At 44.8% G+C, this 68,880-nt stretch overlaps 6 protein-coding genes across 13 annotated transcripts; 2 read left to right on the top strand and 4 right to left on the bottom strand.

Moving 5' to 3' along the window:
* Positions 1-14,753: 14,753 nt before the first annotated feature.
* Positions 14,754-22,057, bottom strand: AP1M1 (adaptor related protein complex 1 subunit mu 1). 2 transcript variants are annotated; one of them, XM_050910616.1, is made up of 12 exons: positions 21,983-22,057; positions 21,143-21,299; positions 20,699-20,766; positions 19,995-20,125; positions 19,701-19,848; positions 19,184-19,310; positions 18,661-18,803; positions 17,762-17,833; positions 17,317-17,475; positions 16,539-16,664; positions 16,266-16,341; positions 14,754-15,664 (listed from the first exon to the last, which is right to left on the bottom strand). In XM_050910616.1, the coding sequence occupies exons 1-12, from the start codon at positions 22,022-22,024 to the stop codon at positions 15,642-15,644; spliced, it is 1,272 nt and encodes a 423-aa protein (XP_050766573.1). In that variant the 5' UTR covers positions 22,025-22,057; the 3' UTR covers positions 14,754-15,641. The 2 variants fall into 2 exon arrangements, with proteins under 2 accessions (XP_050766573.1, XP_050766574.1); XM_050910617.1 differs by having other exon boundaries at positions 19,172-19,310.
* A 902-nt stretch (positions 22,058-22,959) lies between these two features.
* FAM32A (family with sequence similarity 32 member A) lies at positions 22,960-23,781 on the bottom strand. Its single transcript, XM_050910615.1, has 4 exons — positions 23,705-23,781; positions 23,478-23,616; positions 23,329-23,382; positions 22,960-23,144 (listed from the first exon to the last, which is right to left on the bottom strand). The coding sequence occupies exons 1-4, from the start codon at positions 23,779-23,781 to the stop codon at positions 23,076-23,078; spliced, it is 339 nt and encodes a 112-aa protein (XP_050766572.1). The 3' UTR covers positions 22,960-23,075.
* Positions 23,782-24,888: 1,107 nt separating this feature from the next.
* On the top strand, positions 24,889-29,333 carry CIB3 (calcium and integrin binding family member 3). 3 transcript variants are annotated; one of them, XM_050910651.1, is made up of 6 exons: positions 24,889-24,967; positions 25,279-25,313; positions 27,060-27,171; positions 27,542-27,689; positions 28,606-28,801; positions 29,312-29,333. In XM_050910651.1, the coding sequence occupies exons 1-6, from the start codon at positions 24,917-24,919 to the stop codon at positions 29,331-29,333; spliced, it is 564 nt and encodes a 187-aa protein (XP_050766608.1). In that variant the 5' UTR covers positions 24,889-24,916. The 3 variants fall into 3 exon arrangements, with proteins under 3 accessions (XP_050766608.1, XP_050766606.1, XP_050766609.1); XM_050910649.1 differs by lacking the exon at positions 29,312-29,333 and adding an exon at positions 28,891-28,947; XM_050910652.1 differs by lacking the exons at positions 25,279-25,313; positions 27,060-27,171.
* A 695-nt stretch (positions 29,334-30,028) lies between these two features.
* RAB8A (RAB8A, member RAS oncogene family) lies at positions 30,029-38,565 on the bottom strand. The gene is made up of 8 exons (XM_050910437.1): positions 38,442-38,565; positions 37,802-37,862; positions 37,498-37,558; positions 37,022-37,099; positions 36,472-36,561; positions 35,734-35,799; positions 35,107-35,157; positions 30,029-34,202 (listed from the first exon to the last, which is right to left on the bottom strand). The coding sequence occupies exons 1-8, from the start codon at positions 38,563-38,565 to the stop codon at positions 34,110-34,112; spliced, it is 624 nt and encodes a 207-aa protein (XP_050766394.1). The 3' UTR covers positions 30,029-34,109.
* Positions 38,566-38,967: 402 nt separating this feature from the next.
* TPM4 (tropomyosin 4) lies at positions 38,968-51,067 on the bottom strand. 5 transcript variants are annotated; one of them, XM_050910752.1, is made up of 10 exons: positions 50,895-51,067; positions 48,666-48,813; positions 46,027-46,152; positions 42,753-42,886; positions 42,356-42,473; positions 41,963-42,033; positions 41,631-41,706; positions 40,930-40,992; positions 40,782-40,851; positions 39,986-40,225 (listed from the first exon to the last, which is right to left on the bottom strand). In XM_050910752.1, exons 1-10 carry the CDS (start codon positions 50,945-50,947, stop codon positions 40,143-40,145), a joined length of 942 nt encoding a protein of 313 aa, XP_050766709.1. In that variant the 5' UTR covers positions 50,948-51,067; the 3' UTR covers positions 39,986-40,142. The 5 variants fall into 5 exon arrangements, with proteins under 5 accessions (XP_050766708.1, XP_050766711.1, XP_050766712.1 ...); XM_050910751.1 differs by lacking the exons at positions 39,986-40,225; positions 50,895-51,067 and adding an exon at positions 38,968-39,504; XM_050910754.1 differs by lacking the exons at positions 39,986-40,225; positions 46,027-46,152; positions 48,666-48,813; positions 50,895-51,067 and adding exons at positions 38,968-39,504; positions 44,960-45,131.
* Positions 51,068-59,304: 8,237 nt separating this feature from the next.
* Positions 59,305-59,568, top strand: TINCR (TINCR ubiquitin domain containing). Its single transcript, XM_050910768.1, has one exon. The coding sequence runs from the start codon at positions 59,305-59,307 to the stop codon at positions 59,566-59,568; it is 264 nt and encodes an 87-aa protein (XP_050766725.1).
* Positions 59,569-68,880: the final 9,312 nt, after the last annotated feature.

A 68,880-nucleotide genomic window follows, 5' to 3' on the forward strand; every position in this document is an offset into this window, starting at 1 on the left:
AAGAGCAGTAAATAAACTCGACATGAATAGACATGAAAGGACTTTCTAGAAGTGGTTGGCTGCGATAATTCCACTCAGGAAGCTGCTGAAGAGCAGCAGAGACTGGCTGCCCTCGCGTTTGCCGTCTCTTTTCCCCGTGTTGTTATAAAAGAGAGGGAATTGATTTCGCTTTGTAGCATTCGTTGACTTGGACACGTGGAGCTGTTCTTCTGAAGCCTTAATTCTGGGGAGAGAACACTTTTTACATATTTTATAAACTGTTTTGACTATTTTCAGATTGACTATTGAACCACAGTGGAAGTGTACGGATTCAAGATATTTCTGGTGATTGTGTAACTGGAAAAAACTGTCCTGATTTTAAAGTATTTTTGGCATACAAGTGAAAGTAAATAAGCAATTTTAGAGACTCGCTGGAAAGTAATTGCTCCTGCAGGACGCTAGCTGTGCCAGGAACTCTGGCAGATGCACTGAGCCCTCACTATTAAGCTTCAAATGAAAGCATTTTTTTAACGCAAAAGATCAAAAACAAGGATATATAATCTAAAATGTAAGGAATTTGGAAAGAACGGATGCCTGCGAAGGGAAATGTCTAAACATATGAACTGCATTAGGAGGGAATATAATGGAAGAAAAGCCTGATAAGCTCCAGAGAGACCTTGGCTTGCCATGGTGGGAAGCACGAGCTGTGGTGGCGGTGACACGGCTGGGACGCTGGCAGTGAGGGTGTCGAGAGCCCAGAGCCTGGTCTGGGGATGGAGCTGCCTTCGCCCATGGCTCTGCTGGTGACACACAAACCTCCAGGGTTATCAGAGGTGATCTTGGGCTGATCAGCCCTGCAAGAGCTGGGACCGGCTGCATTGCTGATGATGACGACCTGAGAGAGAGCAAGAGCAAGAGCAAGAGAAGCACCTTGTTTCGGGTGACAGTGAACCGCCGGGACGGCAACCTTTAGATAGGAACAGTCTGTCCCTGTGCTTCCATCCAGTGATTCATCGGTGACTACGGAAGAGTCATAAAGCACCACTGTCAGCTAATGTGTCATTAAAGGAAGTGCCTTTTTTCCTAAACAAGAAGTTAACAAAGTATTATTTTTCACTGCCTTCATGCTGTAAGCTGGCATTTCAAAGGCTGAAGCTACTGTCCTTTGTTGTTGCTTTACTTGCTCGTCTTGAAGCTGTAATTGAATCCACCCAGGCTGTTTTGCAGGCCTCTGCACTGTCAGTTCTCTCGGTGGCTCGTCTATTACAAAGCCCTGCTATTAGCTCCAGTAGCTTAACAGTCGATCAGTAAACCTCAAGGGGCTGTGGACAGCCACATACTCTGTAGTAAAGGACACAAGTCACTTTGAAACTGAAGCCACCTGCAGAAAAACTTCAAGAGATGCATTGGGCCAACTCCTTCCCTCCCCCCAAGTTTTGTTTTTCTTTTCTTTTTTTCTTTTGACCAACATTTGCTCAAGCTGCCCTTTTCCTGGGTTCCAGCCTGGGGGCTGTAGCACAGGAATGATTTTTTGTGGGGTAGATTTATCCTGGATCTTTGTAGACGCTCGTTTGGCAATCCAGCCCAAATGGCCACGTCCAAAGAAGCTTAAGCCTTCCTGAGACGCTCAGAATTCTTCAATACAGGATGACAGATGAAATAAAGCATTTTTAATGCTTCAGGATGTATGGCTTTGTCTTTAGGATTTGTATCTGGGTTCAATCAACATAGTATCGAAGTATAAAATCAACCGTATGAGCATTAGCTCTCCATTTACTCTAACGGGACATTCAATTCCCTTCTTCTGAGACGCACCGAGACAGGAGAGGGGAAAGCCTCCAGAGAGAGACAAGCTTCCAGGTTACAATAAAATGCCATCCAGCCAGTGAAATTGAGCTACGTGCACATCTCTGCTCCCGCTTCCCTGAAAGTCAAGCCGTGAAACTCAGCTCCGGCTCGGTCAGCCGCTCGCTGCACACCTGCTCCCTCGCAGCCACCAAGTAAATGAAAGTTGTTTCCCTCCTTGAGAGCAGCGAGTGAAAAAGCTGCCCGTGCTGGCCTCAGGTTGGGATTTTTTTTTTCCACTCAGTGATTTCTGCTTTTCTATAAAATACTGTCATGGGCAGTAAGTATGAGGTGCTGCAACTGTTAATATTAGCAAAGGTCCAGTTTCCTGACTGATAGAGATTTGTAACATCATAACTCATCTTTTATTGGTACTTCATTTTTACAGCACGCATAGTTAAGTCATTGCATTCTGATTAAATTATATATATTTTTATATATATATAACATATATAAAACATCTATATATAACCTATATTTACATGCACACATACACACAAACATATATATAAACCCAAGCATTTTATCTGAGAGGTGCATTGGAGGAAGGTAACAATAGGCAAAGGGCTCTTGACTCCATAGACGGAGACATCTGTGCAAAAAGAAGCTATTTAGCCATAGCACAGGTTTTTGCAATTAAATGTTTCAATATATTTTGGGGGGAAAAAAAAAACCCAAACCCCCTTGTTGTATGTATAAATACATACCGTGTATGCATAAATGCATACCACGTATGCATAAATACAACAGAAACCATCACTAGCTTAGCAACAAATGGCACAAAACAAGCATGCCCCAGTTAAACCTCCCAAGAAAGCCCATCCAAGGCTCCAGCCTTAAAATGTGGGAGAACAAAGCGCAAGGCAACCGCTCGCAGGGTCACCCCACTGCTACAGATCTCACCAGCTGTCCTATCGTGAGTTCATCTGGATGGTTTTGTTTGATTGGGGTTTTTTTGCTTGTAAGCCAACCCCATCCCTCCTATGATGCTGTTAGATCAGCTGTGGTGTGGGGAGGGTTGCTACGGGATGCAGTGCTGACTCTGTGCCTTTGGCCGTGTGGCAGCGCTTCCTAAGCAACTGGGCTTGTGGCAGCAGGGGAGCAGCTCGATTTTTCATCCCAGATGCTTCTGCAAATGGATGATCCTGCAGAACGTGACCGTACGCCTTCAAGGAGTCACCTGGCACTGGGGCAGCAATGGGATATTGGCGGCAGGAGGAAAACAGGCAGCTTCGGGAGCGTAACGAGTAGTTTCAGGGACACAGTGCCGGCTGAGCGCTGCCTTGTGTATTGGCTTTTCATTTGGCTGTTTGGCTTGGGTTTTGCCAAGAGCACAGCTGAGTTTTCAACTCCTCCACAATTTCATATCAACTGAACAAGTCGTTAGAAACCACCGAAACTCAAACCTCTACGAAAGCAATGGTCCCACGAACCATGAGCTGCTGTACAGCACCTGATGCAGCGGCTGAGCTGACACAGCGTAAATCAAAGTGACTATTAGCAATGCTCCTTTTTTTCCTTTGGAGCTGATTTCGAGGGTGCTGCTGTGGCTGGGGGAGACGCTGCTGGAGAAGGACACGACAGCCCCTGTCCCTGCAGTGCTTGGGTGCCAGGCAGCGAGACCCTGGCGTCGCCTCCTCCTGTTGGTTTTCTGAGAGCTCAAACAGCCTTTTCTGCAGAAAAGCAATTCTTCAAACTTATTGGCGTCTTTGAAACTGCAGTCTGAGCGCAAACAAAACTCATTACATCTCACCAATGGCCTTGCCTGTCTCCTTGAGCTCTCAGCCTTTGCCATCACTGGCACTTCTGCGCAAGGTGCGTATTGTACAGACGCTGGCCCTACAACAGAGATTAAAACCCAGTTAGATTTAAAAGTGAGTGGTAAGTGAGCTCTTTAGGGCAAGGACTGACTTTTCTCTTTGGTGCTTGTTCACTTTGTGGCGCAGGGGAGGCTTTCCTGTGCTTGAGACTTCTCAGTACCACAGCACATGCCAGTGCCAATACAATAATGTGAATCAGGGTAGGTCAATACTAGGGCCGTTGAAGTAGCGGGTGATGTAATATCGCCGTGTGCAATAGTGTATCTCTGAGATTTGCAGTGCTCCGAGCCGGCGTGACGGGCTCGCTGCAGGAAACGGCGGGTGAAATTCTCTGGCCCTTCTGGTGTGGGTCAGATGGGGAATCACAGTGCTCTCCCCGGGGCTTCAAAATCTCTCTCTCCCTCCAAATGACTCTTGGCTTCTCCGCTTGTGCAGCTGGTAAGGACGTGCTTTGAGGCAATCCCTATAGGCACTTTGGATTTTGAAATGTGCTGCTCAGTGAGCAAGTTAGTTGTTGTCATCCCCCCCCCCCAAAAAAAAACCTCCAGGAATAATATCTTAGAGCCAAAGCGAAGTCTGCCAAGGAACGAATGCCCTTGGGTGGAGATTACTGATATTGTATTTGTTATATTAGGCAGGAGAGGTCAGACCATTCTTTAAAATAAGTTACAGTAAACAAGCTGGGTAGCTGAGCCCTTCAAATGTTTCATTACTGATGAGTTTTAACGTTAAGAGCTTCTATCGTACGAATCTTGATCAAGGGAAAGATAAATGTGCTGTTTTTTAGCATTTCACTACAAACACGGTGTTTGTGCCAACTGACACAATGATTAAATATGATCCTCTCTTCTCAGAAATGAGGAGAACTGTAACCGCACCGAGCTCTCCGCCGCTGATACAAGATAAAAAGAGTCAAATCGTGTGTGGTTTCCTTCAGACCAAACTTGTGGCGTAGTGTTTCGTGAATGATGTTGTCCAAAGTCAAAATAATCTGTTTTGCCCAAAGGTATTTTTACAGAAGACTGTAAGAGTGTATTTTTCTACAGAATTATACAAAAGGTTTGTTTATCCTTTGCACCGTGCTCAGCGTTGGCTCTTTGTTAGTGCAAATAGAGGTTCAACGCCCCAGTGTGGGAATGGGAATTAATAGGTGCCCGATTGCTTTCATTCTAATGATGGCTAAAAAGGCAATCCAGCTTTAAAACAAGCTGGATTTGTGGGTTGTTGTTTTTTTTTTAAATAAAAATTAATATGCAGGACATTTTCCCACCACTGTGCCCCAGCCCCTCTCCCTGCTCCTGGGTGCTTTTGGCTCGCTGCTCTTCCTGAGCGGTGCCACCGATGATAGCCCCCGCCACGGGCTCGGCTCAGCCTCGTGCAGCATCGTGATGGCTGCGACAGCAGCCCCATCGCTCAGCCCTGCCGAAGCCAGGGTGCTGGCTAACACAGAAAATGAAAAGCAGCTGTTTGTTTCTTTTCAAGAGTATCAGAAAAACAAGAAGATGGTCTCCTCCCTATGTGGGCCAAAGGCTTCTTCAGCCTTTTCACTTTCAGCCACACTGATAGCAATAATGCTCTGCCTTTCTCTAAGGAGCTTTTCAAATTTATTTCATTGATGCTCTGCAGGCCCATGGGAATTAGCTACAACTGTCCTTCCCCTGTTGTAGACCAAGACAAAAGCAGTGACGGAGCCACCCCCCCAAAAAAAAAGAGGTGAAGAATTGCAGCCCTAGACACCTCCCCACCCTGAGGGTGCTACCAACTTTGTGCTTTGCAGCCTCTCAAAGCCCTGCAGAAGGCTTGGTTTGCTAAATCTAAGTAGGATGCCTCACCCTTCTCGTGAGCAAAGTGCAGCCGTACTCGCGTTTCCTTCGTAGAAAGCACTGACACCGCACTGGTAACTCCAGTTAACAGCAACCACTTTTGTCAGGCTCCACCAAAATGTGAATGTTTGCTCAGCACAGCTCGCTCATGCCCTGTTCCCCCAGCTCCAGCAGGTTTATCCCAAGTCCTTTAAGCTCTGCTTTATAGGACACGGGCTCAGCGCAGTGCCCTGCTGTGCAAATAACCCCTTCTGCAGCACCTGGGCAGCCTTGGAGAGCAGCGCTGACACCGCCAGGAATAAGATCTTGGAGGAAATTTGTTGTGACTGACACCTGCTAATTCCTCCGGTGCCCTGCGATGGCCCTGTATCCGCGATATGGTCTCGAAACCTTTCCTCTGCTTACGGAGCTTTTTAATGGCTCTGAACTGAAGGCTGTGGCTGATGATGGGATCCAGCATGGGGCACGATTAAAAGTTGGACCATAAAAAGGGACGCTGAGAGCCTCCCTTCAGAAATGCACTATGGATGCAGGGAAAAGCAGCTGTAACATTTATATTCTCTCTCACTCTGTGGGTATGGGGAGAGGAGATGGTGAGAAGCCAGGAGGCGTGAGGCCAGCATCCCCCACGCAAGCACGAAGCCAACAGCTTCTAACCCATATGGCAAAGGATAGGGTAACCAATGTCCTGGAGGGGGGGAAAGGGGAAAATACCTGGTACTCAGTCCAAAAAAGAGGCAGTGTTTCCAGCAATGGGCTGTGTATGTGGATGGAGGGCAGGGAACGGAACGTTTTTGGTACCAGCTGCCCAACAAGGCAGGGTGGGACTTACCATGCGCCGTCATGCCTTCCCACGCCGCTGGCTTCCCCCGTGCCCTCGCACGACCGCCACTCTCACCCGGGATTCGTGCAGGAAACGTGGGTGAGAAGTTCTCCGAGAGCAGACGTAATCCTGCCGCGGGCTGCCCACGGAGGCACCCAGGCACCAGCCTCCCTCTGCACCGCGCGTTGACTCAGCGCGTGGTGCCCCGCTCTCAGCTGGGGACGTCCCATGGCACCTGCAGGAAATTCAAACTGAGTGTGGAGGTGTGCGGCTTGTTGCGAGGCCAGGAGCTTTGATGAGCTCAGCAGGGGAAAAAACCTCTAGGAAGGATTACTCTGAGGTTTTGGAGGCGAGGGACCGCTATGGTCCTTTATAGCATCACCTTTAACATAATGCACAGCACAGAGCCCACTCCATGCCCACGGACGTGAGCCGCTGCAGCAGCAGCAGCTCTGGGACTGCAGCTTTTGGAGAAGGTGCATCTTTTGGAGGAGATACCCCATCTTCACGCAAGGACCTCTCAGCTCTCCCCTGCTTCAGTTCTTCCAGCAGCAAATACACGTACACTAACACACACGCACTCTGCTGGAAGCAAACACTTCTTTTCTAACTTGACTTTGCTTAGCTTTAACTTCCAGCCATTGCAGCTGCTGTTTCTTTTCTCTGCTGAATTCATGTTCCTACCCCAATTAAAAAAAAAAAAAAATCTTATGTTTGCTACAAAAAAATTTCACTTCATTAATCTAAACCCCTCTGGTTATACTGTCACAAAACACTGCTTGGAAAAAAGAAAGCTGCTTCAACGCTGCTGCCTCGGAGAGCTCGGTTACTCAAACGCTTAAGTCAGGAAGACCAAAATGTTCCCTCTTTTCCCGCCACCTCCACCACCATGTTGCAAGAGTGAGCAAGAGGGAGAAAAAAAAGCTCTTACCATGCCCCATCTATGCACTGTGTCAGTCCCTCAGAAATAACTCCTGTTGTCATCGGCCCATGATATTTTTGGTATTTGACACAATACACGGAGATAAGTTTGGGGACATAATTTTGCACAGCAATCCAGAGCCATTCGAGCGCTGCAGCTCCCTGGCTCTCGCAGCATGGCTCTGGCTTTGCCCGGAGACGTCAGGACGTTTTGGGACAGCACTGCCCGGGCAGGCGCAGCACGGACCGGCATCGGTGAGGGATGCCGCTGGGTGCCAAACGAAGCCTGTGTGACCAACCAAGTGGTGAAATGAGCCTGCAAACTGCTGAGGGTTTGGGGTTTTTTTTTGGTGTTACAGAATAAAACGGAAAACAAAATCCTGACTTTCCTCATGGTAGAAGTCAGTTTTATCGATAACAAAATGATCCCTTCGCCCATCCCTACCAAAGAATTTGCTCTATAGAAATAACATTGATTTCTGAAGTCAAGGGAAGTTTAAGAAAAATTGTAATAAGACTGGAAGTTAGAAAATCTGATTTGGGAACTCTATGAAAGCAGCCATGGATTAGTGCAGTAAAGGTTGTGTAGCGCTTTTTATTCTGAAGGATTAAAATGAACCCCCAGTTATTAGAATTTCTCATTATGCACTTTTTAGGACAAATTTTGGGCTATCATCATGCTGGGGTTTTGTTGTCATTTTTCCTTCTCGGTAGTTACAGTTACTTTGGATCAAAACAGCGACGGCAGCTATGGAAAAAACCACTCCAGCTTTATCAAATGGTCCGAATGAGGTTTGCTATAATCAGCGAGTGGTGTAATTCTGTACAGAATATTAATTGCAATATTGGCGCCCTTCCAGCTCAGCTCTTTACAGCTCCATTTAAATGCTATTTGCTCTGATCTAATACTAGTTATAGATGTTACTGGACTTTTTTGCCATTAACTGCATGAGGCAGAAGGGCTGTTCCTTTCAACGCATAGATCATTCAGCGCACGGAACGCTTCTTATTTCAGAGCCCAAATATAACATTTTATCATCTAGTGAATCTGAAATTTGCTTGGATAGAGCTCAATCCTGCACCATAGAAGTCTGCGAGTATTTAATGAAAGCTAAACAAGGCCTGCATTGGTATGATTTATGGATTCGTTGTTTATTTGCTAAAGGCTTCTTTACAAGACTTATATCACCATGTTAATTACTTTAAATATGTCCATCTGCACTCAAATAATAAAAATATACATATGAACTGTAACGAAATACCACCCTGAACCGTGCAGGGCAAGAAAAACCATTCATGCTGCAACTATAGCAACTACTAAAATAGCAAAGCACACTGATTTCTGACATGAACCTGTTCCTAATGTCCAAAAGACACTGTGTGCTGTGAGCTTTATATACCAGCTCCCAAAATATCCGAGTCCTGATAGGATGAGAAAATACTGTCATGTTCTTGCACCAGGCCAATTACAAAGCTGTAGTTCCTGTGCTGGTAAAGATGTTTCCTGTTGATAACACAAAAGGACAACATAGCACTTAGCTGCTAATGTTATCTGGGACCCTTGTGACCTCTCGGAAACTTTAACAATTGTAGAGTTCACAGCACGTAGAAGCGCTCTGTCTTGTGCTTTTGTTTTAATAAATAAGCAAGAAAGAAAATAAACACTCGTTCTGCAGCCATGTGCTCGCTATGGGCCAGGGAGCAATTAGAGGTGGCTGGAACATAGATGAGAGCTCAGCTCTATTAGCGAAGGGCTCCTACCTCTGGCCTGGGGCAGTGCTTGACTGATAAGTCCTTTTCTAAACAAATAGAGTGAAAAGGTGGAATTTTACACTGTAATATTTTCTTTTGTCAATTTTAAACACATTCCTTTTCAACTTATAGACTAGTTTTTTATGTTTGAAGATGAAAGCAGATTTCATTTGTTTGTAACGTTGGCACTTCTAAACAGAACTCGTTCGTATCCTTTCCCCCAAGCTTTTTCTCCAACTTTTACACTGAGGTCTCTTCAAACTCTTCCTGTCTTTGTAGCTTTGTCCCATCTCCTTGGCCAGACCGCAGCAGTCACCAGTACACAGCCTTCAACGCAGCACTCCAGGAGCTTTAAGAAAGAACTTCTTGAAAATACAAAACCGCAGCTGGATTTGGGTATTGTATTACCTCTTAACTGTCTATTTCTAATGCACAGCCGAGATCTCCCACCCGACACCCAACTGGTATTTGCCAGCCCGCTCACAAAGCCCTTGTGGTAAAACCTCTTAAATCTTGATACGACAAGAAACCCGGTACCTCTGCTCCCTCCTGGACTTTGTGGGATTCCCAAAGCCCTCATTCCCTGCTGGTGCAGGAGCACGCTTACGCTCACCAGAACGTGGGCAGGAACCAGCAGCTTCTACAAGCTCTTTAACCAAGTGGAAAAACCCAGAGTGAGATTCGTCCTCTCTCTGACTTGGAGCATAGGCTCGACACCCGATTTCCCAACAGTGCAATCCAGAGCCTGCTGCTAAGGAGTCACTCTGCGGAGCCTTCCTTGTGATCTAACGGGTACATCAATGACTCGTAACCCCGTGGCCTGAAGATTCAAAAATAACAGATTTATGGATTTAGCCTAGTCTGCCTGATTTCCCTAGATATTCTTCTATCCTTCAAAATCCGTGGTGCAACCACCATGCTGCTGCAGATGGTCTAAGAAAGTCTCAAATCAGGTATAGGATGCTCCTTAGGAAGGACATTTTTAAAGCCTTGTAATTGAATATCTGGGCTTTAGTTCTGTGCTAAGGGTGAGTCCTTTCCATGCTGCTTAAAACACCCCATCTGCTCGTCACCTATACCTGCCCAACTGGAAGAGCAGAGATAAAACTAGTCAGCGTTTTTCCTTGCTCAATTGTTATTCCTGCTGGAAAGAGGCAGAACTTCTTGCGATAGTTTCCTTTGAGCAGTGCTTATTCACAGCAAGTCACAGTGGGAGAGGGTGGGAGGCAGAGTTCATTCATTTTTGTAGCATAACATAGAGCAGATTGTGTTTGGATTTCACTAGATATTTGTTGTTTTACGTTTCTTTGCTTTATATTGGAGAAGGGCCTGCAACAAAACTTTGATCCAAGGTACAAATCCACAGCCAAGATTTGAACTAAGCCTACAAAACTTTCTCCAGAACGGGCCGTAGCCCAGCACGCTGACTTTGGGAGCGTCTTGTTCTTCACGTTGCTGATCATTTGATTCAGGCCTGTTTCTGCTTATTTATTTGACCATCGGCCTGCAAATGAACGTGGGGGCTCCAGGTTCAAGTCCGTAATTTTTTGAGAATAACCCAGAGTAATTCCACCTACAGCACAACGAAGTTGCATCAGTGCAATGCTGCAACTGCCAGGGTAGTCGACAAGACCAGAATGAGCACAAAGAGACGCGAGCAGCTTGAAGGGGAAGGAGAAGAGGAAGGAGAGAGAGGTCATAAGGTTAAGCTGGGCATAATTTCTGATATTAAACTCAAAATTATCCAAATCCTCTGGTTCAACCAGTCTACCAGCAACCACAGAGCGGCAGAACAGCTGAAGCGGGAAAAGCGGCTTTAATCTTCCTGTGCGATGCCATTGATTTTGCAGGGCTATTGACGATCTCAATTTCAGATGGCTGCTCGCACCAAGTTCCTGGGAACTTAGCCCAGAACACATCCTAATAAAACAAGAATCCTTCATGTTCAGGAGAACAAACGCAGAACCGAGTTTAGCTACAACTCCTATCTTTAAAAACACATTACGTGTTTCTGTTTAGGAACTGGCACGCAAGGAACAGAGCCGGACACACCGCTGCCCAGAGCAATGGTTGCGTCACGAAGAGCCCGGACCTGGCCGTGATCCGCACACAGACCCTGCGCTGCCAAAGCCAAAGAGATCAAAGTTACAGCGCAGTTCACCAGCCCCGGGAAGGGAAGAAATACAAAAGGACCCAAAGTCTGTAACTAACGCGCTAATGACAAAGTGAAATAACTACAAAAGGGAACCTCTTGCATCTGACTACAGCGAGAGATGTGACTAACTGTGCTTTCACAAACGCTGAGTCAAGGCAACGTGCCGTAACTACAAGAGAAACAAGTTTTATCTGTGCGTAGGGAGGGCATGACTTGTAGAACACTCCAGATTGCACAAAATTCAGTGGAAAAAAAGGTTTACGATCGTTTGTGATTTCAGTACAACTTCTCCTGTAGCATAAATGACATTGCTGTATAATTAATTACCACAGCAATTAAGATTATTCAGACTGTCCCTTAACTTTGCTCTCTCACGCTATTTTCTGCAAGGCCATCAACCCTCACGGTGCCAGGGCTGCTGAAATTACAAACAGCAGTGGGTGTCAACCACAGAGGGGAAAAAAAAAAAAAGCGCTGAACGAATTGCAACATACTGCATTTGGCACAAGATAAAGATAGAGGTGCCAAGGGTTAGCCCATTTCTTGTCACAGAATATAAATTCAGAAATAAACAGGTGCAATCTCTTAACCCGAGACAAACCCACTATGGATAAAGTCTTACTGTCTCTATGTGTAAGAATGTTTTATAGACAAAGCCAGCTCAGATGAGCGTTGAGAAGCAAATATAAGCAGTCCAAACAGTATACAGGCATAAAGGGATAGCAATAAGGAAGGAAGAGTAGAAACACGTAAAAGAAAACCAACGAGAGAATCTCCCCAGCTGGAAGACAGAGGTGGAATGAAGCTTTCCAAAGCACCCATTTTACTTGATGGGAGGTAGGTTCTGGCTTCTTTTATCAAGATAAAACCAGTTTTCTCTAGAGGTAACTAAGGCGGGGAGGGGGGGAGAAGATGCGCTCTCTCATATGTTGTATCGAACAGGAGCTTCCAGACTCCAGCTGAGTCTTAACTTGTGACCCAGCAATGCCCACCACCACCAACGTACAACTCCGAGTAGCTGCTTCTGTGGCCCTGCAGAGTGGCTCATCCCTTCCCTTCGCGCTGATGCCCTCTACTCTGTTTCGCAGTATTGCCAGTATCAGCCACGTGAGTAACAGAAAGAAGAACGTTAAGAGAGAACTGTCAAACTCAATTGAGAAGTTACTGAACTCCAAAAAATCATACTGCGTAAGGCAAAAAAAAAAAAATTGTACAGTTTTTGGGTTTTTAATAAACTCAGAGGAACTAAAAATAATACCTTCCAAATGCAAAGACACATTTTGTACATACTGTTTGAGCGTGCAACTCTTTCTGATAATTAATGGGAGCGCTCGGCATGCTCAGAATGCCATCTACTGGCAGAACTGGCCATGGGGGGGAGGAAAAAAAAACCACCTAGTAGTTTGTTGCAATCTTTCATTCTAAGAAAGCCAAGATATCAGATACACATACGCACCACTACAGGAAGTAAAACTACCTATTTACTCCAATGGGGGAGTGCCGCTGACGCACCTTGAGGAACAGCTATCTATCAGTTAGCAATTAAATAAGGCATAGATGAGATTACAGTCTTGCACGCCTGGGGAGGGAGAGGGGGAATGCTTCCTGCTGCTGAAATGTTCTGAGCCAGCAGTTTGTGTTAAGGATAGAGCCGGGGAAACACACGTAAGCTTGCTGAGAAAAAAAGAGCCTGCTTCCCAGCTTATTACAGAAACAAGACTGCGGAAAACATTTAAACATTGCTGGCTTAGTATTAGGAACAGACGTGTTTTCAGAGCCACTTAAGAAGTCGAGTCTTTTAAAGTTCCAAATTCCAGGTAACACAGCTATGAAACCACAGCGAGCTGAAAACACAGATGAGACACTTTACTGCTTATTTGAATTATGCAAATTGTCTTTTAAAGGTATTTTATATTGGGCATTTACCTGTTACATAGTGGCAGACCATCAAATTTACATTTTTCCACATTAGGCAGAGAACAGAAGCCACCAAGACAAGAAAGACTTAGCAGTAGCTCTAAGAACAAAACTTATAAAAAAAAAGTTACTCCCTGAACAAGAGCTAGTGCTAGAATAATATCACACCTCTTTGTTTCTGCCTTTATGCCTGTGTAAGTACGCAGGGACCCCGCATTTTGACAATGAATGAAGCGGTGGGCTTTTTTTTGCTTTCTGAAATAGAGGGTGCTAATGAGCACTAATTTTACGGTGCGTGGGCGAATTTTGCAGGCAACACCAGAAAAGCAAAGACTTTGTCAGTATTTGGTAAACAAATCAGGAATATGAATACCTTCAGCTTGTATGAAGTTCAGTTCCACTTATCCAGGCCTCATATTAGAACAGTTAAGGATACTCCAAGGTCAGAGGCTACAACTCGCTGTAGACCAAACCGAAAAAAGAGCAAGTGAAGTGCAACTGATTCAAAGAGGACTTCTTGCCCTTTATTACTTCCTGGACAAGCATGGCTGCTGCCCCATCATCAATTGCGACAAAATATGAGAAAACACTGTTCTGGTCTGCAAGATACAACCTTCAACAGGAAAACAAATGAAGCTATTAAAAGTCACATTTTACAGGCAAATAATTAAAGCGAACACTTTGAAGAACAGAGTCATCAGAAAGTGATTTGTCAACCAGTTACAGTTTTAATATAAAAATGTTTAGTCCAGTCATAAGCTTAATTGTTCAAATGAAAATGAGTAGTGGAAGCAGAATCTCGAACAAGATGATTTAATTTGTTTCAACATCAAGCTTGTTGGGTGACAAATACAGTAACCTTACTCCAGAATATACATGTCCACACCTATCGCTGCCTAACCAGCTGTCTGGTTATTGCCTAGATACCTTCAGAGATCGGTCCTTTCTGAGGCAGATCTTCCTGCACGTTACAGCAGCTGCATCTCAAGGGAATTTAGTTTTTTGCTAATAGTATATACTGTATACACAGATATATCTCTATATATAATCTACAAGGATTTAGTGGGGACAATGACTGAAACATCTTCTCAATCTTGTGGGAGAGTCAAGGACTGTCAACAGAGTGGTGTGGAGAATCTTGCGCACAGTGTATCACATCACGTTTGCAGACATATATTTAGATTTTGATGGTTTAAGTTTAGCATCTGTCAGGAGTACTAAATTCAAACCAAAACATTCTAAAAAATTGTTTAAAGAAAATACTGATAACCATCAAAATTTTTCTGAAAAATCAAAATAACTATGTACACCCATGCCAATCTTAGCTTCTCAGAAAAAAATGAAATGGCATGTAAAAAGAAATAATACCTTTAAGTGTAATATTCTGAACTGTTACCATTCTGCCAGGAAGTTATAATAATAGTCGTTTACAAATGGAAAAGACTGAGAAAGAAAGCATCTCCCTTAGGGCAAATAAAGTTAAACAATTCTAGCCAACTATAGCAAAAAAGGGAAATATTTGCCCTAAATTAATAGAAAGGCAAGCTGGAAGAAAGATGGCAACTGTATTTTTATTGGCCTCTTCATAAACAGCAATCAGTTTTCAGGAAGAGGTTGTAGTATATTACTATTATCTGGAAAAATAATAATAAAACCCCAATCTTCCTACCAAATTTCATTGCCTCCAAAATTGGTTTGGTCTTTTTTTTTTTTTTTTTTAATTAATCTAAGGTCTTATGTCTACATATTACAGTTTTGAACTTGTTTTATGAACAGAAATTTAAAAAAGGCAAATACTAGTCAATTGGCATAGGGTTTCCATGCCCTAAGGGTATCACAGGGTCGAAACTCTTCAGTCTGCATTTCGACTAACTCGAACTAGCAATCATCGTGTTTCCACAGAGACGTTCCCATAGACATTGACTTCTGAGATCTCTTGTTCTCAGTTAACTTAGTCTTTAACAAACCCATATTTTTGTTTCCAAACCCTTCACTTGAAGTTGTTCTGTCAGATTAATTGGTTTGAAACCATGCAAAAAGAGCAAATAGTATTTTTGGACTTCAGATAGTTTTAACTCGTATTCCGTAAATTTTTATAAGTTAACAGAGCTTTGAATGAGTTAAGGCACCCATATGCCCAGAAAACAATAAATACCTTGGGCTAAATACCACTAAGTGTTCAGCAGTCATTTAATTGCACAGTTGTCTCCCTAATTTGTAGCACAACGCTGCCAATGTCTTTACAGATCCTAAAATACGAATACTAGAAACTTTGCGAATGTAATGGACAAGGCATTGACAAGACATTCTCAAGGTTCAGTCTGTATTCCTGGCTCAAGGTAACTGCTACTCCTAATGTAATTAGCATTTAGCAGCAAGATCAGCACGTTCTAAGAATGAAATAAATATTCACACAATCAATACTAATGGTTCAAATGCTCAAACACATTATTGAAAACACTAATTTTCCAATCGTTCTCCTGCCAATCCAAGATTGCAGAAACAAGACCCCTGGCAACAACATTCACAGCTCTCAGTACCACAGAACCTTCTGCAAACAAATTCTAGGCCTGAAGTTTTGTCGTCTGTGGTGCTTGCGAGGTGTTTTATTGTGTTCGAAGCTGGTAGTCTGTAAAGGGGGAAAAAAAACCCAAAAAACCAGTCTTAGTAAATTGTCTCACTGAAAATAGTAAAGCAGATCAGCAAATTGGGATGAAGTGATATAAAATAAAACCAGATCTTTGCCTAGAATGGCCACGATAATGAGCTCCAAAGCTATTAAGGTAATCACAGGCAGTCATGCTTCCATGCCAGAAAAAGTTAGATTAGAAAAACAAAAAGCAAAAAACCAAAAAACACCCCACCACTTTTACTTGCTAACAATCTAGTATCTTTTAGTAGACAGTGTCTTATACCTCTTAAAGCTGGCAGAATGATATGTGTGAACAATTTCTTTTTAAACTTACATTCCAAAAATCTCACCGAATCCCAGCTTAATTACAAAATCCTTGAACAGCATGACTGGACTATCCCACTGGGTCTTTCATTAAGACACCAAAAAAGGTGACTGGAAAAAGCAGCGTACCTTAACCTAACATGTACCTAAACCGTATAGTTTACTACTCGAGAATATGAGCAGACTGGCTTTGTGTGTGTCAGTTTGTAGGTGTATGCTGGAGAAACAAAATAGGCAAGTTGGAGACGACTACAGTTTATTGCCTTCCATTTACCTCCGTTCTGGGTGATGTAACGAACCCATGGGAGAGCCTGATAGCCGCTCTTCTCAATTATCTTTAAGTAGCGAACCTGGAAAGAAAGATATGTTAAGAAATAAAGCCTCCCATGTCAGCCAAGCAGCGTTTAGCAAAAAAGGAAAATTTTTTTTGGTCAAAAATATGTTTTATGGATAACATTGAACAGGAATCATCAAGAAGATGATAAAAACTTGTGTGTTAAGAGCCTAGCATGTTAACTTATCAGTATTTCTATTTTCAACTACTAACCTGGATTCCTGAAGTGGTGAAATATGGAATCTCAAACTTTACACTAATGGGAGGTTTTCCTTCCTTATCTTCAGCTTCAACACTTGGAAGTCCAAAGTGAGCTCTCATCAGGTATTCTTTTCCACCCTACCCAAAAGGGACAGATTTTTTTTTTCTTGAAACAAAAAAATAAAAAAAACTTGCAACGATACAAGTGCTTTTCTTAATGTCAAATTGCTGAACTCCGCTATTCACTTCAGCTCTTCCCTAGGGCTTAAAAATGAGCATTTGTTTTTATTTTAAAAATACTTTTTTTTTTTTTAAAGATGCAGATCAAATGAGGACCAGCCTGAGGCATAACTCATTTTCTTCCAGCCTCATACTCAAAAGACAAGGGTGCCGCTGACCATTCTGATTAAATGGTGACAGACAGCTGTACTACCGCACCGTTAGCATTTGACAGAGCTCAGGCTCATGGAACCACCCAAGAAGCACAGTCTGACAAACTAAAACAGCTGCTGCTAAACCTAGGCCAAGGGATTACACCATCCACAGACTTCGCTCCAAAATCTGCTCTCTAACCTAGTTCTGAGAAATTATCCCAGTTAAACAAACATAAACAACAGTATCTTCAACATCTATTAGCAAGTTCCAATCTTCATCCAAGGGGAAAGAGGAAGAGGCCAGTACTACTTGTCTGATACTATTAGACTTCGCTTTAGGCAGAGTCTGAACAGTCATAAAATATTAATGTTAAGTAATTACACTATTAGGCGATAAGACTAAAAATAACACTTACTGGAAAAGATTTAATGGACCAGACAATTTCACTGTTCTCTGGAACCCATTTGACACTTCCAACAGTGGTTTTAAACTTTGGCGAGTCCGCATCGTTTGGAACTGGAATGTGAATCTCCACATTGTTGGCAGTTGATCTACGCTTAAACTGACTTTTTGCCTAAAGAAGAAAAAAACCCAGAAAAGCAGGCCTCTAAGTATTTCCATTATGCTAGTGAGTTCAGAGAGCTGCGAGAGACACGATTCCCCTCCACCCTCCCAATCTACATACTGAGAAACTGAACCGTAACACAGAGATCGTAACTTATAAATGAAGTGTTCAAAAAGATGCAAGTCCCACAGAAATACTAAATACTTGTACAAAAATGCACATACTGCTGGTCAAGCTTTGAAAACAAATGAAAGAGAAGACTAAAATTAGCCATTATTATTTTAGAACTTCTGACCTTGATCATGTACTCGATGCGGCTGTGGGAATGTTTTTCAATCACAGACTCAATCCAGATCAGTGGTTTTACCTAATGGAGAAAAACACTTAACAGCTGTAGGTTTTACTTTGACACCGTCATTAAAATGTTGCTTCCCCATACAGCTACACTCAACACGTGAACCCCACAGGAAACAGAAAGTCTGTGGTGTTCCAAATGACAAACAAGTTGTGTTTTTATTTAAAAAAAGAATTATACAAATGAGCAAGCACTGATATACCAGTGACCAAGTGTTACAAGAGTTATAGGCTTAAAAAGGTATGTCTCAGATTAATCCCTAATAACAAACACTTGTGTTCCAAAATATTTGCTAATTTAACACACTAGGGGCTGAACTATGACAAGCCCTAAAACTAACTCTAATTCAAACTACTGCCCTTAAAATAAAAAATACTAAACTTTTCATTTCTTGTCTCCTGTCATAGTTTCATATTACAGACCTTCTCTATATTAAATTTTTCCTTTTCTGAAAGGAAAGCTGTCCTTATCACTGTGGCTAGCATACTCTCATAAAATTAAATGACATAAATACTGCTGTTGTCAAGCACAATGAATTGCTACAGTGTCATTTCATCATGTAGTTAGCTTAAAAAAAAAAAAATCATCACAGGAACGGTTATTTCAGAACCAGTTTCAATAGTAGTTGAAGAGGTAGAGCCTTATTGCCAAGTTACTTCTGAACTCCTTACTTCCTCCAAAAAGAGCAAGCACAAAGCTTTGCTATTAACAGTTGACTTGAAAACTACTATGCTGTCCATACTTTAAGAAAAATGAAAAAAATCAAGGGAAAGCCATTAGCAATTTCGCCTACAATATAAAACATTACCATATAAAAAAATGCAAACATCCAGACTTACGTGGGTATTAAGACGATATGACATCAGTTCAAACTCTCCATCAGGCGGAATGAAAGAAATTGTCCTGTCGTTTTCAAAGCGGGAGAGACGAACACACTGGTGAAACTTTACATCTTCCAGTTCTACTGATTTACTTTTGCCACCTAGCAGAAAATACACATTTCAAGGTGCTACACAAATTATGTCCGAAGTCTCATCGCAGCCAGTTACACAGCAAAGCAGTTGTCTGCTGACATTCCTCCCTTTTAGCCAATGCTTTCTTTAGCCTGCTATAGCTTTTTAGGACTACAGAAGTCCCAACGAAAAGAGAGATGAGGAAGCCTAGATGGTTACCATGTATTACCATCGTATTCCATCTTTGCTTGGTACTGTCACACAAGACCGAATGTGGTTTTCTACATTGAAAAACGGAGTATTTCTATCATTTTAGAACAAATCCTTTCAGCTGAACCTCAAGCATCCCAAAACCTAAGACCTGAGATAACATCTTTCATGATTATCGAGATATCACCGAAATACTCACGGCCTGTATTATCAAAGAGAACTTTGTCATTTAAACCAAGGCGTAGCTCTGGCATTCCCGAGAGAAAGACTCGCATTTTAATGGATCCAACTATCTCACTCCGTAATACGTTTCCGTTGGCACTGACCTGAACAAAAACGAAAAGAAAGGTAAGGTTGCTCTGATGTGATATGTTGCGACATCAAACAACACTCCCACCCCATCCCCATGTCCCAAATTTTCTTGGATGTCTTTCGCCCAAGAAATTAATCCAGTAGAGGAGAATTAGATCAGGGAGGCGATGGGCGCAGACAGAGGAGGAAAGGACATATCAGAAATCAGCAATACATCCAAGCAAAGCATTATTTGTCTACAGGATGTCCTTATGGGTACTCAGTCTTAATGACCGACACTGTTTTGAGCATCACGGTACACTAGCCACAGTCAGCCTGACTTTTTATCGTACCCTTGCAGGTTTTCAATAAGCCCTTTTCAACACTTCCTATTACAATTCTCGTTAAAAGTTAAAGGTACGCACCAAAAGGTTAACAGACTCTATAACATCCAGGAACACTTCATTTTTCCTGTATTTTATCCCTTCTGATCTCCATGAAACAGCATTCGTAACAGTGGCAGGTGGACGTGGAGCTCCAGTTTCAAGTTTGTGACCTTCCTGAGTGATGTACCTTTACAGCCACGTAATTGGCATGACAAAATGAAAATTAATTTTTTTTGATAACTAGACCAAGCCAAAACATTTGTTTGTGTATGGAAGAATGCTCCAAACTTTCCCAGGAGTTTGTCACTGTAAGTGATGCAGAATGATACTTACTCTTGTAAAATTTTACTATCAGTGGTTTGTGGATAACCAAAATCCATAAGCTCATCTAACAACTCATAAATAATAACAAAATTATCCCTAATGCTTTCTTCTTCCAACTCCTTGAAATATTCAGAAAAAACCTGAAACAAAGCGACAGGAGGGAGGGGAAGAAGGAGGACATTAACTGAGGAAGCACAGCACATTCAGAATGTATTCTTGCATCTAAAATAATAATTTTTAAAAAGCCCCAAACCAAACCCCACAATTCACAAACAGCATTCTGTTCAGAAGATTAGCCTCGGGAAACCCACCTCAATTAAAAGAAAGCTAGAGAATCCTAGAAGCAACTTTAACTATTATGAAAAATATTTATTCTGGAGAAAATATTTTTCATGCCAGGTACAGATGAACCAAACAGAATCTATGTGATGTGCCACTACTCATGCATCAAGTTCACAATTCTCCTCTGTGTTCTCAGCTCTTGTGCAACTACTTACAGCATTGTGTCACATCCTTTGCCTACTCAGCTACAAAATATCAATGCCATTATTAGTGGTTAGGAAGACAGTTCTACAAAATAATCAAATATAAAGTAAAAATGCTATTACCATAGAGTTCTTTAAAAACGTGAAAGCTCTATGCACTTCTATTTAGATCAGATCTAGACTGAACTGAAAAGAAGACGGAGGTTACTTCTGAAATTTCATACTCACCTGAACTACTTTATATAAAAATGAAAACACCAGTGATACACAAGCATTTTTCTTAGAAGTTGCAACAACTGATAAAGGATGTTCAGGAATGCATTCAAAGTCACCATTCAAAAAAATGTTTACTAAGTGCATTTTTAAAAGCCTTTAGGCAATTAGAGTTGGCCAAAAAACCTAAGAGTTAATTAATTAACAGTACCTCTGGTCTAACGAGATATGAAGATAAACATTCAGGAAATAATTTATTAGAGTAAAATTATTATAAACACTTTTCTGCACCCTATGCTGCTGGTGCACATTACACTACGTAAAGCATAAAACTTTCTTTAACAGAGTCTCTTTATGTCACTTCACTCATTCTCTAGCTTCGCATTTAGACACAACGAAAATAATACAGCAGCACTTGGCATATCAGCGTATGTGAGCTATCTGCAGTATAAAGGATACGATATAGGTTGTTATGTTTAATCCACATAAACCGAACTCCTCCATGTGCTAGAATAGGAGAAAGCGTCCCCTCTTCTTCCTTTTCCATAAGGATTGGCATAAAATGCTCCACCTCTGACATGTCCACATCTCCACGGTAATTCCGACAGATGAGAACCTATAAAGAGAAGAACAAAATCCTTCTGTTTTCTCTCTTTCATGAGATGATGTTACCATGCAAGACCAACGCACAAGATAGCTGGAAGGCCTCTTTAAGTAACTTTAAAAAAGTCACTAAGCTTCACTCTAGCCTCTATGCATACTATAAATGCAAATCACGATGCCAAAATACTTTGCTGATTAGAATGCAAATCCTAATCTTTCATTGCAAAGCCAGGCGTTAATATTTTCCAGAGTTATTCTTCACCTATTGCTGCACACACCCTAATAATGCCTTTAAGATGGGAAAACATACAACTCCTCTGAGACAAACTACCTCCAATTACGGCAGAGATTAATTACCCCAGACGGGATGCCCAAGGGCCCCGCTGGCACGTCTGCTATCAGCAGCCACCTCCCTCAGCATCTGTGACTGGGAAGAGAAGGCCACGACTCCCCTGTCACAGCCCGGACCCGCAGGGCCATGTAAAACTGGGGCTGGCAGCAAGGAGGCGCCGGGAAGGGGAAAGCGGCTTCCGCACACCCCAACGAGGCCGGGGGACCCCCACCATCCCGGGGCCCCTCACAGACCGGAGCGCGCCCGACCCCCTCAGCAGCCCGGGGTGAGGGAGGCCCCTCCGCTTCGGCCCTGCCGAGCCCCCCGCAGCAGCCGGCCGCCCACCGCCGCGGCCTGGGACTCACCTTGCCCTTCAGGTCCAGCACGTAGACGGCGCTGGCCGACATCGCCCCGCCGCCGCCGCCTCCCGCCCGGACCGCCGTCTCGCCGGGCCGCAGACACACCGACTTCCGCTTCCCGCACAGCACTTCCGGCAGGAAGTGACGAAACGAGACGAGGCCCGGCTGCTGCGGGGAGGTATAGGCGCAGGGCTCCGCTGAGGCAGCGGAAGAACTCCGTCACTCACCGAGCGTTGATGTCAAATAGTCCCGGGGTCTTTTTTCCCCTTTGGGAAATGGTCCCGTAGCGCTGGAAGCAGCACCAGGAGCGGGGCTGGGCGCTAACGGCGCCGGGGCGAGCGGCCGCAGCCCACGGGGGAGCTTTGGCCAGGCTGAGGCGGGAGCCCCAGGCAGACGCTGAGCACCCAGGGCCCAGCCAGCGACAGCAGAGGGGCGACAGTTGGGTTTAAGAACTATATTCGGGTTTAAGAGGCATGTTAGGATTTTAAACATCAAGGTACACGTCATCTCTCAAAGGGAGTAAGAATTGTAAAGGCAGGCAAGGCACTTCAAAAACTCCACGCACAAACTCTTTTCGTCAGTGCACGGCCTCTGATTTTATAGGTAAGTCAGCACCAAAAAAAGGATGAAAACAGCATTTTAATAAGAAGTTACCTCGGAGTTACAAGTTACATCAGACCCCCCCACTTCTGAAAGAACTCTAGATGGAAAGAAATTATACAATTCCTATAACTTACAAGAGAAGCTTACGCTATGTGAGACTGTCAGACTCTTCACTTCCAAAAAGAACTGTTAGTATCAAACAAATAAAGGAACGTTTTCCAGCTGGCTCACAGTAATTGATTTTGGCCTTAATCTCACTTTAAGCACGAAAAAAAATAGCCCTCTGCACCTACATAAATCAGAGCTCATCAGCCAATAAAAGATGTTGAATATTTGGTTTTAAAAAACAAAACAATGAAATAAGACAGTACAAAGTCATAAACGTTCAGAAGATATATTAAACATTCAATATGGAGAATACACGGATTTACATGGCAACCCTGTTCAATACAAACAAAACACAACTCCTGATCCAAAGCCTTGAAAAGCAGTCCATTCACTTCGTCCAGCTGACTTTAGGAATGTCGTAATGCTCAGTCAGAGTATCCAAGTGCCTGTTGAAGTCCTAGGGGAGAGAAGGAGAAAGAAAACCTTTAGTGCTTGGTGCTGACATCGCCACCGTTCAACCACAACACCCTCTGCCTCCCCGCTTCTGTGTTTCACAAAGGCGAAACGGTTCCTCCAGCCCAGCAAGCCTGCGTGCTGATGAATACATGCCGGCCTGAGCAAATCAGGATCATATAGCTTACCTCCACTCGCTGCTTATGGGTTTTGGACGCTTTCTTCAGGATCCTCTCCATTTGCTGGAGGAAGACACAAGAGAGGCCGGTTACTTCCAGCACTCGTAGCCCCTCAGGGGCCACATCTGAGGGGTCGACTGGGGTTTTTAAAGCCCTACCCTCTTCTCCTGCATCTTCTCGTAGGCCACCTGCGCCGGGGTCCGCTTGTCCAGGCCGCGCTTCTTCTCCTCCTCCTGCTTCTTGCTGCTCACGATCTGCTCCAGGATCTGGGCCTTGTCCTTCGCCTTTTTCTTCTTCCTGCGGGCAGAGGGCGGTCAGCGCCCAGCCCCGGCTGCCCACCCCGGTGTGTGTCCCCCCCGCGCCCGCTCCCCCGCCGCCGCCTCACCGCTTGCCGGCCCCCAGGGCCGCGCCGCTGCCCTTCAGCCGCAGCGGCCCGCGCTGCACCGCCTCGTAGTCCGCCATGGCGCTTCCGCCGCGGCGCCCGCCGCACTGCGGCGCCCCCTGGCGGTAGCGGGGGGGTGCCGCAGCGAGCGGCGCCGTTCCCGCCGCAACGGTGTGTGCTCTCCCTGCGTGAGGGAAAACCGCTACAAGCCGAAGCCGCCCTGAGAGGAAAGTCCGGAGATCCGGGCGGCGCCAGAAAAAAACCAGTCCCAGCCCTCCCCACACACCTTCTTCCACGCTGAACAGAACAATTCTGAATAATTTTCGATTATTTGAAGGCGCGCCGATGAGTGAGGCTGGCGTTCCTTCGCTGAGGGGAATAGATTTTCCACCGGACAGAGGGGCCCGCCCAGCCGGACGGTAGGAATGACCAAGAAATGAAGGTTTTACAGCCTGCCTGTGATCAATAAATAAGGCAGCCTGCCACATGCTGTAGTTGTGCTTGTTGTGTAGTTGTAGTTCCTCCTTCCACCCTTGTTTTTCATATTTCATACAGCCTGTAACACCACATTTCTCTTTACGTGTATAAACTATATACTCACACGTATTTTCAGTGTAAAGGCCGTATATGCATCAGTATATATGTATCATGGCACACTAATAATTGTTAACTAGTGGTAATGTGTATTAGCAGATAATGCAGAATAAAGGGAGTGGGTGGACTTCATAGATACTACCTCCAGTACAAACTACCATTAGCATTAGGGAGAAGGAAAGGACAAGGGGTTACTACCGTTGTTACTAATTTCTAGCATTTGGTGTTCATTCTTGAAAGACATTGCTAACACTTTTCAGTTAATTTACCATATCTGAAGGAATGAAAAAGTGTGATCCATGAAGTCTACCTGCTGCTTCAAAGACGCAAACAAGAAGCTATTAGCTGTTTGGCTAAATACTGTAACATGAGTCTCGGTTGTGCGCACAGGAGACAGGTGAGCGATGCTGGATAAGAGCCTTAAGTAGCCAGACTAAAGATTTGATGAAATGCTCCTATTATAATACTTTGCAGCCTGTGGAATAGGGAAGCTGGTTACTTGATCCTCTGCTATACCTGAACCTCATTGTTGCAGCTTTTAATAACTGAATATCCAGACCTTCTATAAAGGTGCCTTTGAGGAAAGAATGATGGGACAAGAATCAGCATTCAGAGCCAGAAATGGGCAACAAGCAAACCATTTTCACTCCGGAGCAACTGGATGCATATCAGGTATAAAACAAACTAAATGGCTGTTTGGACAGAACATTGAATAATGGCAAGGGCTTTTTTAAAACGATCTCTTTTAAAAATTATTAAGTAGGAATACTAAATTACAGCAAAGATTTTAGTAACATAGTTTGACTCTTACATCAAGAAGAAGGGTTATAAAATACTCCTAATTATATGCCAAAAAGAAAGAGCTTTAATGCTTGGCCACGTATATTACAATATAACTTCATTTAAGTCGCTGTGTGGGAAAAGTTTGGGCCAATGCATGCTAAAAACTGTCATTACATGTTATATCTTTTCTTATTTCATAGGACTGCACATTCTTTACACGGAAAGAAATTCTGAGGTGAGTCTTGTATATGCATTTTGTGGGTAAAGAAGAGAAATTGCTATAAAGACAGGTTACATACAGGTTTGTTACATAAAAAGGTTACATATAGGGTGAGGTATTTTAAAAATAATTTTAAAATGGATTTACACAAATTTAAAGCGATACCTTTGGGCAATCTGAGCATTCTTGTTGCTTTTTTATGTACAAAACCTGTGTTATTTAACCTAAACTGAGCCAGAATTCTAAATTTTGTATTAAGCTACCAGTCTCTCTATCAGAAATAAATGTAACGAGTTTTACTTTAGTGCATACTTTGCCAGTGACATCCATGTTCCCCTCACCTTGTTTTATGACAAATGCTTCAAAGTATACTGTTATTCTTTGGGATACTTTGCCTGGTTTATTAAAACCTTGATGATTATGTCAAATTTTATTCACTTTTTTTTTATGTCTTCATGTAAATAATTATACTGATACTCTAAAGTGCATTTTTCCCAAAGGCTTCACGCGCCTCATTGAACACTCCATTTAATCTCTGGCCAAAGGATCTGATAAAGAGAGGTTCAGTATTCTGTTCATGAGGGGCTGAGAATCTTCACTGAAAGCCTGAACTTGTTCTCCTCTCGTAAAAAATACTTACCCAGATAGTAATGTACATAGTACTGAATTTGCATTTGCCTTTCCATAACCATTGGGCGTATTAACAGAAAGGGAAGTGTTCAGTTTCTGCATCTCTCAAGATGTCATCACACATTTTTTGCTAATTTTTCTGAAGGACAGAGCACAAGTGACAATTCTGTACAGAGCATGTCCCTCTTTAGAACCTTGGTATCTGTGTATGAATTCTATACAGGATAAAATAGTAATGGTTCTGTAATAATCGAAATCTAAATCTGTCTCCTTTCCACAGAGTAAACAGAGGCCAGACCCATAACTGTGTCATGAATAAGACATTTATTATTGATAAGGATCCCTTTTAAAATTCTGTCCTATTGTTTTGTTGATAAGAGCTGTGAATGGGATCCTTACTCTAGCACAAGAACTGAAGCAAATAGCATGCTGAAAAAGCGATGAATACATTCAAGTAATTATGCACATTTTCTGTCTCTTGAACCTGAGTTCTATGGAAAAACAGGAAGATACTTGGGGTGTATAAAAACCTGGCAGAGTTGCTCCCAGATCTCTCTTCCTGCCCATGGCTTTAGGCATTCAGGGTTTTATTCTGACATTTAAACTGAATCTTTCATGCTCCAGTTGAAGCTCATTATTTTTGGTCACATTCATTGTGAACTCGGAAGACAGATCCCTTTTGCCTTGCCACAAGTTTTGTGTGTTTGGAAACTGATTAGGTGGACCTTCAGGTTGAAGGTCTTGTGCCTTTTTATCATGAACACATAAATCATAACTACCCTACGTGCCTGCATACGATTGCTGGCAATGTAGAAGTAAATCTGAAACTTTGTAAAAATCTGTTTTCAGATACACTGTATCTGGTGGTTTGGCTGCCTGACCTGTGTAAGCATTTTTACCTAATTGTTCTGTAAGCATGAAGGCTTTGTATTTTTCACCAGTTACACTATGTTGTTCTTTTTAATAGTGTCTGTTCCACCAACAACTACAGAGTATACTAAATGTTATTTAGTGACTGATGTCATCCATCTGGTAAAGGATGAAAAATCTGAAGAATGATATGGAAAAGGCAAACGCATTGTTCTCCATGGTCTAAATAACTTGTTCCCTAAACAAGCCTTTCTATTTCAGACTGTTTTACAGATATCGAGATCTAGCCCCACAGCTAGTTCCACTCGACTACACAGACAAACCAGACGTGACACTTCCCTATGAACTCATTGGCGGCATGCCAGAGCTGAAGGTACAGCGCAAGGAACGCAACTAGAATCGAGTGACACGTGTCACTTTAATCTACCCTTTTTTAATAATTCATCCAGTACTAATTGCTGGGAGGCTGAAAGACAAATAAATTTTGGCTATTGAAGTCAAAAGTCTTTCTGGAAGCTTCTAGTGATTCCCTGAAAACATCCTGAAATTGCACAAAGGCTAAGGAAGGCTGCAGCTATGTCTACCTCTGATACAACATTAGACAAGAACATAATAGCAGAAAGGGGAGTATTTGCCAAAAAGGGGTTACAACAAAAATAATCTCACTCTGGTTGTGTCTTATCTGCACTGAAATAAATGCTGGTAAAGATGACCTTCCCTTGCTCCTGTGTTCCGTTGCCCAGGACAATCCATTCCGCCAGCGGATAGCAGAGGTTTTCTCACAGGATGGAGATGGCAATATGACTTTAGATGATTTTTTGGACATGTTTTCAGTGCTGAGTGAAATGGCTCCCAGAGACTTGAAAGCTTATTATGCTTTTAAAATTTATGGTGAGTGAGACATGCATAAAAAGTAAACTTTGGGGAAATCCTGCAGCTTCATGTAGGGATGCAAAATATTCATTTTGTCGCCATAATGATTTCTAGTTAGGTATGTTTTTAATACAGCCTTTCTTTTCATTGCATTTGAATGTCTGTTCTCTCTCCTAAAAACTTCTGGTCTTCATTATCCTTTTGTCTCTTCTCTTATTTATTTGGGATTAGGATTTACTACAAAATTTACAACCTGAAATTATCTGAAGTTTTCAAGAGCTGATAAACGTTTAAGAAATACTTCTGTCTGAGGGGCTGCTTGGAAAAGTGCAGCACAAGGGATTTGGCTGCCCATAAATCTGTAGGGTGGTTTTGGTAGGGGGAGGTGGGAGGCAGGGAAGCACACTTCTAGCATTTTTCTCTAAGGATAAATTTAAATTTTTTTTTTTTTTTTTATGGTACCATTTTCAGTTACTTTATGATCAGCTAAAGCCAAACAATATATCAAACAAACAAAATCTTTTTTTTTTTTGCAATTTAAACTGTACATGTTTCAGCAAAGGTGTTAAAAAAGTGAACCCCCACCAAAACTGAACAGCCCATTCTCCTCCTTTAACTTCACACTATTTTTTGCATTTAGTTCAGTAGTAGTGATTTGCTAGAATGATTTAATTATGGCCAGGCTATGTTTAGCCATTAAACTATTTACAATTGTTACCCTTACGTATGATAAGGAGAAATTATTCCAGGATTTTTATTTTGTTATTGAATTTTTATACAAACAAATACAGATAACTTCATATCTGAGTTGAAAGTTCTACTTACATAAATACATTACGGCCTGGGAACTAAACCCTTCCTATTAGGTCTTGGCAGTCAACCATGTAAAATGCTGACTTTTGTCACTTTGAATTCATTTTGTTTCCTTTGACAGATTTTAACAATGATGATTACATATGCAAATCAGATCTAGAGAAAACTGTTAACAAATTAACCCGAAATGAACTTACCCCAGAAGAAGTTAGCCTTGTATGTGAAAAGGTGATTTACGAAGCTGATGTGGACAACGATGGCAAGCTGTCTTTGGAAGACTTTCAGCATATGATAATACGAGCTCCAGATTTCCTCAGGTAGTATTTGCTTTTAATTTCTAACACAAAATCGCTCTTAGTTTTTTTGACAGAAGTCTCTGAAGTGTGTGTGTTTTACGTCTCCTCAGCCATTACAGATCACCACTCTTCCCCGACAGTTTCTAGTAGAGCTGCCCACCGCAAAGACTGGGAAAACAGATGCTTGAAAAAGTGTGGAGGCTTCTTGACTTGCTTTTTGAACATCCAATGTACTTTTTACATGACAAAAAGTCCATGTAACTTAAAAAGTTAATATTAGCACTTAGGCTCCATTGATAAGTATCTAAGATTAGCTCACTCAATGCGTAACACAGTCTTAATGTGGTTTCTGATGCATGTCTTACACAAAGCAGCACTCCAAATCTCGTTTATTTAATGTACCTATTCTTTGCAAGTGCTTTGCAAAATAAAGTTCCCAATTTATGGTACAGTCCTAGGATTAATTGTAGTGAATCCCTTTGAATAGAGAAGAGTGATACATAAGTGATCATTGCTTCCTCTTTTTAATAGCACATTTCACATTCGAATCTGAATCTAGTGAAACATGTAGACGGAAGTGCTTCTTGAACCTTCAACAACTATTACTTCACCTGAGATTACCGTGCATGAGAGAACAAAATGAGAGGAGCAAAGAGGACAATTTCTGGTAACTGAACCAGTCGGAGAACTCTGTCTCTTGTTTACCTCTTTAAAAGGAACAATTCATTAAGCTCTTTATCCAGATTTCCCTGTAATTTAACATAATTTCTGCCCCCAGCTAGAGCAAATCTGGCCTAGACAGTGAGATGGGAAATATTTTTTTAAAGTTCAGATACAAGTTCCTTTACTACCTGGTGGTATCAAATTATAGCTTCTAAAAAAAAAAATCCTAAGAAAATGCCTTAACCGGTAAAAAAACCCATGAAAATAGTTTCAAAAACATTATGGTTAATCAAAATTGTGTAAGCAACTCCTCTGATCAGCTATAGTCTTAACAAACGGTCCAGGATCAATTTGCTAAAGTATTCTCCCAGTGTGTCACAGAAGCCCATTACAGGTTCTGAGAAGAACATAGAGAAGAGCTCTCTACTTCAGAACTTATGATGAAAAGTCAACATACTTTAAAGGAAAAAAGAACCTACCCCAGGTTCCTGTCCCTCTTTTCTATTTTTAGAAATACCCTGTTTTCCACACAAGAATCTATATTGTGTGGAAATGATGAACGAATGATGAACAGGACTGACAAACTAAGTTTGTAAAATTCTCTTTTCGTAAGAAGTTTATTTATGCAGTGCTCAGGGTCCTGTACAACAGAGTAAAAACATACATACTGTAATAAACAACAGTTTTGTTTTTAATACAAACATGAAAATCAATGAGAAGTGTTTAAGAAAGCAGTTGCAATGTGCGAAGGGTGGCAGCCAAAAGTGGTCATTCTAAAAAACACAATTTACAGTTATTTTTAAAAATATTGGGATGCATTAAGTTCCCTTCAAAACAAAGTCATAAGTCCCAACTCACACTCAATGTAGAGCATATGATTCCTGCAGTAAGGCTAGAGAGACCAGCCCGCTAAACTTGTATTAACTACAGAAACAAAAACTCCAATGATCAGTGAAAGAGATGGGTCAAAGAATAAGGCAGCCTGAAATTATCAGGCTGCATGTTACCATTAATGTTCAATTGAACAGATCTTTATTTAATCTATAAATGAAGACAGAAGTCAGTCATCATTCTTTCCTAACTGCTGTGAATTTTAGTACAAATGGAGACCATCCTCTACGCTGCTGTTTGTCCATTTCCTCTCCAGCATAAACATCAGCCATTTCAAGTCCAAGAGAACAAGAAATCACGGTAGCTTTTGAGCATGATCATCGGCCAAAGACACCGCCACCACAACAATAAAACCCTTAACAATTGTCAGTGAGATGATCAGCATCTCACATGAAAGGAGAGACCAAATAATTTTCAGCAGCAGTAAAGAGACTTACAATAATCCATAGGATTTATAAATCTGAGGCTGGAAGTCTGATGCTGGCATAAGGCTCTGATGTCAAGGAACATTAGATGTGCCTATCAGCATAGGACCTAGACAACGTGAGTGTTAAAATGGCAAAGTGTTAAAACAGCAGTTCCACCAGTTATTGACAGACGAGCTACTGACAGGTCTATACCTGAAAGGGTGAAGACTATCTGAAATATTGCAACCAGCCTCAAAAATAAGGTCAACCACAGAATTCTATGATACTCATTAAAGGGAATTTGAGAACATGCTCAAAAATGGGTTTGTTTCTCTACAAACCAAGTGTTAACTGATTACCTGAAATTTTAGTGGCATTTAGACACTGAGAATGTGTAGTAAGCACACAGTTAGTTTTTCAGATCTACTTAAATTCCTCAGTTTTACAAATTTTGTATCCAATTTCAGATTTTTTCCTCCTTAAAGAAAGCTTAGCTATAAATACATTACTGTATGTATTTACGCAGTACCTCTTTTGATCATTGTGTTTCCATAACATTCATACTTAAAAAACACAGTAATTTAATTATGTGATGGAAACATCAACTACATATTGTAGTTCTCCAAGATTTGATGTCCATATTTAGCGACACGTAGCCAAGTGCATATGTGCAACTGCAGTGTCTTTAACCTTTTCCTGTCTTACAATTGCATTTTAGGTTTCATATTGCTTACACTGATTTAATTTCTGTGTAGAGTCTGTATACCCTAGAAGTACAGTGATGACTGTGGTCACAGTAACTGTATGAAACTTCCTGAGATCGGGCAATAATGTAGTTGTTCATTGAGTAAAACCAATCATTTCGTAAAAGGAAATCATGCTATAAATTAGGTACATAAACATGTGCAACAACCAGCATAAGTTTAAACAAAAGGTATTCACAGCAAAGAGTTAGCTTTGAATGCAAAAGAGTAACTTAAGACTTAGAAATGAGGAGTGACAAACACAATTCCATCCTTCAAGTTTTATCCACTTGTAAATTAATATGGTTTGCTTTCTCATCTCAAGATGAGTTATCGATTCAGATACTGTCAGCAGGCACTACCCAGCATCATGGTGGTCAGCCCGTGATGTCAAGTTAGACTAACCACTTATTTTTCCAGTCACTTTGAAAAATAAGTCTGGCTGCAACATCAGACTATGTTAAAGCAGAAGGATGGATGCGAGACAATCCACATTTACTGAGCCAGAAACCAATTATTACACAGATCAGTTTTGTGTAGGAAAACAACATTCAGACCATGCCTTAATCACCTCCTCAATTCTGCCTCAATAATTTCTTGAAGCATACACAAAGCCTCTCTTCAAAAGCATCCTTATCTCGAGACAGAAGCATTGCTTGTCCAGTCTATAGCTCTGTATTAACTACACTTTGAAGCAAATACCGACTAGAAGGCTCTTCAGTAGCTTAACATGATTTTATCCTACCAATACATCTGCGTGTAATCCACTATGGTGCACGTTCACCAAGTCCTCATGCTAAAAAGCCACAACTAAACGAAAAAACCCATCATAAGGCTCTGGTTAGAGGAAAGCTTTACGTATGATTTTAATCATGAACAGAGGTCACTGTAATCTGCTAGCTACTAAAAAATAAAAAAAGGTTGGTAGCATACAAAATGCATTTTTATAAACCAGTAACTTATACAGTGAAATTTCCTTTTTCCATTTTAGAAAAACAGGCAATATTCCTGTTGAGCCCAATTGCATGCTGCAGATTTATAAAGTTTAATTATGAATCTGATAGATGTTTAACTACAGTAACACTTATGAGTGCTGCTTTGAGGCCAGAATATAATACCACAAACTTGAAGAAAACAAAACTGGTGAGTATGTTCATTAACTTTAAAATCAGCTTTAATTTTACCCTTAAGTGCAGTTGTCAATGTAAACAAAGCATGTTAACAATTCCAGTGAGTTGCAGGACACAGCTGATATGTTCATTTGAATTAAATACACCATAATTCCAATCACTTGACAGCAGACTTTGAAGTAGATGGCTCTTACTGGCTCCTTTTGTCAGTCTAATTAAGAGTCAGGCTTACAGCCTCTGAACTGAGAGCAATTAGCTACCTAGGAGCTTTACTTGGCTGTTAGGTTTTATACATCGGAATGTAATAGACTGTGTTTATAGGAATAAATACATAGAATATTTCCACTGAGGACTAAACATCATTTGCATTGATGCACACCATTAACAGGTTTGTTGCTGCTTGAAATCTGAAGTGATCAATACACAGCAGCAAGGCAAATCTCAGTTTAAAAAAGTTTGTTTTCAGAAAGTGTTCATATGTGCAACATTTATTTGCATATGTGAGCAAGTGTGCATGAGAACACACAACTGGAAGCAGTGCAATACATTTTCTTGTCACAATCTAAAACCAGCTACTACATCATGACAGATCCAGTCATTCTCAACTGGAGAAGAAAAAGCCGCCCATTGTAATGTTACAAATTTTGAGTAAGCGTCCCTACCTGAATCACGGTCTGTTTCTCTAAGAACAGACGACAGATCATTTGCATGGGACTCCTTGTAGCTACCATCTCCTGTTAAACGCGTCTAAACGTCTGGAGTACTTCATTAAGCACGGTCAAGTCTAACGCGGATCAAGTAATTCCTGATGGTAAGGATCCATTATATTTACAGCACACTTTGGTTTTTTAAAAAAATAGAGATTCCTTTGAGGAGGTTTTTTTTTTTTTTTTTTAAACTTCAATTGTACTTGTGGATTGTCTAGAATAACGCAACTGACCAAGTAACAGGCAGAGAAGGGATGTTCTCTGTAGTAGCAAAGAGGTGGAGATGCAGAAAGCTTCCTTCTACCTTCTGAAAAGGTATAAGCCTGCACTGCTTACCTAAGTGCATTTATTCGATGTTTTGATGCCATCGTTCTATATGCATCTCTGGATATGCACATGTATCATGTACACATACCTGTACTTCATTAATATTGGCATTTCAGTTTCTTATTTTGATCATAACTTAATCTTTCTAATTTGGATACATTACAGATATGAACAAAAAGATTGAAGCCTGTCAGCAAAGGTGCGCTATCACAGGTCACATTTGATCTGTACTCCCTCTGCTAGACAATACACATGCCCAGTGGCAATCTGACAAAAATAAACTTGTTTCATCTCCAAAATTGAAGAGTCAGACAATTACTAAAATAAACAATTTCTTACTCAGGTGGTCACAAAGTGACAAGGTATGTTGGAAATGCTAAGTCCACAGACAGAGGAAATCTCACTCAGAACAGGCACAGTCCAGTTCAGTTGAGCAGATGCTCAGATTAAGGCCGTGTCCCTCACAGAAGAACACATCGGAAAAAGCTGCTTTTCTTTTGCTGGTCTGGTGTGATTTTGACTCCCTGGCTGCTGCCTTGTGGGCTATTGCCTTCCTGAAGACGCAAAGAACATTAAGTTACTTATTTATACTTAACAGCTTCTAGCATCCACACTCCATCTATTCATTTTGTTGAATCAAGCCTGCCATATACAAAACCCATTACTAAAATCAACAGGAGTCTTCGCTCAGTTATCTGAGCCTTGCATCTCCTACTTTTGGCTCCGACTAACATGCACTGCGCCCATCCTTCTGCTTTCTATAAACTCAAGGACAGCTGAGATTAAAAAAAAAAATAAAAAATTACAGGACGTGTTTGGCTCTTGCCAAAACACTTGGGAATCGTCAGCAAGACCCAAAATATCACAGCTCTATCAGCACACGTCTGGTCACGTGAAGGTGGAATGCTCAGTAAAAGTAGAAGGAATCTTCGTTAGCTTCGCTTCATAAGGAACAAACTGACATCGCTACACGTTTATTTGTTGTACAGAAGATAACCCAATCATTTCTCAGGATGCTTTTGCCAAAGTTATCAAAAAAATTAGTTCTTTACCTATTTTTAAACACACTAGTTTGAAGACTACCCTGAAGTATGAAGTGGGCCTCCCATATGTCTAATTTATATGATTCCGTTTCTCAGGCTGAAGAGCAAGAAATACCATTAAACTGCTCTACCACTCACTTGACTTTCAATAAAATAAATAAAAGATAATTTTATTTAGAAAACCTCAACCATTGCAGCTAATTCCTGAAATGCAGAGACAATTGTTTAGACACCAAGGTCAGAGCATAGCTTGACAAAACTAAAAATAAGTTTCCATAACCTTCAGCGCATCCCCCATGAAAGAGACCACAAAATATTTTTTATACACTGTGAAGCAATACTTGCTATTTGGCTTTTGGTTGGGTTTTTTTTTTTCTTATTTAAATACAGCGTGGACAAAATAAAAGTTACTCACCAACTTCTTGTCCATTTTTGCTTTGATATCCCTTGCAAGAGTGAAAAATGCCTGTGACAAGTAAAACAGTGAAGTTACACATGGTAAAGAAAATATATTCTAACATTTTTGTTTAGCAATAAGCTGCCTTCCCGAGTTTCTACGTATACTGAACTCCTGAAGAACATCGAGTTTTCAGGTCTTCCCCCCGCGGCTTCAGGTCTTAATGCTCCTTCCCTGTCTTTCTCTGCACCTTTTCTAACTCCACTACCTCCTTCCCGAGCCCGAAAACCACAAAGGCACCCCGCGCCCACGGCGGGGCACACCCAGCGCTTACAGAGCGGGGGGAATGTCGCCCTGTAGCGATCACGTTATCGAACGCAAGGACACGAGCCCAGCTTTTCGGTGTGCTGCTCCAACGCCGTTTGCTGTAACACCCTTGTGTTACGCTCTAAGCACCAAGTTCAATTTAAATAAATTAGCATAACATTGGTTAGACAACGCCTTCACGGAACGCACGGATACGTCCTTAATAACCCATCCGCAGTATACAACAACGGAGTTTCGCATCCAACCAGGACGGGCGAGCGTTCTTACTGCTTGTTTGCACAAAGACAATAAGTGTAAGAGGAAGGTTACCGTACTTACGTTCTCTATGTTTATGTTTGCTTTTGCACTGGTCTCCATAAATTTAATTCCAAAACTCGCAGCAAGCTGAACAAAAGCAGGTTTCACGTTAGTTGGATAATTGCGGGAACAGCTCTAAATATAACCAAGTGCGCGGGATCTGCCCCTCCTGGCGTGATTCATAGCAGCTCGGGGATTTACTCAAGCAGAACAATTTGCAGAAATCAGGAACTAACTCTCACTCCTATTCGCATCTGTTCTTACTGGGCTTTGCGCCGCTCTTTTACACTCTGCACACGCTTTCGTCTGCTGCTTTGTCTTTCATTTTTTCCTTGCATAGGTATCTGGTCAGCCTTGTAACATCTGTGGTGCGTAGAAGCACCTTCTCTACCTCGACTAAGTAACACCTGACGCCAGAAAAGACAATCCTGTCTACCTTGTCTGCACGGCTTTCAGCCAAAAAGAGGCATTTCCTAAATGTCAAACTCTAGCACGCTTTTTCTTCCCTTTTCTAAGAAAAAACCCAGCTCGTTCCTTTGCACCTAACACATCCTGACCAGAAAATCGACAACAATTCTTAACACAGACTCATCTTTTTATCAGAGTGGGGAAATGCATTGCAACTACAGCTTGGGAAGCGTTCCGTAGTTCTGCTTAGAAATACCACCGCGGTACCAAAGCAGCGCACAGACAGTAACGGATGCCATTTTCATACTCTGAAAAGTCTAAGTTGAAATACATTAGCGCTACGGCCCTTACCTTCTCCCCTTGCTCTCTAGAAACTTGTCTTTTGTCATTTGCATCACACTTGTTCCCCAGGATCATTTTTTCAACATCTGGAGAGGCGTGCTGAGATAGAAACAGATCAAAGAAAGGACTTCGGCTCGGGTGGTTTTAGGCAAGTATCGTCAAAAAGGTGAGGCACACGTCAAGTACTTAACATGGAGATGCTGGTGCTAAGCATCTTCCGCAGATCCGCGGGCTCCCCCAAACCCCTCAGCCCAGCGCGTCCTGCGTAACGACAGCTCTCCGATCGCTCGTCGGGGCAGGAAAGCGTCAGCCTTTGGGTCCCCTCACCCCCCGCAGGGCCGCAGTCCCCGCAGCCGGCTCTCGCGGGCCAGCCCAGCGGATTACTGTGAACCAAGACGTTCCAGAAGGCATTACTGATTGTCATTCAATTTATTTTCCAAGCACCTTTCGGCACACGAATTCAACGGAAACTTAACACTTCGAGAAGCAATTAAGTTTCAGCTACTTTTGGAGGAAGAAACAGCATCTTTAATATTCGGTAAGTAAACAGAGAAATTACCTCTTCGATATTCCTGACCCAGTTCCGAATATTTTCAAAAGATTTTTCATTGGTGATGTCATAGACTAACATAATGCCCTAAAGGTTAAGAAGGAGACAGATTGTTTCAGCTAGCGTCAGTTTAAGCAAGAGTTAAAGACTTCTCCATAGCAGAAAGGAGCAACTTAACACAGACTACTTTTAAAACAACTGGTTCGCGGTTCCACGTAACATGGAATCGCAGCTTGGGCCTTGCTAGATAAGGCGTGCGGGACGCATATTTAGAGAGCAAGTCACGGAGGAAAGCTGCCCCAGGAGCTGCCCCGCCGTCCCAGCACAGCTCCAGCGCCGCCGGAGCACCCCGTAAATGCTGGGCTCGGCAGAGCGTCCATGTCGGAGGACAGCCAGCTGTGCGCGTTCCACATTAAACCCAGCGGGTCTGACTGTGAAAGCTGAGCCGCCTGGTTCAGGTTCAGCGTGACCCGCATCGCTCCTACCATTGCTCCCCTGTAGTAGGCGGTTGTGATGGTTCGAAATCGCTCCTGCCCGGCAGTGTCCCTGGAACAGAGAGAACACGGGGGCTGACGCAAACCAGCGCGCTCACGTCAAAGCCACCAAAAGTTTGAATTAATTTGAACCAGGCTTTAGAGGCACGAGAACTCTCTTTTAGGTTCTAAGGTATCGTAAACTGCTGAAGAGCACAACTGGAATAAAAACTTAACGCTCACACCACCACCCCGCACCGTACAGACACCCGGCGCTCAGACATTAACTGCGGTAGCTTTAGAAGAAAAGTCTTACCATATCTGTAGTTTAATTCTCTTGCCATCTAGCTCTATAGTCCTAATTTTAAAATCAATACCTGAAAAGAGAAGCAACTGCATTACTCATGGTTTCTGCCGAAGACCGAATTAACCCTTTTCCCTCCAATTCCACCGCTCGGCTTTTCAGGTTCTCAGCAGAGGCACCAGCAGAGCGTCCTCCCCGCCGCTAACGAGAGAGCCGCCGAGGCCCCCAACGCAGCTGGCGCTCGGCAGCGAAGCCAAGAGCGCCCTGAGGAGCCGCCGCCGCTCCCCGCAGGGACGCCGTGAGTAAATCCACAACCGCCTTCTACAAGCGGCGGCGGCCGGAGCCGAGCCTCGGCCGCAGGGCCGGGCTGCGCACCCCTCGCGGAGCCGGCACCGACCCTCGGCGGCCGCCGCAGGCACCCGCGACGGCAGCCAGCCCGCCCGCCCGCCCCCTCCGGTCCCGCGGCCCGAGCCAGGAGACGCGCTGGCCGCCACCAAACTCCTCCGGGCGGAACGAGCCGCCTCCAGGCCCGGAGCCGGAGCCGGAGCCGCCGCCCGGCCCGGGCCGCGCCAGGCGGGAACCACCGGCCGGCGCGGCGGGGCCCGGCCCGGCCCGGCCAGCTGTGCGCGGCTCCCGGCCGGCCCTCCCTCACCGATGGTGGAGATGAAGGTGGCGTTGAAGGCGTCCTCGGAGAAGCGGAAGAGCGCGCACGTCTTCCCCACGCCCGAGTCGCCGATGAGCAGCAGCTTGAAGAGATAGTCGTACGTCTTCGCCATGTTCGCGGGCCCCGCCCCTCCGGCCCCGACCGCCCCCCGCGCCGCCTCACGGGCCGCGCCTGCCGCCCATCACCGCTCGCCGCGCGCTTATTGGCTGAGCCCAGCGCGCGTCACCGCAGAGTCGGGCAGGAAGAGCACGGAGCCGGCGCTCCGTTTGGCGGGCGGCCTTCGCCCGCTGTGCGAGCGGCGGCGCGATTGGCAGCTGGCCCCGCTGCGCGCGCCCGGCCGAGCGTCACTTCCTGCTGCGGGCGGAAGGCGCGTGCGGCGGTGCGACCGCGAGGCGAGGCCGGGCAGTTAAAACAGCGACGTCACCTCTTTAACTGCCCGCAGCTTGACGTGGCGTGCTGGTTCGTGACGTCACCCGAACAGAAACGCTACAAACAGAGCGGGAGGAGACCTCGGAACCGTGAAAAATTGTTTAATATGAAACGTCAGTAACAGGCTCACCGCGGAGGGCGACACTACTGCTCGGGTACAGCTTCTACCGGGGTTTATATAAAAACGAGTAATCAACCGTGAGGAAAAGCTACAGCCGCGCTATCGATAGCCTGCGGAAATGACAAACAAGGGCGGCTCGCGCGGCCCCGGGCGCGGCTCGCGCTCTCCCGCGCGCCGCAGGGGCGCCGGCAGCCGCCCCGCCAGGAGGAGCGTGCGCTGGAGGGGCTGGGGGCCCGCGCCGCTGGCGTCAGAGGTGTGAGACTGCCGTCAAGTTACGCCCAAAGCCTTACGTATGTCTGTCCTGTTCATAACTTAACTGGGTTTTTCCAGGATACAGAGAGAGAGAGAGAGAGGAACAATACGGTAAATGCAGAGCGAGTTTTCAGTTTCTGTCGGCCGCTGAGAGTTCGTCGCCGTTTCATATACAGTTCAGTTCGTTTAGTGTCTGGTCCAGTGTCTGGTGCAACCCCAAGTTCTCCTCTTTTGCTTGAGCAAGTTTTTCTAGTGAGAAAGAAGAAAAAAACACGACTTAAACCACACACGACTTCACAGCCTCTTCTCTTTAAAGAAGACCCGTGCTTACTTACCTTCACGTTCCAGACACCGCTAGAACTGCATCCGTAAAACGGGGCCAATTTTTTTGGTAATTACTCTGATTTAGTGAGGTTTTTGGACACGTCTCATGTGTAATGTGACGGACTCGTGTTTTGATGTACCGTGACTCACAGGACGCGTCCTTCAGAGTTTTCATCGTCCCAGGAGTTTTTAACCGGGCAGACGGAGCAGCCCAAGTACACACCCAGCGCGCTCGGAGCCCGTCGCTGCCGCACGCGTCCTCGGGAACACGACAGTTCAGCCGCGGCTGAGGGCGGCGCCTGCGCTGACCCCACCTGCCTGTGCCTGGCGTGAGGAGCTGACCTTAGCGTCACGACTAGCGTATCGTAGGGGAATTATCGGGAAATAAAGCCCCAAAGCTGAGCGGTAGAGGTATCTCGTTTTTATTGAGCTCAGTTCTTACAGAGGAGACTGAAGGATGGCTCGGGGAGGCTGCGCAGAAGTGACAGGCATTACAGGCGAGGAAAGCTTAAGAAACGCAGCGAGGGGGAGCGGCCCCGCGCCCAGCCCCACGCGGGTGCAGATCACAGAGAGGTCATGTCATTGAGAGCATGGTCAAGCTCCTCACTGATCGCTTTGTACTTCAGCTTCTGAGCGTACAGCTCGTCTATCAGTCACGAGGGCAGAAGGCACGTTTCAGCAAGAAATGCAGAAAAACAGTCCAGAGAAGAGGGGCGCAGGAGGAGAGGCGCAGACAGTCGGAAGGCAGCAGCCAAAGCAGTTGGGGAGGAAAACAAAAGAAGAAACCAGATGCGTAACTGAGTAGCAGTATGAAAGCAAAACATCCCCGCAGCTGCCAGGCCAGAAGCTTCATCTAATTTCCTTGTGTTTAATCTCTCAAAATTGTTTTTCAGTAGTCAGACTAGGTAGGGTTGTGAGCTCGTTATTAGCAGAACGAGCCCCGGAGCCCACGTATCTGTGAGTTGGCCAGAGTCAGGTTATTGTTACCAACTTTTTGAAAGAGAACCTCTTTCAGGGGAACTTCCTCCGGCCAGGAGGCACCACGCAGGCCAGACCTGCCCAGGGGAGACATCACGCCGACCTACCAATACGCCCGACGAGTATTCCTCTCCTTTCCCAATAAAATCTAATGCCCACTCCTAGAATTGTGTCTTCTGGTTTGAAACTGACCACTTTTAAATGAAACTTGAGAAATTTCGTACCTTCCAGGTCATCAATAGACTTCTCCAGTTTGGCGACTGTTCTCTCTGCAAATTCAGCACGAGTTTCAGCCTAAAAAAAATTACAGAGTAATTGGATGCTGTTAAAAAACAGGATGCCAGGATACAGTCTGGGGAGGGACAAACTTACTTCTTTAAGCTTGTCAGAGAGAATCTTGATTTCTTCTTCGTATTTATCTTCTTTTTCCGAGTACTGTGAAAGCAATAAACACTCTTTAAAGGAAGTTGTAGCAACAATAATAAATGTTTATGAAACCGTGACCTATTTATAACCACTTTTTCTTTTACAACAGCTGCAGGCTCCCTTTCCGTACTTCTCTCCTCTTCACCAAGACATTTCAGACTCTGGGTCCTAAACCATCATTTTAAGACTGGGGATGTCCAAGCTCCTTCGTGCGTCCTCTTACACCTCAACGGGCTTACCTTCCTGTGCAGCACAAAACCAGGTGAACGTGCAAGAGAACGTGAAGCCTCCCACACCAATTTAGACTAGCCAGAAACAACTGTTCGATGAAATCAAAGAGTTTTAACAATTTTCTTTATTAAGAGGGCAAAAACCACAAAAAGAGCAAGATCGGAAAATCAAGAGCAGTCAGCAGCGTACCCGTGTGGGAAACGGAGATTCAGTCCTGGCGTGAAGCCGTGCTGCAGACAATTATCAGATCACTGACCTGGGTTTGGGCAGAACTGATTCAGCGTTATCAGCAGTCTCCGTTACACAGGCAGGCAGCTAACCCCTTTCACTTTCTGTGTATTTCTGGGTTATTTCTGTGAGTTTTATTTACAAGTGTTGACTTTGCCCCTATCCCTTAGTTCACTGAGAGAACCAACCTTTTCAGACTGAGCTTCCAAAGACTTCAGGTTGTTAGTGACATTCTTTAACTCCTCTTCAAGGTCACTGCATTTACTATAGGGGGAAAAAAAAGTATCAATTACTACTGTCCCTGTTATGACTTAATTTAATTTTCAAGAAGTCTAAAAACACAAGGGATGAAGTAATTATAGTTATCAAGTCTGAAAGGAGAAAGCTGGGGGTATAGGGCACAAAAAAGCTTTTCTACATATACGACATGCCTGCCCACCAGTAGTAGGTTTTTCTAATGAAATACAGCTTTGACCTTTCCTGTATTCTAAACTGCTTCCGTGTACACGAGGTTACTCACACTTCAGACACCTCTGCACGCTCTTCAGCTCTTTCCAGTTCACCCTCCAAAATAACCAGTTTACGGGCAACCTGTAAAGAGACACCAGCCATTTCTTACACGTTTCCCTCAAAGCTCTACGCTCGTGCTTTCCTTCTGAATGATGAAATTAGATTAAAACATACATGCCCAGACACGACAGCCTTTTTCCCCAGGTAAGTTACATTTTGCAGTGTTTTTAGCATTACATATCTAAGATGCTGCTTAAGTCACTATTAAAATTACTCCTTTTTGGGAACGTTCCAAAGTGGAACCATCACACAGTGAAAAGCGTACAAAGAATGACTAAACTGAAGAGTAACAAAGTTGTTCACGGTTCTCCCGTATGTTTCGTCACTTCCTTATCCCTTTTACCTCTTCATATTTGCGGTCAGCTTCTTCAGCAATATGCTTAGCCTCCTTCAGTTGCATTTCCTGAATTTCCATTTTCTCTTCATCTTTCATTGCTCTGTTCTCAATAACCTTCATTCCTCTGCAGAAGTCAAAGCAAGGGCGTTTAATGTAGAAGCGTTTTAGCAGTTCTATCTCAAAGGTCCTACAGTGGAATTCAATGTTTGTCACCAAGAAGTGGCCCATTAGGACCACACGACGGTGTTCTTCAAGGCTAACAGAATTACTCATTCAAGCTTATAAAAAAGTTCTGAGTCTCTGACCTGCAATCCACATTAGCACGTGCAGACACTAAATTATACAGGGATATTTTATTCATACATATTCAATTTTTTACCAAAAAAAAAGAAAGGAAGCGTACCTCTCGCTCTCATCCGCTGCTTTCTCAGCCTCCTCCAGTTTCTGCAAGGCTGTGGCCAGCCGTTCCTGGGCACGATCCAACTCCTCTTCCACGAGCTGGATGCGTCTGTTCAGAGCTGCCACCTCACCTTCAGCCTGTACGAAACACAACCACCCAGAACCGAGGTTACGTACGAGCCACTTGCTGGCGGACAAACGTTCTCAACTGATCAGTTTTCCTTAAAACCGCAAAGGCTTCTCCTTGGTGTACGCAGGGAAGCTCTAGGAACCTTTCTGTCTCTGCTTTTTGTTTGTTTAAACTGTGGCATCTCAGGAATTTCGAGGTATGGAGTATGTGCTGCTCCTTTCTTTTTTAATGGTACTTATCATTCCTGCCGTACAACAAAGGATTCGACACCGATTGCCAACGGAGAACGATTTTCAGATCACTTCACAGGGCTGGATCTACCCAGAGAATTGGAAAGTTAAAACCCGAACCGTTTCCACAATGGCTTGTTCCAAGAACTTCACAGCTGGATTTCTCTGTTCTTGGTTTCATCACAGATTGCAGCAATATCCTGTCATAGCACACTGCTGAAGTTAAAGCCATTTCATTATCCATTATGGGCTCCCGAGCCTGCAAATGCTATATAATCTTTACGCGGTCAGCTGGGCAGATACAGTTGGCCTCAGCATGCGAGCGTCAGTCGTCTTTGTAACATAAATAGGGCAAAATTAGTTACGTTCTTAAAATAAGTTCACTTTCCTTTTTCATTGCTTCCTGTGGTACTTAAGGAATTAGGCAGAAAGCATTTCTTAATAATAAGGTCTGTTTACATATTATTGAATAAACTGCACAGTAATTGGAAACACTATTAATGTTTAAAAAACAGACTAGATAATAAATGGAGAGGTTGTTGGGAGAAATGCTCGCATACAGACGTGAACAAATTGGTGTCCATAAATAGTGTTTATTAAGATACGGCTCCTTTAATTGCTTGTTATTTGAAGGCAAACAAAGCCCTACTTCAGTAACTGCCAGGTTTGCTCTCTTTATTGTCCCCAAATCTGAGCATGATTGCCATATATGAGATTAACTTTTTCTTTTTAAAAAAAAAAAACCACTTCTATGGGCTATAGATCCTGGAAGGGCAATTGTTTTATGCTTTATGTTAAACACTTTGAAAAAATATTTGTTTGGCTGCAGCTTCGCAAATTTGGTTACTGCCCGCTCCTCCTAAGCAGGAGGAAGTGGTTTCCATTCATAGCTGTACCATCTTGGAAAGGATTTCAGTGACTGATCCAAATGGAAGCTGACCCAGGATTCCTCTAGTCATAAATTATCCAGCATTTCATTTGTTTTCTACCCAGTGCTATGTGTTTAACTTTCTCGGTTTACACACAAAGCATCGATCACGTAGAAAACTGGCATCTGTTATGTGGCAGTCTGCAACTCCTTCCACTAGACAGGCCACTTTTAAGTCATATTTTAATTAAGCAAGATTCCAAAGCTATGGAGACAGGGCCACTGGAAAGCTGTAGTCTGGCTCCACCTCTCCCAGAAGCAGCCCGCAGTCCTTATACGGTAAAACTAACTCGCTGACATGTGATAAAATAGCAGGAAGATGCCGGGAAGGCTGATCACACACAAATCTAAGTGAAACCAGCTGTCCGGCCCCGGGAGAGCCGCACACTAGCGGAGAGTTCTCGTTTCTCTGTGAAAACCAGGAGGGAAAGTTATTTTCCAGCAGTTCAGACATTTCCCAGCTGTGCTGGAGCCAGCGGTGCGGCGCCGAGAGGCGGGAACTCCCCGCTCGTTGTCGTGCAGCGCTTTTTCCTAATTAACCAGCCATTTCCTACTAAGCTCGTAACCGCTTCCCGATGCCGATCGGTGCTCGCAACGCCTTTTCCGAAGGGAACGGCCCCAAAGCGCGATAAGCAGCGGGCGCCTGGGACGAGCCGCTGCCGCCGCCGTGCCCGGCGCCCCCGGCGGCCGGTGCGGGCGAGGCGCTGCGGCAGCGCCAGCCGTTTCCGCAGGGAGTTTGCGGAGCGGGAGCAGCGAGGGGGACAGCTGAGGAATGAAGGCAGCCGGCGGCCGAGCCGTCCTCCCGGAGCAGGGGAGAGCCAGGCACGCCCCAGCGAGAGAGAGCCAGAGACAGGAAGGAAGGAGCAGGGCAGCCCGGGAGAGAGCGACCGAGAGAGGCGAGCAGGCAGCCCGGGCGGTCTCACTTTCTCCCGCAGGTCCCGTTCCAGGTCCAGCTCCCGCTGGAGGACCTGGGCACGATCCTCCGCCTCATCCGCCTGTTGCTGCAGGCACTGGATCTTCCTCTTCACCGCTTCCAGGGAGCTCGGCGCGGCCATGGGCGCGGCGCTGGCGGCGGGCAGGGCGCGGAGGTGCTGCACGTGGCGGCGCGCGGCCCCGCGCCTTTCAATGGGCCGATGACGTCACGCGGCTGGAGGTGGAGGTGGGGGGTGGTGACGTAGCAGAGAGGAGTCGGCGCAAGCAGCGCCGGGACAGTCGCGCTCCGGGGCCGCCCCGCCCGTTTCCCCCGTCCCCCCGCCGCTGCAGCCCCGCGGGCCGGCCCGGGCCCGCTCCGCGCTGCCGCGGGCGCCGCATCGCTCGGCGATGCAAAACCCGCGGCAGATCGCCCGGGTGCAGGACTGCTGGGCCCCCCGCGTCACCCCGGCCGTCCCGAGGACCCCAAAGGTGGGGTTCGGCAAACTGCTGCCAGGTCCCGCCCTCCGGTTTGTTACCGCCGTGGCTGGGCCCAGGCAGACGAGCAGAAGCTCAACCTAACCGTTCCGACAGCAAAACGAACGGGGCGTGCGGCTGGGGAGCTGGGACTGGGTTTAAGCCTGCTACGTGGCTGAAGCCAAACTGCATCCTTATGCCACAGCAGATCCCAGCTTCCCTGAAAGCTCACCATTTTGTTTACTTCGATTAAAGGAGATTGCACCTTTCCTAAAGAATTCCCACCCACAAACACCCCCCCCGTTTCAGAAAGCCCTGAGGGGTGCAGCACTACGAATTCCCTTGGGGCGCCCATTCAGCCCCGAGTGGCGCTGGCTCCGGGGGCAGCTGCGTGTGCCGCGCAGTCGGCGCAGAACAGCCAGCCCGAGCGTGTTTTGGCAGACAGGAGACCCACGTACCTGACAGGTAACACTGCCTTTCCTAGCCCCCGATCAAAGTACTGCAATACAAAAACTCTCAGCGATTCTTATCATCAGTGTACTACATACGCACTGCAAAATATACAGAGCGTAGTTACAGGCAAATACTAGCCGTAGGTACGTACATCAGTGGCCTTCTTTTCAGCTTGCTCTAGTTTTTCCTGGGCATCTTTGAGAGCCTCCGAGTACTTATCCAGCTCATCTTCAGTTCCTTTCAACTTCTTCTGCAGAGCTACCAGCTCATCCTCTACCTTTCAAGAGAGAAAAAAAAAAACCCAACAAAGTGAGCATTCTGATGTCTTATCAGTTGCAGTTTAAGGTGGTTAAAACCTGTCTTTGCTATTAGTTTTAACCTAACCTAACATACAAAGAGTCACAAAAGACCAGACCAAAGTTCTGCTGGGGCAATTAGTCCAAGAACGACTGGTAGCAGTTGCCAGGGAAAGATCATTAAAAACATTATCATCCTTAGAACAACATTCCCTGCCGCTGCACACACAGGATCTGGTTTAATCCATAACTTGGTATAAGCCCTTTTTCGCCTCATTTCTATTTTGGACTCCACAACACCCTGCAGCAGTTAATTCTACAGCATAATTATAAATGTTTTAAAATTGTGTCCTTGTGTTTGTTCTAACGCTATTACCTGATGATTTATTAGGAAACTGTTCAATTCCTGCGTAGCTAGAAAAAAACAAGTGGTCGTTCCCTTATCATCTTTTGTATGTCGTTCAAGACACTTCAGACCAAACGTGATGCTCTGGAAGGAGGAGGGAACAGGTCCAGACCCTGCTGTAAGCGGGAGGTGGGACTCGATGACCTCCGGAGTTCCTTTCCAACCTGAATTATTCTCTGACTAATTGTGGGCCAACAAGGTATGCTCCATCCTACCATGAGGTTCAGACTCTCTCCTCCATACCATATAAATCCATATTGTACGCTAGAATGGTACTATTTATAACCTGCTGGGAGACTGTTTAATGACAAACTGTCTCATGCTCCCTGAAGAATTCACATTATCAGGAGGCTTGCTGCTGATAAGAGTGCGCCTGCAAACCCATCTGTTCCATCATTTCATTTGCAATACAAAACAGTTCAGTCTGTAGAGAAACTGATTTAACCATTTAGCTCTGCCTTCACATAAATTTAGTCTATCAAAATAGTTCACTCAAAATAGTTTGTGTTTTAGTGCACTGACTTTTTTCATTCTAGCTTCAAAGATAGCTTTAACAACATTTTTGGTAGCGTGCTATTCTGGAACGTTGTTATGTTGCTATACTTTTATTCAGAGTAACCAGATAGTGAGAGAACTGAATATGCTTTCTTGGATGCTTTAACGGGGGACAGTAAGCAGGATGAAGGTGGTGATGCTTACTTTGTGTATGACATTAACACTACTTGAGTACTGTGCCCACATTAAAAAAAAAATCTGAAAAATTGCAGACAATTCAGAAAACAGGAGTAAGATCAAAGATTTATTTTTCTCTTTTAGCTTTTTATTGTGAATTACCCTCATATAGATACTTGAAAATTCCCACAACTGTGTCATTTATCACTCTGTAGGAAATCACCTTTGACAACTAAATGTGAAGGAAGGCTAAGCATTCAATCACCATTAACTGCTCTGAGTAACAATCTGCTGTGGCTCTTACTGAGTGCGGAAAGATTAGCTGGGGAAACTGTGGCCCAACAGAACAGCATCTGATCAACACCTCTGAAGCTAGGAAAGAAAGAAATAGGGACTACGTACACGGGGCAACGTGTGCAGCTTGTAGCAGCTTACTGTAATGACACAGAAGAGACAAGTAGTTTTCCTTATGTTGGGGGTGGAGGGGGAAGACAGCAGCAGCTGCCCTTTTGGAAACTTTCTTCCTTTTGCTTTAGCTAAATAGATGATCAGTTGAAAGTTTAGTTATATCATCCAGGATCTCAAACTGAACTTGAACATAAGAAATATTTGGCCAAATGAATGCTAATAACGTATTATAGCAGTCTGGAAGATGTAGTAGAAGCAGCCACATTGAGAGGATGTAAAAGGAAAAGACATAGTAATTTTACAAGAAGTGCTATAAGAAACTTGAGCGTAGTCAACTTACATTTCCAGATCATTCTGAAAATACTATACTATAGCTCAAATGTGAGGTGGACACCCAGAATAATGAACATTGAAAAGCAAAAGAATATGAAAATGTTATCACTAAAAGTCAGTTAAAGAAGAGCTTTCCAATTAAGGTATTTCTGATTATTCTTAACAAAAAAATAATACAACTTATCTGCTGTTGAGTCACAGCTGGCACCTCTAAGGGGCACTCTGTATACCAAGGACTAGTCAAGTGAACTTTATTAATTCACTTCAAGGAGAGGCTCAATTAATGTTTAGACACCGCTGACTCTTCAGGAGGTATTAACACTAGTCCTACAGGTGTTCAAGGTATACAGCTTTGATTTGGAGTATGTAAGGCCTTTTCCATGGAATCACAAGCACAAGAAAATTAAGGCAATTATGTAAGATTCAAGAAAACTTAGACAAAGTACTCTTAATAATTTGTGGATAGTGCTAATTTTGCAAAGACTCAGATGGCTGAAAAGAGAAGTTAACAGCTAGTCCTGGCTGTATGAGTGTAACATCACAAAAGCAAAAGACTTCAAAAGAAGATTAACAGAAAACCCAACTTCAAATTATTTTGCTTTCTGAAAGCTGCAACATAGTATTTTGTTACACTTACTTCCACAGCGCACACACAGTGATTTTATTTCTACTTACCTGTTTGCATTTGTCCTCAGCTGCCTTCTTATCCGTTTCAGCCTGCTCTGCTCTGTCAATAGCATTCTCCTTGTCTAACTTCAACATTTGCATCTTTTTCTTGATAGCTTCCATTTTTGCTAAAGGATAGGTTGTATCTGTTGCACTACTGAAAGAATTCCGAAGAGTAAAGTTTTAGATTTTTAACAGCTTGGGCAGAGAAAGAAGTTGTACCCAGCCAAGTCAGAGGGGAAAATGAGCTCAAGTGGTTGTAGAGAGCTTTAAACCCAGAGACCCCTGGACAAAACCCAGATCTGTTGGCCTCTTCTCTGATCTTTCATACACAGCCTTTCTAAGGAATGAGCTGGAACAGACTCACTAGAGGAATCTTCACCACTCCATCATCTCCTTATTTGGGTCCTGTTTTCTTAAAGAGAAAACTGTTTCCATTTTTAAGCTTCTGACAGAAGCAAAAGTGTTGACATATGAACACATGCTTGAAAGAAAGCTTATTAGCACCCCTCCGTGTTTGCAAAGCAATTAAACAGTCCAATAGATATATGGGGATAGCCTGACTTCTTACAATAACGGCATAAGACTAATGAAGGAAAGGGAAGGATCTTTTTTGATTACTCCAAAATAAATCCATGCATAAAATAAAATAAAATCTACACTTAAGAGGTAGCTAAATTTATGTAATAAAAAGATGCAGGATATGTTATGAGACAGCAGGTTTTTTTGCTGTGAAAATAAGCACCGGTGTTAAGGAACTAGCTATAATCTGTAATAGTATAATACATAACAGAGGTCAGATTTAGATCCCAAGTTCAGGCTCAAAGGCATTCAGTGAGTTTGAGTGCCTGTCTTTGAAATTTCACTCAGAAAATACTTAGGGAACTGAGTAGTACACCTGAAGTTGCAGTCTGATGAGCACCGTGAATTATTTGTTCTGCTGTATGAAGGAGTCACCTTCTCTCTCATGCAAGGCATGAGTGGACTCTGGGAAGAACATCAGGACCGGCTCCACTGAGGACACCAAAAAGAGCATCCAACAGCCCTGGGATAAACCCCATTTCCTTTCACAGTCCTATTAAGCACATCCCCATACCCCCAGCTGCCCTATCCCATCCCTTCGTATGCTCTCGCTTAGCTTCACAGCCCCTGACACCCGCTTTGTCCTTCCTTACTCTACCTCCCAGAGCAGACTGAAAGCACTTACTGACTTTGCTACACAGGGACCTGCATGCGCTCATATTCCCCCACTTCTTCCCCAAATTCAGGTCCCATTAACCACCCCATGATCCTTTCCTCCCCGATTCTGCCCCTGCTCTGCTCTCCACAGCCCCGTGCTCCCTCCCAGGCAACACACAGCCCAGACTCTCTGCACACCCTCACAAACCCTGTTAGGCCTTCACTCAGAAGTGCTCACAGCACACCCAGCCATGAGGGGTACCACAAGACTCAGCACAAGACCCAGTAACTCCCTCATCCTCTGGAGTGAGCTGGCATGGCACCGAAAGGCCTTCAGGACAGACTTCTAAGGAAAAATTGCTCTTTATTTAGCTAAACATGATGGTAGAATGGACACGAAGCCAATACCAGCACAATGCCCATAAGCAAGGCCAGAGCCCCACAAACCATCCCCGAAACACCACCAGGCCTGTCAGAGCACTTGCTAGGCTGCTCAGGCTGCCTTTTGTGAGAGATTTACCACTGTTTCAATTCAAAGTAAAAACAATGCTCACACTGCTACTAAAACCAAGACCTCAACCCCCGGCGGCCCCAGGCGCTGCCTGATAAAAGAGGGCTTCACCCTCCCCGCGCCCCATCCCAAGATGGCTGCCAGGAAGCGCCCCGAGGGGCTGTGTTGTGGCGGCGCCAAGATGGCGGCGCGCCCGAGGACTACACCTCCCAGAGGGCTGTGCGCCATCGTCCCGCCGGCGCGTTCCGTGCCGCCCGTTGCGCGATGGCGCCGGCCGCTCCTCAGCGCCCTCAGCCCCGGGCCGGGCACGCCCAGCACCTCCTGTACCTCCACCCCTCGTTAACAGCAGTTAAATAACCCCAGGTTCAGCCGCTTGTGTGTGTCACCCCCCCCCCATATAAAACAATGCTCAGAATTTTTAACAGCTGTAAGTTGAGTGTTTGATGGGAAACCGGTGCTGGCTCTTCCCGATCCCGTGTGCGCCTGTACTCCTCGGCACGCCTCACATAATTAAATGTGCTTTTTCCCCCAGAAATCGCCATACTTGCCTCCCCTCCTCTGGCCCGCAGATACCGCTGCGACAAGGTGGCCCCACAGGCATTTTTTGTCCAATTCTGATGATTTGAACAGTGAAAGACAAAAACACGCAGGTCCTGAGCCTGGGAACAGGTTTAAGGAGTAGGGACGAGGCACTAAATTAAGTGCTGCTGAACCTGCAGAAATAGCGTTAAAAACTAATAAACCATATTGATCACCATCACGGCTTGCATTTCCCCTTGCCCTCCTCCCCCATGAGTGTGCTGGCTCAGCCCTGGCCGAGGGCAGTGGGTTGCCGCAGGGATTTGGGCTGATGATGGAACCCCAGGTGTCGAGTTAGGGTCGGTGCTGGTGATCACAGACCGGTGCTGACGTGCCCGAGGAGACACGCGGGGTCCTGGCAGCCGCCACGGTGCTGCAGCTGCCTCTTCAGCCAGACGGTGAGGCACAGCCATGGCGATCTCCACTAGCTTCCTTCGGAGCAATGTACACCTTTACTAACTTTCTTCTGCTGGCTGCGACCTGGTAGTCCAGCTCACATGCTGCTCCCGTGAGTTCAAACAAGTTGGCCGTGTTTTATGGCTCCTTCGGGGCTTCCCTCCCTCAATCATGCCGTTGCTGGCATCCTGCCTCCAGACCGGACCCCACAGGGGTATAGCTGTTTCACCCTATGGTCCTGCACTCCACGAGGGGTGGATGTGCCACAGGCCCTGTTTGTGGCTCTTTTTCAGAAGGAGCAGGTTTTGGGGTGCAGCTTTGGAGACACATCAGTTGGGGGAGGAAACAGGAGGGGAGAAGGACTGCATTAGCCCTGTCTGACCTGGCACGTGGGAACTTGTGCGATGGAGGCACATGCAAGACCGTGCACGTCTCTCCCCGGGACTACAGCTGCATGTAGCCTTAGGCACGTGTTTTGAGCTGTTTCTATGGCTGCTCTCGCAGCCTCTTCGTAATTTCGGATTGTTGACATGAGCAGAGGTGGCTTTCCAGCCAGCTCACCAGCCCCTCTCCTGCTGCAGGCTTGGGCAGGCTCAGAATCAGGGCTGGGGAAGTGAACGCTGAACAAGACTCTTTTGCCTTTGTATTTCTACTGCAGGAAGATAATTTTTCTAATCAACTCCGTAGCATGACTCAGAGCCACATTTAGAAAGGAACATCAAAGAACACGTCACCCTGTGTAGCCCTTCAACCAGGTACATTCCCTTCTTCCCCTCCCTGCTTCACGAACTGGAGAGAAACACCTGAAAAATTCACTCTGGTCCCTCAGTAATGATAATCCTGTCACTCCCACAGCCTCTGGCTTTCATTAGCTTGGGAAACAGTGAGCAACCAAGAAAGAAGGAAGAGCCCTCGAAACCATTTCTTTTTTTTGGGGGGGCGGGCAGGAAGGTGCTTTACAGGCAGTAGGAGTTCCTTTGTTTTATCTTTTCTTTCAGAGGGATTGTTTGGGCCTAGCAAGGCTTGGCAAGGTTGGGTGTGTAAATATGAGAGGATACCAGAAGGAAATGAAGCTGGATTGTTTGAGAGTGTGCTCATTTCTTTGGCAGCACACTGCATGGGAAGCGTGTCACAGCAGGCATTTTAACAGATTGGAGGGGCGGGGGGGGGTGTCGGACCTGTGGCCTGAAGTCTGGCCGCTCTCAAAATTTTCTATGCTCTCAATCCCTACTCCTTTTTTATTGCCCAGAAGTTAGCTGGGACCCACACCATGTCCCATTTCACTATCTGGGAAAAACAGACATTTTCTCCCCCAGCTCCTGCTCCGTTCTAAACTGCTGGTCGTAAAAGATCACCTTCCTCTCTTTCACATTGACTGAGCTCCAACTCCTCCTCATATGCAAAGCAGCATGTGTCAAGGCTAGAAACGTTTCAAAGCAGAAGGAAGAAGCTATTGACAATCCTTTATCAAATTTCGTTCGGTTTCTTAATGTAAGTATCTCCTAATAGTCCACTCTCTTGTAAATTTTCTGTTCTAGAAACTATATAATATGGTGTATCATCATCAGCGCGCTGTAGCAAAGGTGGCAGTAGAATGAACATCCAACTTGTCTCTTCCTGGCGTTTCCTTTTAAATGACAAAATCTGTAAACCCTAACACCTCACTGAATTTCTTTTCTTTGTGGGTTTTCCCTGCAGGCCTGTCTCCCAGCGTGAAGGGTACGGCAGGGCAGTAACAATCTGTAATACCCTCTTTCTGATACTTTCTCATTAAGTATCCATTACTCACCACAGATGAAGTCAAGGTACCGGGCTAGGTGTGACCAAAATGGTACATCTACTCTTCCAAGGGGAATTTACCTCTTTTCTTCAATAATCCTGGTTATCTGCATTTCCCAGCAGGGTCTTGAACACCTGAGATGCTGAATTTGACACCGTTTTGAATAGGATGGCAGAATTCACTCAGCACCTGAAACATGCACCTGCTTGGGAAGCCTGTCTCACTGCCAGTATCTGGTACACCAGAGGAAAGCAAATCCCATCCTATATTATGTTAATGTTCCTGGCTAATACAGAATGGAGTGGAGAGGATGCCAGAAGAGGATGAATCAGCAGCCTCTATCCCAAGACTTCGGCTACCCTTCCTTTCTCTGGGCTGGCTGTATTGCCTTCACCGATGAGACCCATTCAGTCGCAGAAAAGGATTTGCCTTTAGACCAAAGGACAATCATCTGTATGGACCATCCCCTCTTCGGTTACTTTTTGCCATTACAGCCCATTTCGGGGGCTCAGTGAAAGCTTTAAGCTCTTCCTTGCCACTAGATGGCAATGTAGATCCACAAATTCTTTCTTCCTTGAGCCCCTGGAAAACCATCTTGCTGCTGGTGGAATGGCTGGTAGAGCCTCAAATCTTCTAGTTCCGCCTACCTCACCTTTTAAGACTGAGGCATCCTGAATTTGTTTCGCTTGCAAACGAATGCAGCTGGCTGCCTGGGATGCCAGCTCCTCTGGAGTCCTCAGTGGCATGAGCACTCACTCTCTCTCCATCTAGGGCCCTCCTTTATGCACAGAGGTTTATTTTTTCGCTCTTCCAGCAATTAATTAATTTGTCTCTTGTTTTGCTGTTTCCACAAGCATTTTGCTGTCTTGCTTGTTTCTCAGCTTATTGCCAAACCTGGCAGGCGAGTGAGTCATGGGCTGCCGCAGGCCAAACCCTGGAGGATACAGACTTCTTCCTAGGGTCATGAATCTCCCATCTGGAAAGTTATAAAGAACTACAGTGAGAAATAACTACCACCGCAAAATGCTTTCCTCCATATCCATTTTTCAGCTTTTCCATTGTCTGCACTTGACTGGTTCATTTAACATGTGCGTTACTGGTTTTTTTCCCTTCACTTTTCCTTTTCCACCAGAAAATGTCACCAACTCACATCCAACTTTTGCTCAGAAAACTTGCAGGTTCATTTGTGTTCCAAAACCAGGCAAGTTTGCTCCTTCAAAGCTGAATATACATAGCTTTTTTCTGGAGCCTGTTTAAAGTTAAATCCCATGCCAAACAGAGTCCACCAGCTCCCAGTAACGCCATATTGATGCTGGGCAACTAGCCAGGGAAGTCACAGGGCCTTTTGGAGTCTGATTCAGATACTGCAGCAGGATCTGTCTGACTTGGTAACTTCAGCTGCGTTAGTGGCAGAAATCCTCATTTGTACCAAAAAGAATGAAACTGGGATCAAACCCCCCTTTTTGTGACATCTTTTTTAAAAAATCTGTTACACTGCCAGAGCAGATGGAGAGCTCCTGACTGTGGTCTAGAACAGGGCAGGATGACAGGGATATTTTCCCCTCTGCCAGGCAAGGATGGGAGATTGTGGCTGAGTATTCAGCGGAACAGAGAGGCCCTTTGGCCTGGGAGCACAGGACCCTATAGCTTGACAGGCAGATGACAGGACAGGGTCAGTGCAGAGACTGTCACCTTCCCTCGTCACTCACACCTCCCGTATATGTTGACATAAGCACCTTCCAGCTTTTCTGGATTTTAAATGGTCTAAACAATGAGGATTTTGCCCTAATCCCCAGGAGAAGGGCTCCTCCATCATAGAAAGGTGCTCTTTATTCCTGGTGCGCAAGAAGTTAATAGTATTCCTAAGCACTCTTGCAGATGTGAGCAGTATGCTGTAGATAAGTTCTATCAGGAGAAAGTGTTATCGCTGAGGCTTACATATTTTGTGCTTATCCGTTGGACTCTAAAAAGCTGTTGCATTTAATTACCCATTTCTCAAAGCATTTATTAATCATTTATTAGCTCTTTGTTCATTTGCTGTAGATGTAACTTGACATATAAAGTGAGCCCAATCATTTTATAACCAAGCACGTCTCAGGAGGAGGAAAGCGCTGGGTGATAGGAAAGGCCTTACTCATCTTGGCACATGGTGGTACAGCTCTAGCTGGGGCCTCTGCGTACTTCAGGAATATAAATACTTATAAAAGTACACTTATATAAATACTATAAAACTACAGCACCTTAAGCTGCCCCATCACCCGAGATATGTGGGGCACTGAATGAATTAGGTGGCAGGCTGCATATTGGACTGGAGATTTCTAACCTGAAGTTATCCCTGTCAAGCCTCGTGATTTGTCCTGCATGGCCATTCACTTCCCATGAGTGAACCTTTCCCAGCCCCATGCTCCCCAGCACCGGTCTCAGAGCTCACAATGCTGCAGCCTTCCCTCTGCACCGTCAGTTAATGGAGCAGGAGGACAATCATTGAGTAGAGAATGAGCCCGCCAGCAGAACTGTGTATTTAGGGGAGTCTAACAAAAAGCCTCTCTTTGGTTCCCAGAGTTGTAGAGTTGCAGGTATAAGCATGGTCAACCTGACAAGGGCAGTCAGCTCTCACACTTCATCCCTTGCTGTCTATCTGCTCCCAAACACAAACTCACCCCAAACAAACATCAGAGGAAAATCCTTACTGTTCAGCATTACTGACCGCAAGTCCTGAGATCAGAGAGCTTCAGGAAACAGCAAAGTATCTTCCTTGCCAGAAAGACCACCACTGTGAGAGTGGTTTCCCCAAAGACTTATAGGCTCTGCCAGGGGAATCAGGGTCAAATTTTCCCCAGATGTTGCAATTTCCCTATGATTGCTACCAGTAAATAAAGAAACCTTTATTTCCTTATAAAGCAACATCCCACTTCTCCTCTGTTGTCCTCTGCAAGGAGAGCAGCACAGCAAGCAGCAAAACACAGCCATTGCCAAACAAACAAAACCTGCCTAAGAAATGAGTGTCTCTATTCTGGCATTATAAGAAGACATTATAAGGCCCAGGATCATCTCAACCAGCTTGAGACATCTTAATGAAGCACCTAATTTAGGCAGGTGTTTCTCTTTTGCTCTAGTCAATGGAATAAGGAAGCTCTGAGAACAGAAAAGGAGACAATGTTTTATAAACGCTGTTGCTTTATTTCTCCCCCCCCTTAAAAAAAATCACAGCCCACCTGGTTTTAAATTGCTTTTCAGGCTTTCCTAATGAATGTTTCTCTGAATGTTTGCATGTCTTCTGTTTGCCCTCAATATGGGGAAAAGCTTAAGTCAATAAGTTTTTATTTGATTTGTAAATAATGCCAGTGACACATTATTGCAGATTCTCAGAACTCTGACTCCATGTCTTGTCCTCCAGATATGACATGCCAGAGACATCAGCCAAGCAGGCTGCAAGGTGCAGGGTAGGGGATGGAGATTAAAATAGCTTTGAGGAAAGACCATCTAGAACTTTATCCTTTACCTCTGTTTAGCCCACAAACCGTCAGGAGCTGGTGAAATAATTGCTTTGGACAGATAATAAAACATCCTCCAGCAAAACTAAGGTACTTAATATACTGCCCAAGTCAATTTCCCTTATTTCTGCTGTCCTCTTGCTTTTAATAATGGTTTAATGAAAAATTCAAAATTAATTGGAACTGGCATTAGACATTCACGTGTTCCAGTGAGGGTTTCACTGCTTCAATATTTTATAAGCAGACTTCACTGCTATGCTTCTCCTTATCCTGGCTTTTATAGGCTAGAATATCATATCTTTTCATAAAAGGAAGGCTCCCAGTATGGGCGGATGGGGGTACATGAGAAAAGTCTGCAACCACATCATAGGCAAAGAAATAAAAATAATAGCTGTGTGTTTTCTTTCTGCCACCATTCCCCCTTTCTACGTAATGATACGCATCTGAGCCTTGACTGGAAAGAGCTGTCCTAAAAATAAACAGGAGCCGTCTGAAAGGTGTCTGAAGGAGGTATTTGGCAGCTGTCAGGCTGTCACGTATGCTAGAAGGAGCTGATGGACTCGCTGACACCAGACGGGCTCTGCTGAAATAAGAATGCCTTATGCTTCCCTTGGCACTCACTGGGCCAATTCTGTTGGCCAGAGCCATCAGACCTCGGTGTGTCTGGGGCCTGATGCAGTTCTGGCTGCCATCAATGCGAGTCTGCCCTTGGATGGCAGTGGGAATTGGATCAGACCCTTGCTTTAGCCCCGAGACTCTGGCTTTACACCCGGGATGAATTTTGGCTCCCCACGTGAATATCACGCCAACGGAGAAGGATGCACCAGCCCCCAGGCTTGAAAGTTTCTATAGGTCTCTGAAAATGAGATCTCTCACTGAGATGCCTAGATATGGAGACCAGAGCCTAACCTTTGACATTTTTTGTTATAATAGCTTTGCACCACTCTGTGCCTCAGTTTTTCCTTCTCTAATAGGGGTGTTGTCCTGTCTTCAAGAAGATTACTGACATATCTGTAGGTCCAGGCATTTTTAAATGCTTCCAGACCATGACTGTGCTGAAAGCTGTTCCTATTTCCCACAAGGCACTTAATGGACACGTGTTACACCATGCAGCAGTCACGACATGAGCAAACAGAAACACGAAGGCATGAAATGACTCATCTGAAGCCTTTGCAGCAACTCAGTGGCAGAGTGAGGACCCAAGAATCCCAGTCCCCACCAAAACAATCATACCTTTACAGTGACCGAATCTGGAAAGAACATCTTGCTAGCAGAAGCTTCAGTTCTTCTCAAGTGCACAGGGAAATCTCCATTGCCTGTGGTGTAACTGAAGATACTTGCTGCTGTTCTTGCCAGAGACATAATGTGCTGGGGAGGGAAAAAGAAGGGAGGTGTGATGACAGGGTGGAAACCTCCTTGTTCTCAACAGGAGACTGGACACCTCTCTTATTCTCAATGGGAGCTGACTGCTGCCATATCTGAAAATCTGACAGTTTGTTTTATTATCTAATGGGCAAGAGCAGCCCCTTTTCAGTGAAGAGCAGACTCTGAAGTCAACTATCTTGCAGTACTTTGGTCTGAAAATACTGGTCTGTGTTGAGAAGAATGGACAAGGGAATTAATTCCTGTAATATGGGCTGCAGGAAATTACCTACAAGATAAGAGGGTGACTTGATCTTTTTGCGAAAAAGAAAAAAAAAAAAAAAGACTTCCTTATCTTGATGATGTTTGCTCTGAAGTATCATCTTGTGACTGCCAGAGTCTGCCTTGCAGGATCATTCAATTACAGCCGGCTCCCGTGGCTGGCATCGCTTCCTTCCTTTCAGAGGTATTGCTGTATTTACCGAAGTATTGCTTGTTCCTCTTGGTATTCTGAGGCCTCTGTTGCCGCCTGTTTGTGTAGTGTGCCTGCAGCCCCGTGATGCGTTCCCGCTCACGTGTTAGAGCAGGATACGATCAGCCCTTCAATTAGGCAGGGATCTGAAAAGAAGAGGAAATCAAGATGATGAACCAGTGAGGAGCACATGTGAGTCAATATTAGATATCTGATGGTATGACGAGCAATGAATGAGTCCTACCCCTTTTGGAGGGTCCCAGCCTGTTTGCCTACAATAACTATACAGATCTCCTAGGGGGAAACTGCACTGCACTAATGAGGGGTGTTCACACCAGCCAGGCTCTGTGTCTCCTTCAGGGTGCTCTGGCATGGGAATTTTTCACTATGCAGAGTACTTTTCTCTTCTTCATTCAAATGGCCATGTTAAATAGCTGTGAGGTTCCTCAACGCCTACTTTGTTGAACTGATCTACTCCACAGCTGACAGCTTTGTAGAGCAAGAGACACGAGGTTACTAAACCCATTCATTTCTCACATGCACCCACGTTTCTAATGGCTATGGAGATCCAGCTTTAAAGTCCTCTGAGAGCCATTGGAATGAAGAGCACTTTGTGAAGACGTTGTAATTATTATGGGATTTAGGGGTGTGTGGAAATGATTCATGGAGACGTTTCCCAGCCAGCAGGCTCTTGGAGCCAGGTGAGCTCTTCCCTGGAATGTGAAGCATGCAGCACGGCAACTAGGAGGAACAGGTTTGGCAGGACATTTTAAGTTGTTCACGGCAGACAGCCTCTTCAGAGCCACATCCCTGCTTTACCGACCTCCCAGCTGGATGCTCCTCTTTGCCACACTGGCCTGGGTGCACTGGAAAGGATGGACACGCTGCGAAGGAGCCTTTCTCGCTGGAAGAGGTACCACATTAAGGTGCACCTGGCTGACGAGGACCTGATGATGCCCCTGACAGTCAAGCCCAGAGACACAGTGATGGACCTACGGGCTCACTTAGTACGGGAGGGCGTCACTTCCTGGAAGAAGACATTTTATTACAACTCCAGGCAGCTCGAGGAGCACGAGACTCTCAAAGAAGCCAATATCCAGAATGGCTCTGTCCTGCTTCTTGTCAGCAATAAAAGGTAGGCAACGAGCTCGTCTGCAGCGGGGGCGGTGCAAAGGAAGGGGAATGCTCTGTGTATCTCAGCCCCTTGGGACGCTTTCCTGTTGGGGTTTGCAGAAAGCAGATCAGGAACTCTAACCCTGCAATTTCCAGCAGGCAGATTGAGATTCAAGGCTCTTTATATCCAGACGTGCTGTGGTGTGAAATAAGGGGCTAAGAGGAGGAGGAAATCTGGTTGATGCTGCCTGTCCTGTTTCTGATCAGGTCTCACTTTCCTGACTGCGTGGCCAAGCACAGAGGGAGAGACAAGACGTGCAAAAGGGCAAGGGAGATTGTGCGACATGGGGGAGTACTCTGGGAGCCTCTCACTTGTCCTCATTCTTTCTTGTTATGCCTGGCTCTCTCCATTCTTTTTAGTAGATACTTTCTGCAAGTATTTGGGGGTGGCACAGTCCTGCTTTGACAGGGAAGAGCTGTGAGCCACCAGCTTACAGCAAAGCACAATGAGTGCTGGACAGAGACGGCAAGAGGCTGCAGCTTCCCAAAATGTGGCCAGATCGCTGCAGAAAGTACAGCGAGACTAGAGACTTCCAGGATAGCCAGAGCAAAGGAGAACAAGCAGGGCAAGTATTATGTTCCAGTGGGAATGAAAGCTGAGACAATGGACCTGAGACCCACTGGCTCACAGGTTAATTTAGATTCAGTGGGGTGAATTTATGCCCACCTGCACTGTCTTTCCTAATGCCTGGTGGTTCCTGCCAGCAAGATTAATTCTGTGAAGCAGTCTGGGGATACGGGGTAGAAGAGGTGCACAGCAGAGCACAGGTGTATTGTGTCTAATTCAGCTTTCTAAATCCTGAGCCCTCCGAGTTATGTGTCTATGCTGATCAGAGTTTCCTCTGCAGAAAAACCTGCACTAAAGACTTCAGTTCCTGATTATATGCCACATACTGGAATGGTCCTATTTTCCAGTCCAGAGGTAGCTTGAAATCTCACACAAAGAAGATTTAATAAAGCATTGCCTTTTACAGCTCAGCCAAACATGAGAGACTTCACATCGCTCAGCTAACTGCAAACCTCAAGTCACCCACAGCCCCTTTCTCCAACATCTCATTTCAGCTCTCTGATTAACATGGCTCAGCTCCTCCTTTTCACCTTGTTTTTAATGGCAGGAGCATTTCTATTTGTTGTTGTTTCCAGTGTTTATTTTCCTGAATTGCACAGCCTGAATTTTTGAGAGTAAAAAAGGATTCAGAGGGACTCAGTTGATGGAGTGCACATATTGACGCTCTTTTGACAGATGCCTGATTTCCATAACATGCTATGCACCTTCCCACATGCTGCAAAAGCAGGGCATAACTGCAACAACGCAAAAATCACCAGGAGATCCTGTCCCCAGCGTGCTGAGTTCAGGGCGCCCACCTGAGGTCACTAGTCATTTTTGAAAATTTAGAGCCTGTTGCTCAAAGTCCCAGCTCAATTTTTGTGAGTACATGAAAAAGGGAGTGGGATTTCTAATATTTTTCTCCTTGAATTTCATCAAAAGCTTCCTGGCTCCTAAACAAGCACTTTTGGCCAATCTCTTATTCCTTTTCCCAGGGCTGGGTGCATTTTGAGGGGTGGACAGTCTCTCCGTGAAGTCACGGCTCTCCTTGAGTTCTTGGACGTGAAGGATTATTGGGTTGTGACAACCTCAGCCACTCCCAAAGCATTTTGTGTGGCATGAGTGGTAAATGCCCAGGTATTGGGGATACATTTCTCTAAAGGCTCATGGGAGTGACTGAGCTATCGTTGTAGCATGGTCCCCCTAGATATTTCTGAGACATGCTTATGTATGGCTTGGCAGTCATCACCCTGCTCAGTACATAGTCCTCGGCTGAGTGCAGCCTCTGTGACTCAGCACCTTGCCAGATCCTCAGCATACAAAGGGCTGGCTTTGAGAGAGCTCTCTCTGTCACTTCAACTGGGAGTTAGGAAATACAGAGTGGGAGAAGGCAGGTGCTGCATTGCAACTGAGATTACAGCACCATTTCGAGCCTTAAGATTATTCGGTCAGATCTTTATGTATTATAAATCCGTGTTGCTCCAACAGTGTCCACGGATATATGCTGGTCTGCATCAGCTAGGCAAGAGTGTGCAACCTTGGGGAATACAAGGAGAGTAGCCCATGCAGTGTTAGGACTGTCTAGGAGCCATAGGAGCAGAGAGGAATAGAGAACATGGTGCTGGGTTTGGCCAGCAGCCCTAAGGATTTAAGAGTTGGTTTTAGTACTTCACCGACTCAGTGAAGTATGGACCCTTTCCATCAAAGGTCAGCATCTGCTTCTTAAGTTCTCCCTGAAAATCCTGGTGTCTCCTACTTACTCTTTTGTACTGAGATGCCAGCCAAGCAGAGCTATATTAATTCCAAAAGTGGAGTTGCTCTGATTGCCAAGGTCTGCAGCTCAGTGTCATGCCTATAAATATTAATGGTCACTCTGCATGCTATGTGTTCCTACAAGGGGCTCACGGGACAGTTTACTCTGAACCAGAGAAAACATGAAAATGACCCTATTTTTCATCCCCCCCTTCCTCCCCTTTAATGCCTTTGTAGATAATTGGCATTTAGCAAAGGCCAAGTCAGCATTTCCACTTCTTGCTCGTGTTTTCTGGGGTTTATAACTTAGTCATAAAAATTCACTTAAGGCTGCAGCTTGGCAGGAAAAGGATCAGCATACCAGCTAATGCTGAAAATTTATTTGGACCTTAGTGTTTAAAAGTTTGAGCAAGCCATTTTGGAGTTCAGTCAACATGACCTCTCGCCCTGGGAAAATACACGGGCAGGCCAGAACTGGGAATATCACATCCACTGAGTATGCAATTCCCCCTTGTGCAGAGCTTGTTAATCACATTACTGCTGCACTGATTGAGATTGCAATCCTGTTGCAGAAGCTGAGCAAAGAACACGCTGAAAAACAGTTTCTGCCCTAGAGAGCTACATATTACAATAACATGGCTTGCAAGTGGGTAAAACAAGCAAAGCAAGACTTGAAATTTGAATGAACAAGCAGAGAAAGAAATCCCCCAGTTCAGTGGCCTTGGGCCAGCCTGTGGTGTCCAAGCCATCGGTGCCCAACGCAAGGAGACCACCAGCGAGTCTCGACATGAAAAGAGCAGCCATCCAGCACAGATGCAAGAGCATCCACAAGAGCATGCAGCAGGCTGTCCCAAATGCCCGAGGCGTGATCAGTCCTGGCACTGCGGACCACGCCACGGCAGAACCTGTTTGGCTCGCTCTGGAGGTGGTGCAGGGCCCCAGAGCCAGGTAGCTGCTCAGCTGGTCTGGTGGTGATGTGGGAGTTCCTGAAACTGGCACGACTCTTCCCAAATTTTCTCTGCCGCAGAGAGCCGCCCAGATGCTCTTTGCCGGCTGCGTGCTGTGGAACACCAACCAAAGAGGCCTCCCGCAGTGTAGTCAGCAGCAGCGCTGGATAGTGGGTGTACGGCATTCGCTGCTTCTTGTTGATAATTTGTTGGCTGCATTTTGATGTTCGATGTCAGGTGGAGGGATGTGGTCTTGAACTGGTGAATCCACCACTTAACCCGTGAGCTATTTCAAACAGAAGATAGAAATGGGTGATCCAGAGCGATTCCTAGACGTGCTGTGTGCCTACTACTGACCATTCCTAAGGATGTACAGCTCCAGCTGGATCTGGACGTGGTATAAGCACAAGCACATTGACAGAGCCTTCGCACTTGGTTTCAGGCTCCTTTCTTTTGCGGTCACCTCTAGCAGTCAGTTAGACAACATCTGTACTGATAAATCAACCAGTACCATGACTGCTCTCTGTTACAATGCTGGAGTATTGCACTGCAGTTTTGGCCCAGTCCAGATGCATTTCAGGAGCTAGCACGGGCCAGGGACTGTTCCTTATGGGCTCTCTGGATGTGACCACGCAGGTTTGGAGGGTAAGAATTTAATATGAAAACATTGGCCATTCTGTGCCAGCTGTCCTCTCAATGCAGAAGAAAGTCCCAGGCACGTTTAATTTACCAGCATAGGCTCAGCCGCAGCACATGGGATCCCCTCAGTCTTTTGGAAGCCGAGGTTCATTGAAGCCAAGCAGCTATTGTCATCATATGTGGCTTGCCTGGAGAATGGAGTTCAGCAAGTCATTGGTGAATAGGTTAAATAAAGTAGATGCTGGCATGGAGTTTAGCAGAAGTCTATTATCTGGAATCTATTGGTGTTGATTTTCTGGCCTGGAGCCACCTGAAAACATCTATCTTGAGGCATTAGCTCAGTTACCATAACAACTCATCTAGGAACAACTCCTGACAGCTCAAAGAGCAGACCAAGGTCCCACGTGGTATATAAGCCACTCTTAGGTCAAGATAAGCATGTCCAGGATTCTTCCTCTTCTGCAATCCAGCCTCAGTGTCCCTGGTGAGTGCCAGTGCTTATACAAGCTTTAATATGCTTGGGACCCTGTTTTATCCTTCAGAGGCTGTTCAGCCTAGTTTTCCAAAGTTTTCCATCCAACTCAAGGAGCTACCTCTTGGCAGAATAACAAAACCATCCATCTTTGGGGAACCTGGCTAATTCCCTTATTGGCATTCAGTTTACAGTTGCTGATATTTGGCCTCATAAATGAAAACTATGCCTGAGCCACTTGCATAAGGTCCAGTTTAGCTGATGCTAAGAAACTACTGCCTACATTTGACTGCTGTGATGACATAAGGATCAATGTTTGACATAGACACTCAGCATTGGCTCGCTCCAGGCTTATATTACTCCACTATCCTGTCACCCCTCTTGCTCTCACTGGAATTGCCTGAGGAGCAGTCACCTGAGAAGCACAGCAGATGATGTTGGATCTCTAGAAAGAGAAACCAGAAAAATAATGGGATCTACACAGTTTGACCCTGCACAGAAAGCTGACGTTACAGCCCAGACATGAATTAAGTCCCTTACACTGGGTTTCAGTGTGATTTTGTGATGCCTGCTCCTTGCACTGACCTTCCAGCTCCTGGGGTTGCTCAGCAATTACTCCTCAGCATGGAGGGGAAACTTTTTGCTCCCATCCAACTACTACAGACTTGCCCTGTTGAGCCTAGGCCTAGCAGCAAGCTCCAAGGCATCTCACAGTAGGATAACGATCCTTTAAATAGCACTGGGAGTCTCTCTTCTTAGGGAGAACTAATTAAGTTCTTCAGCACATGCTTAGACATATGTTGACCTGGTATGGCCTTAACAGGCCTGCTTCCATCTACTGGATAAATAACACTGGCTTAAAAAATATCCTCCTAGAGATGCGTTACTTAGGCAACAGCCAGGTGGGGGACTGACTTCATCTGTGTGGCTGAAGGTAGTATTTATGTGTATTACTCACAGGCCAAGCTCTCTGCTGGTGTAAACTCCTTGAAATCAGTTAAGTGATTTTTAAGTTCCGAAAGCACCGGTGCAGTTACCTCTGCTGACCTCTTGTAGCGTACAGGCCAGAAAATGACACCTGTATTTAGCTCAGTTACTTACTGTTCAGCCCAAGCAGCTCATTTAACAAAAGCAGAAGGTTGCATCAGTGGAGAATATGGTCCATAGCATCTGAATTCCTCCCCTGCGCCGTTGCATGGGATTGCAGTAGATGAAACTGAGCTAATCTGTCCCATTGGGGGTCTGTCTTGGCTCTAGGCAAAGAATTAATGAATGGAAAGTATATTCTAAACTAGGTTCTTTTCTGGTGTGATATGGCACAGCTTTCTGGACTTCTCTGTATTTGTGCTGATTTACACCAAGTGAGGATTTTGCCCAGTTGGATAAATACCCTCTCCTGTGTCCTGGTGTTTTATGGGGCAGATGTGCTACAGCGTGGGCTCACAGCAAATCCTGGGCTATTACAATCCCCTGAAATTTCAAGTGAGGAAGCAAGTGCTGAAATACGAATCCTGTTCTGGGTTTTGCAGAAAACTCAACCAGCGACAGATAGTAGTGTCCTTTGCTAGGACCCAACAAAAAACCTCACTCCATAAAATTTGAACTTCTAAGTCCTAATGAAATGTTTGCAGCCCAGGCTCAGTTTCTTGTCTGCATAATTGCAAAAAGCAATTCACAGGAGTCAAAAGACTCAGCCCTGCACTTACTGGCTCAGCTGGGTGGGGTGGCTGCCTGGCAGAGCTGCTGCCTACGGGCCGTGAGTATCTTGGTTGCAGGCCAAGGTGTGACAATGAGCTCTCTAAGCAAATGCTAGCCCTGAAGAGGTACCCCTAGAAACTTGCAAGAGCTTCAGCCTCTGTTCTGGAGGCCCCAGGGGGTAGCCCTAGATGATTTCTAAGGGTCTTCAGAAGAGTAACTAAGAAAGTAATCCTACTTTTGCTAAGCTTAAGTCTTCTATGCAGGGTCTGTACCCCTGTCAGAAAATGTTTATGGAACCACAACCCCAGAAAACCACCGTTTAGTGCTAATGCAGGGGGGTGAGCGTCTCTAGAGCAATTCAAGCTCTGTCTTACTGTAAACATCCTCAAAGTGCTCCTAAAGCTACAGGCTGCCCTTGTTCTGATATGAAAAATGGACTTCAAGGAGCATGCACTAAAGAGGGAGAGGCTTGCTTATGGGAAAAAGGCTTCCAGACAGTTGCAGACTATCTGAAGGAGGGTGAAGGCATCTTTTGCGGAAGGATAAACAGGTCTGAAACGCTGCAAGTGGCTTATCCTCAGCTATATAGTGTGACTTGTGACTGAAAAGACAAAACAGTCAGAGGATCAGGTTTGTATTCTCCCCACGCCAGGGTCAGTGTCTCCTTGGTCAAATGCCATTTTTGATTGCACGTCTACAGTGCTCCAAGTATTTGTCTCTTTCTTATTCAGATAATGCCAAAGAGCACAGCCAAAGCCATGAGAGATGGGGAGCGTGACAAGGGCTGAAGGGAAGCAGATGGAAGAGAGCTTGGCCATGGAAAGGCAGCCTGGCCACCAGCGTTTGGTAAGTCCCTCCCTGCACGCCAGCTCAAGGACTGTTCAGAAAGCAGCTCTGAGTGTTTTCAGTACAGTGCCCATGAATAATTAACCCAAACAAAACAACAAATAATGTTTCCTCATCAGCATGTCATGTGGCCTCAGCTGCCAAAGCAGAAGCGTGGGTAAGACTGACTCAGCTCCTGAGGGCAGTGAATCAGAGTGAAATGCCCATGAAAGGGTGACTTCTGCCTGGGTGATGAAGTGAGAAGGATCTGAGGTGGACTTTGCTTAGGGGCCTAGATGGGGACACTGGACATCTGAGCCTCCTTCGGACTCTCTCACAGGATTCCTCAGTAAGTTGCTGCTCTTGGCCTTTGTTTTCCTACGTGTAAGTTTGAGATAATTTGTTCTTCCCTTTCTTCTACTCTTTGTCCATCCAGCTGTAAGTGACTCAGGTTAGGAACTGTCTGGGCTCCTGAGCAGTTCCTATACAGCGGGGCCCTGATTTCTAGGTTGAAGGCTCTGTACAGCAAGTAAGCGGCAAGTGCTTGACAGCCTTTATATATCTAAAGGACAGAGACTGGTTGGTCACTGTTACGGCGACTACCTCACCTGACATTAGGGACCCATTTTAACACCAAAACTGCCTTATTTTTGAGCCGGGGTTTATAAGGCAATGAGCCTCCTTGTGTTGTTCTTCCATCTGTGTGCCAGTCCCCCTGCTCCAATAACTTCTGAACCAGCTGACCTGATTCAATCCAGTTTGATGGAAAGAGAGAGGTCTCACAGACCCAAGATTCCTGCAATTTTCATGAAAAAACAGCAGCTGGATAGAAAAGAGACATTTAAGTTAATATCGTACTGAAGGAAAGGTAATTACACCTCTTGCTCCCTATCTATTTTGAGATGCAGCAGCCAGGTGACCAGCTGGCATTTAGCTACTGGCTGGTCAATCGGTACCTGCCTAGCTTCAAACCAGCTCCTCCACTTGCTGCCCCTTGCCTGCAAAGCAAGAAGCTGTTGGAAGAGCTGAGGACTTTGCTGGGGAGGGGATAAGGGTGCCCTGGGGATATTACAGTGAGCTGGGAGCACCAAGAAAGGAAGAAATAAAAAGCAGTTGTAATACACAAATCAGAAGGAGAATGGGTTTCACCAGTTCCCCTGCTGACAGAACAACTTGATTTTTAGGTTCAAACTTATTTTCAGGACAAAATGGATGTTTCTCTAACCACTACAGTACTTTCCCCAGAAAATTTCAATGACTGGCAACTGTCTTACCAAAACCCCCAAACCTGCGTTTTCTGTTTTTCAACTGAAAAACATGCCTTTCTGGACTTTTTTGGCAATGAGAAAACATTTGATTCTTTTTTCCACAAAAGCATTTGAAGAATGCTATGGAAAATGGAGTTTCTCATTTTCCAGGTTTTTTTCCTAGGAACAAAAATATTTCCCCAAGTACTTCCTTGGACTTTGCACAGAAAGAGATTCTAAGACAGACAAAGACGTGAACATAGTCACAGCTGAAGATCTTTCAGTCCAAGCAACTGAGATGGACAAAGAGTGGGATGGGACTAAGCATGGAAAGAAGGAATGTGACTTTTCCAAGGTCAACCAACAAGCTAGGCGCACAGTGGAGAGTGTGCGGGCGCTGTTGGGTCAGCATTTCTGCCACTTGACCATGTGGCGCCTCTGCGCGTCTGTCTGTCCTGAAATAATGAGTTTCTTGGACCAGAGCCAGTACTTTCCTGAGTGCTTAGAAAGTGCCTCGCGCAGCCCTAGGTGCAGTCATAAATAATAATTTAAATGATGATAATAATACCAACGTGGAGGCGTGCCACTGAAGATGGGACACACTCAGCAACAGAGTCCGAAGTCTATGCCCCTCTTCTAGTAAAAGGTACAGTTTGCCTCACAAAGCCTGGGAGACCAGTATTTACTTCTCTGGACCTGATAATCACAGTCTTTTGCTCTGCAAAAGGCAAACTGACCTGAGTTGAATTAGGTCCAGTAGCTACTCTAACACCTCATGCCTGTAGCTGGCAGCTCTGGTCAGCTCTGGAAGGCTTTTCGCAGCTCAGGGGGATATCTGGAAAGAGTAAGTTAACTGTGGTGGTGTGGGGAGCTGCCTGGACTAATGTTTTTTTCAGAGATAGGCTTTGATTGACACTTCAAATCTGCCTGACAATCTTACATTCTAAGTGCAGTTGCTGCCTTTCTTCAGAGCAGGAAGAGCTGGTTTGGTTGCTGTCCTTCAAATGATGGATCTTATCACATGGGAAAAAGAAGAAAAAAAAAAAGGCAAACCACCTGGAAACAGCTACAGGTACAGCATAAAAAGAGGTAAAACTATCTGAATCTATTTGAGGTATTTCTGTTTTTTCCCTCTATGCCATAATCCAATG

This window comes from Gymnogyps californianus, chromosome 24 (genome assembly GCF_018139145.2).
Source record: "Gymnogyps californianus isolate 813 chromosome 24, ASM1813914v2, whole genome shotgun sequence".
Classification (NCBI taxonomy): domain Eukaryota; kingdom Metazoa; phylum Chordata; class Aves; order Accipitriformes; family Cathartidae; genus Gymnogyps; species Gymnogyps californianus.

Bases quoted from the DNA above. Each gene is read 5' to 3' on its own strand.
- AP1M1 (XM_050910617.1), bottom strand. From the start codon at position 22,024: ATGTCGGCCAGCGCCGTCTACGTGCTGGACCTGAAGGGCAAG. The intron at 20,767-21,142 runs GTATCCTTTATA...ATCCTTTATCAG, and splicing joins TAAACATAACAACCTATATC to TTGTTGCAACTTCTAAGAAA. The intron at 17,834-18,660 runs GTAAGTCTGGAT...TTTCTCCATTAG, and splicing joins CATATCGTCTTAATACCCAC to GTAAAACCACTGATCTGGAT.
- FAM32A (XM_050910615.1), bottom strand. From the start codon at position 23,781: ATGGCGGACTACGAGGCGGTGCAGCGCGGGCCGCTGCGGCTGAAGGGC. The intron at 23,383-23,477 runs GTAGGGCTTTAA...GTCTTCCTCCAG, and splicing joins AGAAGATGCAGGAGAAGAGG to CAAATGGAGAGGATCCTGAA. The intron at 23,145-23,328 runs GTAAGCTATATG...TCTCTCCCCTAG, and splicing joins CCCATAAGCAGCGAGTGGAG to GACTTCAACAGGCACTTGGA.
- CIB3 (XM_050910649.1), top strand. From the start codon at position 24,917: ATGGGCAACAAGCAAACCATTTTCACTCCGGAGCAACTGGATGCATAT. The intron at 24,968-25,278 runs GTATAAAACAAA...CTTATTTCATAG, and splicing joins AGCAACTGGATGCATATCAG to GACTGCACATTCTTTACACG. The intron at 27,690-28,605 runs GTGAGTGAGACA...TTCCTTTGACAG, and splicing joins TTATGCTTTTAAAATTTATG to ATTTTAACAATGATGATTAC.
- RAB8A (XM_050910437.1), bottom strand. From the start codon at position 38,565: ATGGCGAAGACGTACGACTATCTCTTCAAGCTGCTGCTCATCGGCGAC. The intron at 35,800-36,471 runs GTAAGGGCCGTA...GCTTTTGTTCAG, and splicing joins CTAGAGAGCAAGGGGAGAAG to CTTGCTGCGAGTTTTGGAAT. The intron at 35,158-35,733 runs GTAAGTACGGTA...TACTTGTCACAG, and splicing joins CAAACATAAACATAGAGAAC to GCATTTTTCACTCTTGCAAG.
- TPM4 (XM_050910752.1), bottom strand. From the start codon at position 50,947: ATGCCTGTGGGGCCACCTTGTCGCAGCGGTATCTGCGGGCCAGAGGAG. The intron at 48,814-50,894 runs GCAAGTATGGCG...GAATTCTTTCAG, and splicing joins TGCGGGCCAGAGGAGGGGAG to TAGTGCAACAGATACAACCT. The intron at 40,226-40,781 runs GTACGAAATTTC...CGTGACTGATAG, and splicing joins GTCTATTGATGACCTGGAAG to ACGAGCTGTACGCTCAGAAG.
- TINCR (XM_050910768.1), top strand. From the start codon at position 59,305: ATGGACACGCTGCGAAGGAGCCTTTCTCGCTGGAAGAGGTACCACATT.